We start from the raw sequence: 72,089 nt of genomic DNA on the forward strand, positions 1-72,089 counted from the left end.
TTTGTGGCCTATGGTTCTGTTGAAAATATTCTTTAAAAAATCCACGTTTTGTGGCCCATGGTTCTGTGGAAAATATTCTTTAAAAAATCCACGTTTTGTGGCCCATGGTTCTGTTGAAAATATTCTTTAAAAAATCCACGTTTTGTGGCCCATGGTTCTGTGGAAAATATTCTTTAAAAAATCCACGTTTTGTGGCCCATGGTTCTGTTGAAAATATTCTTTAAAAAATCCACGTTTTGTGGCCTATGGTTCTGTGGAAAATATTCTTTAAAAAATCCACGTTGTGTGGCCCATGGTTCTGTGAAAAATATTCTTTAAAACATCCACGTTGTGTGGCCCATGGTTCTGTGAAAAATATTCTTTAAAACATCCACGTTTTGTGGCCCATGGTTCTGTGGAAAATATTCTTTACAAAATCCACGTTTTGTGGCCTGAAGTTCTGTGGAAAATATTCTTTAAAAAATCCACGTTTTGTGACCTGAAGTTCTGTGGAAAATATTCTTTAAAAAATCCACGTTTTGTGGCCTGAAGTTCTGTGGAAAATATTCTTTAAAAAATCCACGTTTTGTGGCCTGAAGTTCTGTGGAAAATATTCTTTAAAAAATCCACGTTTTGTGACCTGAAGTTCTGTGGAAAATATTCTTTAAAAAATCCACGTTTTGTGGCCTGAAGTTCTGTGGAAAATATTCTTTAAAAAATCCACGTTTTGTGGCCTGAAGTTCTGTGGAAAATATTCTTTAAAAAATCCACGTTTTGTGGCCTGAAGTTCTGTGGAAAATATTCTTTAAAAAATCCACGTTTTGTGGCCTGAAGTTCTGTGGAAAATATTCTTTAAAAAATCCACGTTTTGTGGCCTGAAGTTCTGTGGAAAATATTCTTTAAAAAATCCACGTTTTGTGGCCTGAAGTTCTGTGGAAAATATTCTTTAAAAAATCCACGTTTTGTGGCCTGAAGTTCTGTGGAAAATATTCTTTAAAAAATCCACGTTTTGTGAGCTGAAGTTCTGTGGAAAATATTCTTTAAAAAATCCACGTTTTGTGAGCTGAAGTTCTGTGGAAAATATTCTTTAAAAAATCCACGTTTTGTGAGCTGAAGTTCTGTGGAAAATATTCTTTAAAAAATCCACGTTTTGTGACCTGAAGTTCTGTGGAAAATATTCTTTAAAAAATCCACGTTTTGTGGCCTATGGTTCTGTGGAAAATATTCTTTAAAAAATCCACGTTTTGTGAGCTGAAGTTCTGTGGAAAATATTCTTTAAAAAATCCACGTTTTGTGAGCTGAAGTTCTGTGGAAAATATTCTTTAAAAAATCCACGTTTTGTGAGCTGAAGTTCTGTGGAAAATATTCTTTAAAAAATCCACGTTTTGTGAGCTGAAGTTCTGTGGAAAATATTCTTTAAAAAATCCACGTTTTGTGACCTGAAGTTCTGTGGAAAATATTCTTTAAAAAATCCACGTTTTGTGGCCTATGGTTCTGTGGAAAATATTCTTTAAAAAATCCACGTTTTGTGAGCTGAAGTTCTGTGGAAAATATTCTTTAAAAAATCCACGTTTTGTGAGCTGAAGTTCTGTGGAAAATATTCTTTAAAAAATCCACGTTTTGTGAGCTGAAGTTCTGTGGAAAATATTCTTTAAAAAATCCACGTTTTGTGAGCTGAAGTTCTGTGGAAAATATTCTTTAAAAAATCCACGTTTTGTGACCTGAAGTTCTGTGGAAAATATTCTTTAAAAAATCCACGTTTTGTGGCCTATGGTTCTGTGGAAAATATTCTTTAAAAAATCCACGTTTTGTGAGCTGAAGTTCTGTGGAAAATATTCTTTAAAAAATCCACGTTTTGTGAGCTGAAGTTCTGTGGAAAATATTCTTTAAAAAATCCACGTTTTGTGAGCTGAAGTTCTGTGGAAAATATTCTTTAAAAAATCCACGTTTTGTGAGCTGAAGTTCTGTGGAAAATATTCTTTAAAAAATCCACGTTTTGTGACCTGAAGTTCTGTGGAAAATATTCTTTAAAAAATCCACGTTTTGTGGCCTATGGTTCTGTGGAAAATATTCTTTAAAAAATCCACGTTTTGTGAGCTGAAGTTCTGTGGAAAATATTCTTTAAAAAATCCACGTTTTGTGAGCTGAAGTTCTGTGGAAAATATTCTTTAAAAAATCCACGTTTTGTGAGCTGAAGTTCTGTGGAAAATATTCTTTAAAAAATCCACGTTTTGTGAGCTGAAGTTCTGTGGAAAATATTCTTTAAAAAATCCACGTTTTGTGAGCTGAAGTTCTGTGGAAAATATTCTTTAAAAAATCCACGTTTTGTGAGCTGAAGTTCTGTGGAAAATATTCTTTAAAAAATCCACGTTTTGTGACCTGAAGTTCTGTGGAAAATATTCTTTAAAAAATCCACGTTTTGTGGCCTATGGTTCTGTGGAAAATATTCTTTAAAAAATCCACGTTTTGTGAGCTGAAGTTCTGTGGAAAATATTCTTTAAAAAATCCACGTTTTGTGAGCTGAAGTTCTGTGGAAAATATTCTTTAAAAACTCCACGTTTTGTGAGCTGAAGTTCTGTGGAAAATATTCTTTAAAAAATCCACGTTTTGTGAGCTGAAGTTCTGTGGAAAATATTCTTTAAAAAATCCACGTTTTGTGAGCTGAAGTTCTGTGGAAAATATTCTTTAAAAAATCCACGTTTTGTGAGCTGAAGTTCTGTGGAAAATATTCTTTAAAAAATCCACGTTTTGTGAGCTGAAGTTCTGTGGAAAATATTCTTTAAAAAATCCACGTTTTGTGAGCTGAAGTTCTGTGGAAAATATTCTTTAAAAAATCCACGTTTTGTGAGCTGAAGTTCTGTGGAAAATATTCTTTAAAAAATCCACGTTTTGTGAGCTGAAGTTCTGTGGAAAATATTCTTTAAAAAATCCACGTTTTGTGAGCTGAAGTTCTGTGGAAAATATTCTTTAAAAAATCCACGTTTTGTGAGCTGAAGTTCTGTGGAAAATATTCTTTAAAAAATCCACGTTTTGTGACCTGAAGTTCTGTGGAAAATATTCTTTAAAAAATCCACGTTTTGTGGCCTATGGTTCTGTGGAAAATATTCTTTAAAAAATCCACGTTTTGTGAGCTGAAGTTCTGTGGAAAATATTCTTTAAAAAATCCACGTTTTGTGAGCTGAAGTTCTGTGGAAAATATTCTTTAAAAAATCCACGTTTTGTGAGCTGAAGTTCTGTGGAAAATATTCTTTAAAAAATCCACGTTTTGTGAGCTGAAGTTCTGTGGAAAATATTCTTTAAAAAATCCACGTTTTGTGAGCTGAAGTTCTGTGGAAAATATTCTTTAAAAAATCCACGTTTTGTGAGCTGAAGTTCTGTGGAAAATATTCTTTAAAAAATCCACGTTTTGTGAGCTGAAGTTCTGTGGAAAATATTCTTTAAAAAATCCACGTTTTGTGGCCCATGGTTCTGTGGAAAATATTCTTTAAAAAATCCACGTTTTGTGAGCTGAAGTTCTGTGGAAAATATTCTTTAAAAAATCCACGTTTTGTGAGCTGAAGTTCTGTGGAAAATATTCTTTAAAAAATCCACGTTTTGTGAGCTGAAGTTCTGTGGAAAATATTCTTTAAAAAATCCACGTTTTGTGAGCTGAAGTTCTGTGGAAAATATTCTTTAAAAAATCCACGTTTTGTGAGCTGAAGTTCTGTGGAAAATATTCTTTAAAAAATCCACGTTTTGTGACCTGAAGTTCTGTGGAAAATATTCTTTAAAAAATCCACGTTTTGTGGCCTATGGTTCTGTGGAAAATATTCTTTAAAAAATCCACGTTTTGTGAGCTGAAGTTCTGTGGAAAATATTCTTTAAAAAATCCACGTTTTGTGAGCTGAAGTTCTGTGGAAAATATTCTTTAAAAAATCCACGTTTTGTGAGCTGAAGTTCTGTGGAAAATATTCTTTAAAAAATCCACGTTTTGTGAGCTGAAGTTCTGTGGAAAATATTCTTTAAAAAATCCACGTTTTGTGACCTGAAGTTCTGTGGAAAATATTCTTTAAAAAATCCACGTTTTGTGGCCTATGGTTCTGTGGAAAATATTCTTTAAAAAATCCACGTTTTGTGAGCTGAAGTTCTGTGGAAAATATTCTTTAAAAAATCCACGTTTTGTGAGCTGAAGTTCTGTGGAAAATATTCTTTAAAAAATCCACGTTTTGTGAGCTGAAGTTCTGTGGAAAATATTCTTTAAAAAATCCACGTTTTGTGACCTGAAGTTCTGTGGAAAATATTCTTTAAAAAATCCACGTTTTGTGGCCTATGGTTCTGTGGAAAATATTCTTTAAAAAATCCACGTTTTGTGAGCTGAAGTTCTGTGGAAAATATTCTTTAAAAAATCCACGTTTTGTGAGCTGAAGTTCTGTGGAAAATATTCTTTAAAAAATCCACGTTTTGTGAGCTGAAGTTCTGTGGAAAATATTCTTTAAAAAATCCACGTTTTGTGAGCTGAAGTTCTGTGGAAAATATTCTTTAAAAAATCCACGTTTTGTGAGCTGAAGTTCTGTGGAAAATATTCTTTAAAAAATCCACGTTTTGTGACCTGAAGTTCTGTGGAAAATATTCTTTAAAAAATCCACGTTTTGTGGCCTATGGTTCTGTGGAAAATATTCTTTAAAAAATCCACGTTTTGTGAGCTGAAGTTCTGTGGAAAATATTCTTTAAAAAATCCACGTTTTGTGAGCTGAAGTTCTGTGGAAAATATTCTTTAAAAAATCCACGTTTTGTGAGCTGAAGTTCTGTGGAAAATATTCTTTAAAAAATCCACGTTTTGTGAGCTGAAGTTCTGTGGAAAATATTCTTTAAAAAATCCACGTTTTGTGAGCTGAAGTTCTGTGGAAAATATTCTTTAAAAAATCCACGTTTTGTGAGCTGAAGTTCTGTGGAAAATATTCTTTAAAAAATCCACGTTTTGTGAGCTGAAGTTCTGTGGAAAATATTCTTTAAAAAATCCACGTTTTGTGGCCTGAAGTTCTGTGGAAAATATTCTTTAAAAAATCCACGTTTTGTGGCCTGAAGTTCTGTGGAAAATATTCTTTAAAAAATCCACGTTTTGTGAGCTGAAGTTCTGTGGAAAATATTCTTTAAAAAATCCACGTTTTGTGAGCTGAAGTTCTGTGGAAAATATTCTTTAAAAAATCCACGTTTTGTGACCTGAAGTTCTGTGGAATATATTCTTTAAAAAATCCACGTTTTGTGGCCTATGGTTCTGTGGAAAATATTCTTTAAAAAATCCACGTTTTGTGAGCTGAAGTTCTGTGGAAAATATTCTTTAAAAAATCCACGTTTTGTGAGCTGAAGTTCTGTGGAAAATATTCTTTAAAAAATCCACGTTTTGTGGCCTATGGTTCTGTGGAAAATATTCTTTAAAAAATCCACGTTTTGTGGCCTGAAGTTCAGTGGAAAATATTCTTTAAAAAATCCACGTTTTGTGGCCTGAAATTCAGTGGAAAATATTCTTTAAAAAATCCACGTTTTGTGGCCTGAAGTTCTGTGGAAAATATTCTTTAAAAAATCCACGTTTTGTGGCCTGAAGTTCTGTGGAAAATATTCTTTAAAAAATCCACGTTTTGTGACCTGAAGTTCTGTGGAAAATATTCTTTAAAAAATCCACGTTTTGTGAGCTGAAGTTCTGTGGAAAATATTCTTTAAAAAATCCACGTTTTGTGGCCTGAAGTTCTGTGGAAAATATTCTTTAAAAAATCCACGTTTTGTGACCTGAAGTTCTGTGGAAAATATTCTTTAAAAAATCCACGTTTTGTGGCCTGAAGTTCTGTGGAAAATATTCTTTAAAAAATCCACGTTTTGTGACCTGAAGTTCTGTGGAAAATATTCTTTAAAAAATCCACGTTTTGTGAGCTGAAGTTCTGTGGAAAATATTCTTTAAAAAATCCACGTTTTGTGGCCTGAAGTTCTGTGGAAAATATTCTTTAAAAAATCCACGTTTTGTGGCCTGAAGTTCTGTGGAAAATATTCTTTAAAAAATCCACGTTTTGTGGCCTGAAGTTCTGTGGAAAATATTCTTTAAAAAATCCACGTTTTGTGGCCTGAAGTTCTGTGGAAAATATTCTTTAAAAAATCCACGTTTTGTGACCTGAAGTTCTGTGGAAAATATTCTTTAAAAAATCCACGTTTTGTGGCCTGAAGTTCTGTGGAAAATATTCTTTAAAAAATCCACGTTTTGTGGCCTGAAGTTCTGTGGAAAATATTCTTTAAAAAATCCACGTTTTGTGGCCTGAAGTTCTGTGGAAAATATTCTTTAAAAAATCCACGTTTTGTGGCCTATGGTTCTGTGGAAAATATTCTTTAAAAAATCCACGTTTTGTGGCCTATGGTTCTGTGGAAAATATTCTTTAAAAAATCCACGTTTTGTGGCCTATGGATGTGTGGAAAATATTCTTTAAAAAATCCACGTTTTGTGGCCTATGGATGTGTGGAAAATATTCTTTAAAAAATCCACGTTTTGTGGCCTATGGTTCTGTGGAAAATATTCTTTAAAAAATCCACCTTTTGTGGCCTATGGTTGTGTGGAAAATATTCTTTAAAAAATCCACGTTTTGTGGCCTATGGTTCTGTGGAAAATATTCTTTAAAAAATCCACGTTTTGTGGCCTATGGTTCTGTGGAAAATATCCTTTAAAAAATCCACGTTTTGTGGCCTGAAGTTCTGTGGAAAATATTCTTTAAAAAATCCACGTTTTGTGGCCTATGGTTCTGTGGAAAATATTCTTTAAAAAATCCACGTTTTGTGGCCTGAAGTTCTGTGGAAAATATTCTTTAAAAAATCCACGTTTTGTGGCCTATGGTTCTGTGGAAAATATTCTTTAAAAAATCCACGTTTGTGGCCTATGGTTCTGTGGAAAATATTCTTTAAAAAATCCACGTTTTGTGGCCTGAAGTTCTGTGGAAAATATGCTTTAAAAATCCACGTTTTGTGTCCTGAATTTCGTTGAAAATATTTTTTAAAAAATCCAAATTTGGTGGCCTCAGTTTTAAGCTTTATTGCTTCTTCGAAGATTCAAATTTAAAATAAATATTTATTGAGAACAAAAATTAATTCGTTTGGACGTGCTATGAACCTCGCAAGGAAGTAAATTTGTTTGCCTAATCTTTCCATACCAATCTCCTTTCCTTCTCTCTCCTGTGTTTCAAATTCCATTTTCTTAGAAAATAATATATCACACACACACACAATATAAAAACCCTATAAATTCCTTTTTTGCCTTTGATATGCTGCTTTTGGCTTGGCTCCTCAAAGGGTGTATCTAAAGTGGAGTTTATTTATGTAACATTACAGCAGTAGCAGCACAACATGCTTGTCATTTTTCTACTTTGCATTCCCCCAGTCTGTCATGTCAGTCCGTTCTTCATAGTGCGATGATGTATTGCATGCACTTTGTATTGAAATAACTTCGAAGGGGTAGGTGGTGGTAGGGATGTTTTCTACTTTGTGGTTTTGTGCAGTAAACTTTAAAACTTTACTGGGGTACCGTTCCAGTCACTTACTCACCAAGTCATTCGGTGATAACCACACACAAAGTAGTCTAACATGAAAAAGGGACACACATATCCTGCAGAAAATTGTTTAGCTTCATAGACAGAGAGCGATATATGGGGAAGAAAGTTTAAAAATTGCATGTGTCATGAAGTTAAAGCATAACAATTGTCATTTATATTCAAAACTTGAGATGTTTGATATAACCTCAAAATACCATTAGAGGTTAAGAGAAAGTGATATTAAGGCAGGGAGCATGCATATGAATATTTGGAAGAGGTGTTCGGGATGCGAAGATTGGATAAGGATGGAGAGTGTTGAGGATTAATTTTTAAGGTATATTTTTGGGAGGCATCCACTTCCACAATACGTGGATTTTGGATGCCTCCTAAAATATTCTTTAAGCTTATGGATATTCTATTTATCCGCCTTTTTATTTATTCCCAATCCATCAGGAGGAAGTTTACTTTCACCCACATATCTCTGCAATTGACAAAAACCTTTACCTTAACCTTCATATCATATTTTTTGTCCATCACAATCGCTAACACCTCTGAATTGCGATGACTCGCTAGCACCTTATCACCGAATCATATATCACCCTCCTTTTAGCTAAGCCTCTAATTGTGACAAATATTCAAAAGTATTTATTTTTATTTGGCTTTTAGTCAACATTTGAATACAATCTCTGCTGTTTTTGTTTTCTTAGTCTATTTATGGTGGCCGAGATAAAAATGAGATAATCTTTTATTTTATTACCCTTTGTTTTCAGAAAATTGCAGGCCTTATTTGCTGCTGCTGCCTGCATTCCAATGTCTTCGAGTGTTTAGATAAGAAAACTTGACATGTTGGAATTTTTATTGTAGTTTCTCTTGCACAACAATAATAACAACAATAATAAATATTAAAAACTTAAACAAAACAAAAATAAATATTTTTAAGGGCTTGCACTTGAATATGTTTATATGTGGGAGCCAAAGCTCCCACCAAGCTTTAGTTTTGTGGCCTGAGGTAAACTTCAAAAATATTCTTTAAAAAATCCACGTTTTGTGGCCTGAGGTAAACTTCAAAAATATTCTTTAAAAAATCCACGTTTTGTGGCCTGAGGTAAACTTCAAAAATATTCTTTAAAAAATCCACGTTTTGTGGCCTGAGGTAAACTTCAAAAATATTCTTTAAAAAATCCACGTTTTGTGGCCTGAGGTAAACTTCAAAAATATTCTTTAAAAAATCCACGTTTTGTGGCCTGAGGTAAACTTCAAAAATATTCTTTAAAAAATCCACGTTTTGTGGCCTGAGGTAAACTTCAAAAATATTCTTTAAAAAATCCACGTTTTGTGGCCTGAGGTAAACTTCAAAAATATTCTTTAAAAAATCCACGTTTTGTGGCCTGAGGTAAACTTCAAAAATATTCAGCCCAATCATGAACATCATCTCACCGTGAGTTTTCTCACTCTCGCCTCCTCCCTTATTATAAACAGCATAAGGGAGAACAAAACTCACGTTCGTGAGAAAAGTAGCTATCATAAATGTCAAAAAAGTGAGAATGTGAGGCAATTTTCTCTCACCACAGAAATCAAGGTGAGTTGAACAAAAAAATGTAACTATGGACATTTTTTATAGAAAAAATCGACAAGAAACGATTCTTTTGCAATGATTATCAATTGTATTTATTTGTGTTTTACGTTAAAGGTAACAAATAAAAAACAATTAGAAATTCTTTTGGTAACTATACATGTTTATCCGTGTATCAATGAAGCAAGGAAGACCTCAATCGAGTTTGGCGCAATTTGGAGGTGGAGTTGAAGTTGGCCAAAATTTTTCAGATATGGGAAGCGGTTCAGAATCATATGATGAAAACAGGAATGGAAGAGGATCCTATTTTTAGAAAGGTGTTGATCCTATCAGGAGCAACACCTTTCTAAAAATTTTTTTGTAGGTACTTCGCTAAGGTTCCCAGCAAAATATTCGATGCCAAAGATTCTATTCAAGCATGAGTGCAAGTTATATGTCACCTTTTTACCACCTTCGCCCATTCTTTTTACAAGACTGTGACCCCTAAAAGATCCAAATCATTTTGGATGGCATCTTCAATAACCCAGTGGAATGGTATCTTAACAACCACCTTGGCATGGCATATTCCACGAACAAGCCACAATAGGAAGGATTAAATTAATAAAAAAGAGAATGTTTATATTATATAGCCTTTTGCAGGGTTAACCTTCTTGAAAATTGAGAAATTGTATTTAAAATCCATGAAATTGGTTCAAATGTTGAATAGGATCCGAATTTCACGAATTGTACTTAGCATTCATATGATTGGTCCTATTGCTGGAGAAGAGATCGGATGTTTCACGTATTGTATTTATTTACAATTCTTGAAATTCCTTCCAAATGCTGAAAATGGGATCTTTCACAACTTAATTTGAACTAATACAAAAGATCCAGTGAGATATTGGCATCGCATGGAACGACTTCCACAAAATTTTGCTTGGTTTTCTTTGTATTCCTCAGCGTTTGTCGTTTCGCACATCATTCAAAATGCAATATTAAACATTTTCATTTCTTTTTGCCATTTAATGACCTTTAAACGGTTTTTGTTCACTTTTTTGCAAATTGCGGAAATTCTTCGGGCGTAAATAAACAATTTTTACATATGTATGTATGTATCTGTCAAAACAAAACAAAAACAGCTGTTACAGATGTTGCCACATATCAAACATTTAATATTTTTATCAATTACCAAGTATTTTTAAAGTGGATTGTTGATAAAAATTATTTTTCGTTTTAGATATATTAATTTAATTTAAAATAAATTAATGTTTTATAAAAAAAATTACGAATTTAGTTATTGCAAAATTATTTGTAAATAAAATAACGATATGGCAACGCAAATTATATTTTCAAGGGTTCACAAAATGCGGCACTATTTTCAATTTTCAAACTTGTGAAACCCTCTTCACTTTTTTCGCTCCTCCCTTGTCATTTGTGATAGGTCGAGACGTGAGAAGTGAGCTGCAACTCACTCGTGAGAAGCTCCCTACGTGAGTATTCATGATCGCTATGATTCTTTAAAAAATCCACGTTTTGTGGCCTGAGGAAACCTTCAAAAATATTCTTTAAAAAATTCACGTTTTGTGGCCTGAGGTAACCTTCAAAAATATTCTTTAAAAAATCCACGTTTTGTGGCCTGAAGTTCCCTAAAAACTTTTCTTTAAAAAATCCACGTTTTGTGGCCTGAAGTTCCTTAAAAACTTTTCTTTAAAAAATCCACGTTTTGTGGCCTGAAGTTCCCTAAAAACTGTTCTTTAAAAAATCCACGTTTTGTGGCCTGAAGTTCCTTAAAAACTTTTCTTTAAAATATCCACGTTTTGTGGCCTGAAGTTCCTTAAAAACTTTTCTTTAAAAAATCCACGTTTTGTGGCCTGAAGTTCCTTAAAAACTTTTCTTTAAAAAATCCACGTTTTGTGGCCTGAAGTTCCTTAAAAACTTTTCTTTAAAAAATCCACGTTTTGTGGCCTGAAGTTCCTTAAAAACTTTTCTTTAAAAAATCCACGTTTTGTGGCCTGAAGTTCCCTAAAAACTTTTCTTTAAAAAATCCACGTTTTGTGGCCTGAAGTTCCTTGGAAAATAATCTTTAAAAAATCCACGTTTTGTGGCCTGAAGTTCCTTGGAAAATAATCTTTAAAAAATCCACGTTTTGTGGCCTGAAGTTCCTTAAAAACTTTTCTTTAAAAAATCCACGTTTTGTGGCCTGAAGTTCCCTAAAAACTGTTCTTTAAAAAATCCACGTTTTGTGGCCTGAAGTTCCTTAAAAACTTTTCTTTAAAATATCCACGTTTTGTGGCCTGAAGTTCCTTAAAAACTTTTCTTTAAAAAATCCACGTTTTGTGGCCTGAAGTTCCTTAAAAACTTTTCTTTAAAAAATCCACGTTTTGTGGCCTGAAGTTCCTTAAAAACTTTTCTTTAAAAAATCCACGTTTTGTGGCCTGAAGTTCCTTAAAAACTTTTCTTTAAAAAATCCACGTTTTGTGGCCTGAAGTTCCCTAAAAACTTTTCTTTAAAAAATCCACGTTTTGTGGCCTGAAGTTCCTTGGAAAATAATCTTTAAAAAATCCACGTTTTGTGGCCTGAAGTTCCTTAAAAACTTTTCTTTAAAAAATCCACGTTTTGTGGCCTGAAGTTCCTTAAAAACTTTTCTTTAAAAAATCCACGTTTTGTGGCCTGAAGTTCCTTAAAAACTTTTCTTTAAAAAATCCACGTTTTGTGGCCTGAAGTTCCTTAAAAACTTTTCTTTAAAAAATCCACGTTTTGTGGCCTGAAGTTCCTTAAAAACTTTTCTTTAAAAAATCCACGTTTTGTGGCCTGAAGTTCCTTAAAAACTTTTCTTTAAAAAATCCACGTTTTGTGGCCTGAAGTTCCTTAAAAACTTTTCTTTAAAAAATCCACGTTTTGTGGCCTGAAGTTCCTTAAAAACTTTTCTTTAAAAAATCCACGTTTTGTGGCCTGAAGTTCCTTAAAAACTTTTCTTTAAAAAATCCACGTTTTGTGGCCTGAAGTTCCTTAAAAACTTTTCTTTAAAAAATCCACGTTTTGTGGCCTGAAGTTCCTTAAAAACTTTTCTTTAAAAAATCCACGTTTTGTGGCCTGAAGTTCCTTAAAAACTTTTCTTTAAAAAATCCACGTTTTGTGGCCTGAAGTTCCTTAAAAACTTTTCTTTAAAAAATCCACGTTTTGTGGCCTGAAGTTCCTTAAAAACTTTTCTTTAAAAAATCCACGTTTTGTGGCCTGAAGTTCCTTAAAAACTTTTCTTTAAAAAATCCACGTTTTGTGGCCTGAAGTTCCTTAAAAACTTTTCTTTAAAAAAACCACGTTTTGTGGCCTGAAATTCCCTACAAAATTTTTCTTTAAAAAATCCACGTTTTGTGGCCTGAAGCTCCCTAAAAACTTTTCTTTAAAAAATCCACGTTTTGTGGCCTGAAGTTCCCTAACAACTTTTCTTTAAAAAATCCACGTTTTGTGGCCTGAAGTTCCCTAAAAACTTTTCTTTAAAAAATCCACGTTTTGTGGCCTGAAGTTCCCTAACAACTTTTCTTTAAAAAATCCACGTTTTGTGGCCTGAAGTTCCCTAAAAACTTTTCTTTAAAAAATCCACGTTTTGTGGCCTGAAGTTCTCTAAAAACTTTTCTTTAAAAAATCCACGTTTTGTGGACTGAAGTCCTCTAAAAACTTTTCCTTTACAAAATCCAAGTTTTGTGGCCTGAAGTTCTCTAAAAACTTTTCTTTAAAAAATCCACGTTTTGTGGCCTGAAGTTCTCTAAAAACTTTTCTTTAAAAAATCCACGTTTTGTGGCCTGAAGATCCTTAAAACTTTTTTTTTTTAAAATCCACGTTTTGTGGCCTGAAGTTCTCTAAAAACTTTTCTTTAAAAAATCCACGTTTTGTGGCCTGAAGTTCCCTAAAAACTTTTCTTTAAAAAATCCACGTTTTGTGGCCTGAAATTCCCTAAAAATTTTTCTTTAAAAACCCACGTTTTTTGGCCTGAAATTCCCTAAAAATTTTTCTTTAAAAACCCACATTTTGTGGTGTGAAAGTCCCTAAAAACTTTTCTTTAAAAATCCACATTTTGCGGCCTAAAGTTCCCTAAAATTTTTTTTAAAAAATCCACGATTTCTTGCCTGAAGTCCCTTGGAAATTTTTCTTTAAAAAATCCACGTTTTGTGGCCTGAAAAATATTCTTTATAGGATTGTTACATTCACCACCACACCCTGCACCTTTGCTGGTCAAACCAGTTTCAGTCAATTATATTCATAACATTTTGTGTGAATGTGCTTTTGTATTTATTGAGAACAAAAATTGATTGATTTCCTTTAAAGACCGTAACATAATCAGGACGTCATTTGTTACACATGTTTATTCCCATAACCTTAAAGATCTGATAAAATCCATTTTTTATTTTTTCTAAAAATATTCACAGACTTTCCAATTTGAAAAAAGAATTACAATTTTTAATTTTTATCACTTTCAAGAGCAATTTTTTCTCTCCTCTAGAGAGTTTTTTTAACATTCCAATTTGTGCGCTTATTTCCACAAAAAAGAAAAACTTAATAATTTAACAAAAACAAACATAATGTAGAGACAATTTTATAAATGAGCTGAAATTAGAGATTAATTTGTTGCAATTATTTCAATAATTCAAAGAAAATTTTACCAATAAATATAAGGACACTGACACTTTTTGGTAAGACAAACGAAACAATGAAAATAACAATAAAGACCTTTCAAAAGCCCCCAAAATGCGAAAGCAAAAAAAGAGATCTTAAACTAACCCTTAAAATTATCCTTTTCCTTGCGCAAACTACCCATGGCGGCAATGGGTTCCGATTGTCCGGCATGTTTCTGTACAGCAGCCACATGAACACGCATAAATGGATTCCACAATTTTTCCTCGGCAATTGTTGATGGCACAGTGGGTGATTTGGTGGCCCTACGCAACTTGGCCCATTCAATACGCTTTTGTATGGCCTCATTTAGGGGTTCCACATGTCGAGCATATGCCATATTCTGCAATGTGTATTCATGACCACAGAAAACTTTGGTATCATCGGGTAGGGCAGACAATTTTTCAATTAAAGCACAATACATTTGTTCAGCGGTACCCTCAAAGAAACGGCCACAACCACCCTGGAACAATGTGTCACCGGTAAAGACACATCTTTCACCATTCGGTGCCTCAACGTAGTAACAAATGTGTCCTGTTGTGTGACAGGGGGTAAACAAACATGTCACCTTGAGATCACCAATTTGTATCGCGTCATCCTGGGTAACTTTACAATTGAGACCACCAATGCGTTCATCTCCACCATAGACTTGTAGCGACTTTTGACACATTTTCAGTAGTTTTTCATTACCACCAGCATGATCCCAATGATGATGAGTGGTTAGAACTTTGGTAAGATTTACTTGTTCCTGCTTCACAGCATCGAGGACACATTCAGGGTCAACGGGATCTACAATTGCAGCTTCTTTTGTGGCATCACAAACAATCTATAAGGAAAATAAAGTGAGTGTTAAAATATATTTATTCTTGACCAGTTATTTTTTTCTTACCAAATACATGTAGTTATCCTGTAGGGCAGGCAATATTTTGACCTTCATATGGTCCATTTTCAAATCTTCCACAGACCTAAAGAATAAATATTGATTTATTTATGTAGTAACTTTCATTTTCTTGTTTAAGCATCATTGATAACTTACGTATGCATCCCTCTGAATCCTACTTTGCGGAGTTTTTGAGCTGCAAAATAAAAAGAAAATTATGTAAATTATTCATTTCATTCATTTTGTATACAAAAATCTTATTTTAAGAGAAAAAACTAGCAAAATACATGGTCAAAACATTAAGGGGTCGATTTTGGATAGCAACTCAAATGTAGTTGCGTTGCCAGAAAAGAAAATCATGAAATTAAAATGAGTAAAAAGACGGAATTTTTGGTCAAATTCAATCATGATCAGTGTTTTGAACCTACAGCTATAAATTTAATTGTAAAAAGTAAAAAAGTATAATTTTAATGGGGAAATAGAAACTTCTATTACTAAATTTGCTGGAGTTGGGTTGCTATCCATAATCGACCCCTAAATAACACAAATGGCGCCATCTACATATCATTCGAATAACATTCACATTAAGTAGCAAAGTCAACCATGCCAAACACAACCACATTGGTTGGCAACGCAAGCACAGAAGCACAGACATACGACATGCAAAGGGCAATCACCCAGCAAAGAAAAACAAAGAGAGAGAGATGAAAATGAATGTGCCCGACAGCCTCTCTCAAATTGGAAATTGGTACACTCATAACATGAAGCGAAAAATAATCTATTGTTATAATGTGGTCATATTTCATTAGAAATTTCTGTTTTCTTTATAGAGAACGTGATTAAGGGGGTTATTTTTATTCTGAACAATAAAACACAGAAATTCCTTATGAATTATATTTACATGGCTAACTTCCGAATGAAAGAATGGCTGAGGTGATGAGATAAAGTACGATTTAATGAAAAGAGATCAAAAATTCACGTTTTGTTGAAAAAAACTCTAAAAAATCCACATTTTGTGGAAAAAAATTCATTAAAAAATCCAAGTTTTGAGGAAATAAATCTTTAAAAAATCCTCGTTTTGTGGAAAAAAAATCTTTAAAAAATCCAGGTTTCAATCCAATTCTTTAAAAAAGCCACTTTTGTGGAAAAATAATCTTTGAAACAAATCCATGTTTTTGTGGAAAAAAATTTATTAAAAAACACTTTTTGTGAAAAAAAATTCTTCAAAAAATCCACGTTTTGCGGAAAAAAATTCTTTAAAAAATCAACGTTTTGTGGAAAAAAATCTTTAAAAACAATTTCTTTAAAAAAATCCACGTTTTGTGGAAAAAACTTCTTTAAAAAAATCCACGTTTTGTGGAAAAAACTTCTTTAAAAAAATTCAGGTTTTGTGGAAAAAACTTCTTTAAAAAAATCCACGTTTTGTGTAAAAAACTTCTTTAAAAAAATTCACGTTTTGTGGAAAAACCTTTTTTAAAAAAATCCACGTTTTGTGGAAAAAACTTCTTTAAAAAAATTCACGTTTTGTGGAAAAACTTCTTTAAAAAATCCACGTTTTGTGGAAAAAAACTTCTTCTTCGTTTTGTGGGAAAAATTCGTTAAAAAATCCCCGTTTTGTAAGAAAAAAAAATCCTTAAAAAATCCAAGTTTTGTGGTCCCTTGGCTCTTGAAAAAAATCTTTAAAAAATACACGTTTTGTGGTCTCTTGGCTCTTTAAAAAATCTTAAAAAAACCAAGTGTTGTGATCCGCTTGCTCTTGAAAAATATTTAAAAAGTAAAAAAAAACTTTAAAAAATCCACGTTTTGTGGAAAAAAAATCTTTAAAAAATCCACGTTTTGTGGGGAAAAAATCTTTAAAAATCCACGTTTTTGGAAAAAAAATCTTTAAAAAATCCACGTTTTGTGGGAAAAAATCTTTAAAAAATTCACGTTTTGGGGGAAAAATAATTTTAAAAAATCCAAAAAAATCTTTAAAATATCCACGTTTTGTGGAAAAAAATCTTTAAAAAATCCACGTTTTGTGGGAAAAAAATCTTTAAAAAATCCACGTTTTGTGGGAAAAAAAATCTTTAAAATATCCACGTTTTGTGGAAAAAAATCTTTAAAAAATCCACGTTTTGTGGGAAAAAAATCTTTAAAAAATCCACGTTTTGTGGGAAAAAAAATCTTTAAAAAATCCACGTTTTGTGGGAAAAAATCTTTAAAAAATCCACGTTTTGTGGGAAAAAAATCTTTAAAAAACCACGTTCTGTAGAAAAAAAATCTTTAAAAAATCCACGTTTTGTGGGAAAAAAATCTTTAAAGAGTCCACGTTTTGTGGGAAAAAAAATCTTTAAAAAACCCACGTTTTGTGGAAAAAAATCTTTAAAAAAAACCACGTTTTGTGGGAAAAAACTTTAAAAACTCCACGTTTTGTGGGTTTTTTATAATCAGGACAAGAAAATTTAGGGCTGGTAAAATTTCATAGAAGACCATACATACATAGTCTATTAATGTATGGATTTACCCTCCATAATGGTATGGTAGTCAGACCAACAAGATAGATCCACGACTTTTAAGCATTTCATTCCAAACTGACGTTTTGTAAGAACAAAATCTTTAAAAAATGCAAGTTTTGTTGTCCTTTGGCGCTTGAAAAAAATATTTAAAAAGTCCACGTTTTGCGGTCCCTTGGCTCATGAAAAAAATTGTTAAAAAATCCACGTGTTGTGGTCCGATGGGTCTTAAAAAATATTTAAAAAGTTCACGTTTTATAATCTTATATGCCTTGAAAAAAATTTTAAAAATCCAACTTTTGCCAAACCATGGTGTCTTCTTATAGAAGACCATGGGGTCTTCTGGTAAAAGACCATGGGGTCTTCTGGTAGAAGACCATGGGGTCTTCTGGTAGAAGACCATGGGGTCTTCTGGTAGAAAACCATGGGGTCTTCTCATAGAAGACCATTAGGTCTTCTCAAAGAAGACAATGCGGTCTCTTCATAGAAGACATGATGTTTTCTCATCTTATGACAAATTAAAATGGCTTGTAGGCAAGATAAGAAGTGACCGATGTTGTTGTTGTTGTAGCAGCAGAGAAACCTACGAAAAAGCATAGGTTTAATGCTGGGTTGGCAGCCGCTGGCCGAAACACTATGATGTTCCGGGTCAATCCGGTACGAAAGAACCCGCTGCCGTGGGATTGAGAAGTGACCGATTGACTAGTATTGGTCCAACATCTTTGCACATCATAATATTTCTCTCTAACTTAATGCAAGTTTGAAGATAGACTATATCGGACAACTCCTACCGGCACCTCCCCCCCCAAATGTTCAAAATTTTCTCTTAAAACAGTTCCAGGGCTTTGCGAGCATTGTTTTGAAATTTTCACCGAAAATAGTCCTTGTGATTCTGATTACAATCATTTTTATTGCACATCCATTCGTCCAAAAGTTCAATGAGTAGGTAGAGTGGTGTGTGACATTGGGCCAACAATCGAGCATGGTAATATTTTTCTTAAACTTACATTTATTTGAAAGATGGACGAGATAGCTATACTCAACTTATTTGCCATCTACAACACGATAGATCCACGACTCTCAAGAATTTCATTCAAAACTGACGAAAGCTCATGAGTATAACTTCAGATACTCTATATGCTCTTTAGGTTAAAATATAAATATCATATGAATATGTGCTTTAAGCTATAAATGCATACCAATTATCTTTAAAGTATTCCATGTCAATATTTAATTTACATTAGGCAATTTTACTTGCGGTAATTGTCAGTTTGTAGGGGATAGAGGGAGTTGAGAGGCCAAGGGTTACCATATTCCTCACTCCTCTCTCCAGCAAACTTACAATTGCCGCAAAGAAAATTGCCTTATATAAATGTGGACTATGTCAATTTTGATTTTCCGTCCCAATTGTAGATAACGAAAACGTTGGGTATGCCTTATCACCTTACCTAATCTTTCCTAAACCCACTCTGATAATTCAAATGAACATTGCTCGTTTGCATGGCTAATTTTTCACGTTAAGAACATTAAGACACAACAAATGAGATAGTTTTTATAACAATTTCTGCTATATAGAAGCAACAACAAGATAAGACAATGTCCAGCAGGCACATATGTATGGTATTTTATAAACATAGATCAACGAAACAAACCAAGCAATGATAAACAATAAAAACAGTTATTAAACAATAGCCAGGCCAATCTAAAAGTAAACAAAATTAGTATAAAAACAAACAGGAAAATACAACAACATTATTTACAGTATTGATATGATGAAGACGATGATACAACACAAACACTTTGACTTTGGCGGTTAAAGATTCTTTCATTATCATCACCAGACAACAACCGGCACCACCACCTGTTTTTTACCCCATTATGATTATTTCGTAATAACATCAGAGAAGATATCTTGTTTGGCATGCACACCAACCTCCCCTTGAGAAGTGGGGAGGTGCTTCCACACAAACCTCGAAAATATGTTGCAGTTAAATTTTGTAGAACGCTATTTTGGAAACGTTGCCAAATTGTAGTATGCATTTAAAAGCCGGCAGATTTTTTTTAATAATTTATATTTGTTCCAATTATATTTCACTGTGTATTTTGTTTTTGCGATTTTTGCTCAGGAAGTAACAACTGCTGGACAAGTAGTTGCAGTGCAGCAACAACAATAACACCACCATCATTATCATCGGTAAACAATCAAAATCAAGCTGTAATGTATTTGCAAAGTTTTTACACCTTCTTTGCAATTTGTCCATTCCCTGTATGAAAGAAAGTGTATATTTAAAAAAAGTTTCAATTGCGTCAAAAGCATTTGCATAAGAGGATTTTCGATTTTCATTGACCCAGGCAGATATTTTGTGGATGAACTTTTTACACTGTTTGATTGCTTTTGCTTGGAAGGAACACATGTTTGATTCACTGCTTATAATTCTTCAAGAATTCATTCTTCAATTATTCTTCAAGGATTGTGGATTGTTGTAAAAAAGAATCCCCATTGTATTATGTATGTATTGTATATTAGAAATATTGGAAATATGTCGGTGTTGTGAATTTGATTGCATAGTTTGTTTTGTTGTATTTTTGTATTTGTAATAATCGCAGGTTAGATACTTGTTACACGCAACTGTGGTCGATTCGCAGCACATTGCAACTGTGGTCGATTCGCAGCACAGGATTTTTTCAACTGTGGTCGATTCGCAGCACAGATTTTTGCAACTGTGGTCGATTCGCAGCACAGGATTTTTGCAACTGTGGTCGATTCGCAGCACAGGATTTTTGCAACTGTGGTGAACTGTCAAAAAGGCTGTCTTCTTCTATTTTCGCAGGTGGCATTCAAATGTGAAATGATAACATTTAGGTGACAATAAATTTCTTATAGCTGGTTTCTACTTATGCTTGTGTAAAGCTTTCCAAGACGACAGAACATTTCTAAATACTACCGGTTTTTGTTTGGCATAATACTCACGGCAAAATTCCATTCATTCATTGATTTCAGTTCCAATACAAAAATCTTGTGCCTCATTCAGCAGTAAATTGAAGGACGATTTTATTTTGTCACTCATTGTGTTTTCACTAGGAGGTAAGAGGCAGGGAATTTTCTGGTTGTTGGAGCAGGTGATAGCGGAAACATCTGTTGTCGGTCTCTGGTCTCTTATAGATCCCTAATATCATTAACAAGGTAGCATGGTACAATAATACAGGTAGCATTATCAAGCCAGCTGATGGTAACATAAGGTGTCAATTGCATTGAATTGATGTCAAATTTTGACACCTTATGTTACCAACAACTGCCGATGCGGCTACCTGTGTATTTGTACCATGGTGTAAACAAAATCCAGTGGATTTTGGAGCGCAAGTGTAAACTTGGCATTAGTTACGATCAAATTTAATGGAGAGTTTTTATAATTTGTGTTAATGTAATAAAATTAATATTCTTGTTTTACACGAATAAGCAATGTATTTTATTTATTTTGGGATATTTGCAATGGCTTGCATTTTATAACATCTTTAGACTGCATTTAAATTCAATTCAAAACACTACATCAAAGGCTTTGAGGAGTGCATCCTAGCTGTGTGCCGTGGAAGCAAAATTTAGTGCATCCTAGCTGCGCGCTCTCTTGTAAAATTCATAGGAAAAGATGTACTCCAGCGGCAATTGTTCTAGTGATTTAACTGCATCCGCGAATGAAAACTTTTTGCTGGGAAGAAAAATTATAAATTATTGTACCATGGTTGTGTCATGGCCCATATTTTCAACCTTGACCCGAAGAACTTTTACACGAAAAAAATTCAGTCTCGTTATGAATTGAATTACAGTACTTTCGTTTGTATAAAAACTAGTTAGTAAAAAAGCACGAACATGCAGGTGCTATTTATGCTATTTATGTATAAAAATGTCGTTTGCAAAAATTATTGTGCTTTCACAATTAAACAATAGAACTGCTTTAATATTTTCCAATATTTCTTAATTATTTCACAAAACTAACTACTAAAAACTAACTTACTGAGTTTGGCAAATGCTTTTGACTTGACAGCTATGGAAAATTGATAAAACAAACGTAGAGTTGCCAACTAACAAAGAGAACATAAAAAGAGACATGTAATTAGTCGTAACGTAAGAGCTCATTTACACGAGGAAACAATGTGCGTTTTCAGACGATAGAGTTTGAACGTTTTCAGACGATAAGGTTTGACTGCTCAAAAACGTGGTTTCCGTTTTGACTCTCATTCGTAATTTTCACATCTAGTGTTGCGTTTTTGAAGTCATTTTATGCAAGCGTACTTTTTGAACAAAAAGAAGTACGGTTTTACATAAATGTACCAAAAAGGTTTATGTGTGTATTGTATTTCAAAATTAAAAAAGTAATTCTTGTGAATCCCATAAAATTGGGTAAAATGTATGCGTTGTTAAAATTGTTGTCTCATGCGCGCATGCCATGTAAAAAATAATGTAATAATTCTTACCACCTGAAGGTAAGATGATACCTGCGTCCTGCGTTACCAGCGTAAATTTTTCAAGAAAGATTTTTATGAAATAGGGAAATACCTTTGTTATTAACAGGTACATAGAAGTCATGTTTTGAAGAACGCCTTTATTTGTAAAAAATATGATGAAACAGGTAGATAATATCTTACATGCTAGTGTTGTATGTATGGTACTTTATGTACGTTTTCGTTCACTTACTTCCACATTTTGTTTCAACACTGACACAATTTACGAATGAGAACCAAAACGGACAACGCATTTTTGAGCAGGCAAACCTTATCGTGTGAAAACGTTCTTTGTCGGCTTTCACACAGTGTCGTTTTGACGACACCATTTCACAGTTTCCGTTTTGATGTTCATTCGTAGATGTTGTCAGGGTGGAAAAATGTAGTGAAGAAAACGTACGAAAAAGTACTGTTGATATAAATTCATACACAAAATAATAATTTTGTTGCACTCATTTGTTATGTTTCTTACCTGCAATGATGTTTTTCATCAGAATCAACATATACACATATTTTGTAATCTCTATTTCAACATCTTTCATTAAAACATTTTTGTACATTCGGTACATAAATAGTACGCTTAGGTAAAGATGTACGATTGGCACAAAAATCCCGCAAAAATGCAACCCTGCTTACAAAAAAATACGAATGAAGCGAAAACGGAGAGCAAGAAATGACGTCGTCTCCATGACGAAAGTACACTGTGTGAAAGCCGACAACGTTTTCAGACGATAAGGTTTGACTGCTCAAAAACGTGGTTTCCGTTTTGACTCTCATTCGTAATTTTCGTTTTCGTTCACTTACTTCCACATTTTGTTTCAAAACTGACACAATTTACGAATGAGAACCAAAACGGACAACGCATTTTTGAGCAGGCAAACCTTATCGTGTGAAAACGTTCTTTGACTGCTCAAAAACGCGTTGTCCGTTTTGGTTCTCATTCGCAAATTGTGCCAGTGTTGAAACAAAATGTGGAATTAAGTGAACGAAAACGTACATAAGTAATGAAATAAATTTTTGTAAAAATTTGTTCATGTACATGTTATGATTTTGTAAAATTTATTTATTTTTTATTTTATCGTGATTGAAATTATGTTAAATGTTTTGAAATAAAAAAATGTATGAATTTTACGCCGGTAACGCAGGAATCTTCTTACCCTCAGGTGTTAACAATTATTACGGTATTCGTTATTAACAATTTTAACCCATTCGTTTTTCCTGATTTTGTGGAATTTACAAGAATTACTCTATTTTAAAATGTTAAAATACGATACACACATAAATATTTTTGGTACATTTATGTAAAACCGTACTTCTTTTTGTTCAAAAAGTACACTTGTATAAAATGACTTCAAAAACGCAACACTAGATGTGGAAATTACGAATGAGAGTTAAAACGGAAACCACGTTTTTGAGCAGTCAAAGAACGTCGGCTTTCACACAGTGTCGTTTTGACGACACTATTTCACTGTTTCCGTTTTGATGTTCATTCGTACCTGTTGTCAGGGTGGGAAAATGTAGTGGCAAAGATGGGAAGAAAACGTACGAAAAAGTTTATTGATGTGAATTTATACACAAAATAATTTTTTTGTTGCATTCATTTATTGACTTTCCTACCTGCAATAATGTTTTTCATCACAAGCAATCTCTACACATATTTTGTAATCTCTATTTCAACATATTTCATTAAAACATTTTTGTGCATTCGGTACTTGAATAGTACGCATGGGTAAAATTGTACGATTGGTGCAAAAATCCCACAAAAATGCAACCCTGCTTAGAAATAAATACGAATGAGGCGAAAACGGAAAGCAAGAAATGACGTCGTCTCCGTGACGAAAGTACACTGTGTGAAAGCCGACAACGTTTTCACACGATAAGGTTTGCCTGCTCAAAAATGCGTTGTCCGTTTTGGTTCTCATTCGTAAATTGTGTCAGTGTTGAAACATAATGTGGAAGTAAGTGAACGAAAACGTACATAAAGTACCATACATAGTCCCAATTTACATTAGGCGAGTTTACTTGCGGCAATTGTCAGTTTGATGGAGAGAGAGGTGAGGTATATGGTAACCCTTTACCTCTCAACACCCTCTCTCACCCACAAACTGACAATTGCCGCAAGTAAACTCGCCTAAAGTAAATTGGGACATACAACACTAGCATGTAAGATATTATCTACCTGTTTCATCATATTTTTTACAAAGGTGTTCTTCAAAACATGACTTCTATGTACCTGTTAATAACAAAGGTATTTCCCTATTTCATAAAAATCTTTCTTGAAAAATTTACGCTGGTAACGCAAGTATCATCTTACCTTCAGGTGGTAAGAATTATAACATTATTTTTTACATGGCATGCGCGCATGAGGCAACAATTTTAACAACGCATATATTTTACCCAATTTTATGGGATTCACAAGAATTAATATTTTAATTTTCAAATACAATACACACATAAACCTTTTTGGTACATTTATGTAAAACCGTACTTCTTTTTGTTCAAAAAGTACGCTTGTATAAAAGGACTTCAAAAACGCAACACTAGATGTGAAAATTACGAATGAGAGTCAAAACGGAAACCACGTTTTTGAGCAGTCAAACCTTACCGTCTGAAAACGTTCAAACCTTATCGTCTGAAAACGTTCTAAATTACCTTAAGAACGTTTTCAGACGATAAGGTTTGACTGCTCAAAAAGTGAGCTCCTTCAACTCCGCTCTCTCCTAAAAGCTAAAATATTTTCATGTGTTATTTTCAGTGTCTGACACAAGAGTATCGTCTGAAAACGTTCAATGTTTCCTTGTATCCTCTAAAACGTGTGTTCCGTTTTGATTCTCATTCGCAAAATTGGTCAGTGTTGGCAGCGAATGTAGAAATGATTGTACAAAAACGTACAAAAGGCACTTTTGGATGGATATGTGCAAGAAATAAATAATAATTTCATAATAATTTATTTATTTTGTGTTGTAAAAAATGTTTCTTGTAATTGTTGTAGTAAGGTATTTCCCTACTTCATGAATTGATACCCATTTTTTAACAATTTACGACAGGTAATACAGGTATTTTTTACCATCATGTGTCAATACTTTTTACGGAATTTTTCATGAATGGTTATTTATATTATTAACCCTTTCTTTTTACCTGTTTTTGTAGTTTTCCAAAGAATTGTTTTTTGAATATTCATGTACAATAGGTAGATAATCATATTTGGTAACTTTATGTAAAAACGTACGTCTACCGTTCAAAAGGTACGCTTGTTAAACAGCGCAACCCTGAAAATTCAGTTACGAATGAGAATCAAAACGGAACACACGTTTTAGAGGAAACACTGTTTCCTCGTGTAAATTACCTCTAATGGGTACTTTACACGATATGTTTATTACATATGCGTTGTCACTTTGCATATACATTTTGTATATAAAAAGTGACAACTCATATGTAAAAAACATATCGTGTAAAGTACCCATAAGATTTGTATATTGTTAAGGAGAAGGTACAATAAATTGTACAACAGAAGGAAAAATCGCAAAGAAATGTATTTAAACAATGACAAAGCCAACAACATGGTACAAATACACAGGTAGCCGCATCGGCAATTGTTGGCAACATAAGATGTCAAAATTTGACATCAATTCAATGCAATTGACACATTATGTTACCATCAGCTGGCATGATAATTCTACCTGTATTATTGTACCATGGCCAACAATAAAGAGGAAAATGTACATACAGCTGCGGGAAAAATAATAGCACCGTGGCCTATATTCGTATTTCTAGTCTATTTTCTCTACTATTACCTTATTGAATGAAGCGGTTCAGTGCATTTAGGAAAAGTGCACTCTGCGTAATTTTAAATTAAAGAAATGTCGAATAAATTAACTTAAATTTTATAAAAGTTATAAGCAAAATGCCTAAAATACTAAATTTTTTGCCGGTAAAAATAATAGCACTATTTCTTACATCAGGGTCTTTGATGAATGTATTGGTGTAAATATTGATTGATTTCATATAAAACTTTAATAAATGGATACTAGACATTCCAATATTAAATGTAATATAATTTATTAACAATAACAATATTAAATCGAGAACAAACCGAGACTCCATGTCCTAACATAGTTTTTTGAAGATATTTTCCAAAAATGTTGTGAAAAATACTAGACCATTTGTTTTGTTTATCGTATTTTAATCGGATCTATAATTCCAGATCATTTTCTTTTGCCCTATGTCATAAAAACTGAATAGGACACACCATTACCTTAACTTAATAGTCCTTGAATCATTTCGCAGCTCACAATGTCTCGTATTTATCGACATTATCCTGGGTCTCATTGTCCTGAAATTTAATAAAAATCACGCTTTCTATTTCCTGTTGAATTATAATTTCTATTTTGTGTGAATTTTACAACAATAGTTACATTCAAAGACGTTTTATACTTCAGTTTTACATCCATACCAAAATGGGTATGTGTAATCTGACTGATACCCCAAATCCTCCAAGCCTGGATTTTTTTAAAAGTGAGAAATAAGTTATAACCAGAATTTATGGGTCTTCCGCCGTCGTTATGAGAACCTACTCTGAACTATAAAATAATTTTTACGCCCTATTCCCGAAGATATTCAGCCCAATTATGAACGGCATCTCACCGTGAGTTTTCTCTTTCTCGCCTCCTCCCCTATTATAAACATCATATCGCCGTGAGTGCTGTTATGTTCTCACTCTTCCCTTATTATAAACAACAAGAGGGTAAGCAAAACTCACGTTCGTGAAAAAATTAGCTATTACAAATGTAAAAAAAGTGAGAAAAAGAGGCAAATTTGTGCTGAAATTTCTCACTACCGAAATCAAAGTGAGTTGAACAAAAAAATTTAAGTGTGGTCATTTATTTTAAAAAATACGAATATTTTGTATCTGTAATGATAATTAATTGTATTTTAGGTTGAAAGCAACAAAAAATAATTAGAAATTTTTTATGTTTTGAGGTTATTGTTGATCTTTGGACGCTTTTTTCTTTGGTTTTAATTTTGGCTTGAGGTCAACTTAAGAATTAAAATTTTTTTGTTTTTATTCTTATAAAAAGAAAGAAATATCATTGTTATTATAAATTTCTACCATATTGTTTATAGTTGCATAAAACAAATGTTCTTGTTTTTGAAAGCCAATCCCTGAGGATGACCATCAAAGATGGTTGAAATATTGGAAATGGAATAGATTCTACCTTATTGTGATAAGAGTTTCTTTATATTTTTAATCGCAATATGTTTTCGACAAAAACAAATATTAGGACATTTACCGCTAACATTTTTTCAGAGTTCTTTACGAATTCGGTCTGAATCTCTGAATTCTTTCAGAATTTGGTACAAAATTGGGTCTAACTTCAGTTCCAAGAATGGGATGTAACTATCCACTGAAGTTAAATGACTAGGTTTGGCATCGCACCTTTAAAAGACGAAGAGTGCTATGCATGGTGCTATCAACATTTGCCCTATAAGAATTTAGACGACTGCAATATCCCGAGTATAGTTGAGCAAAAACTACTCTGGTTTGTGGTGGATTTTATTCACACTATATTTGTTTACATTAGAAACTGCGACTATGTGAAAGCTATACAAACCTACTTGAAATGCTTGTTGAGCAAGGGGTTCTCTCTTGTATCGTTGGGCTTTCCTCTCTAGAAAGTGAAGATCATTCTTGATGGACCTAGTGTGTCGGGCCAACCTACTAGATGGTGATTGGGATGGCTCTCACGGTAACGCCCAAGCAAGTACTGTAACTAAAGCGTTCCCCGTTTTCAGGTATGGACAGATCAAAAAGGTGCATACTGTATAAAGCGGTTCACAAATATACAAGGACCCAATCTGGAGCAACCCATGTCTGCGATTGTTGTTCCTAGAGAGAGTAATGTACACGATTTGGAACTTTTGGGGTCGCAGTCTTGGAAAAAATGGGTGCTGGTGCTAAAAAGATGACATGTCCAATCACTTGCCCTCAAGCTTGAATAGAATCAAATATTTTGATGGAATATAAGTCCAGACCGTTGCCCCAAAAAGATCCAAACCATTTTGAGATCTTAATCACGTCATCGTCGATAACCCAGTGGAATGGTATCTACACCAAGCAATTTCCTGGAATAGTATTTTAAGTACCGGTTGTTATATGCCATGAACAAAAAAAATTGGAATTACAATTGAAATTTATTGAAATTGTATTTAAAATTCATTAAATTGGTTTAAGTGTTGAAGAAAGCATTAGGAATTATACTTAGCATTCATAGAATTGGTTCTTATACTGGAGAAAATATCGGATGTTTCACGAATTGTATTTACAATTCTTGGAATTGGCTAAATGCTGAACCTCATTTGAACCAATCATTGATCTCCTGTGATGTCCTAACATCGCTGGTACAGCTTCCACTCCATTTCCTTGGTATTCCTCAGAACTTGCCATTTCTGTTATCACCCAAAATGCAACATTAAACATTTACTTATTGTAGCCATTTAATGACGTTTTTAAACGACATTTGTTCACTTTTTTACGATTTTCCAATAAATTTCACGAATTCTTCAGTGTAAATAAACAATTTTCACATATCTGTCAAAACAAAAGAACAGCTGTTACAGATGTTGCCATGTTGTTTCAATGTTGTATTTTCTTTTACCAATATTCATGTTCTTTTACAGTGGATTTTTAATAACCGACATTTTTCTTGCTAGAAATGTTTATTAATTTGAAAATTTATTTACTTTTTATGCAAAAAATAAGAATTTAATAATCCCAAAGTTATTTGTGCAAAAAATGACGGTATGGTAACACAAATTATTATTTCAAGGGTTCACAAGTCGCGCCATTATTTTCCATTTTCCGACTTGTCAACCCTTGTTCACTTTTTGTGCTCCTCCCTGCCCAATCGTAATAGCTCGAGCAGGTGAAAGTGAACTGCAACTCACTTGTGAGTAGCTCCCTACGTGAAGATTCATAATCGCTATGATTATTTATTTAATTCGTAGGCAGGATTACTTGACATATTATAAAAGTTATTATTTTCGTTGTACCATGCTGTAAAGATAAGATTGGACGCTTTCATGGAACATATGGGTGCAAATACGTTCTATGGACTGTTCCCTAAAATTGTCCATGCAAAACTTTATTTCCATGTCCTTATTGGAGCAAGATAGCTGATCTTAAACATATCTCCCCTCGCCTTTCCAAATAATAGTTTCAATTATTTTATTTTTTTGAGGGTTTTCGACATGTGCTTAAAGCTTTTTTGTTGAATTTGGGGATAAGGGTATCCCTCATCGGATTAAAAAAGGATATGCTCACATTTAGTGTATTATTTGACTTCATAAACCATCCTTTTTTAAACATGCCTTATTTAAAAGGTGCCGTGGTTTGTTAGGCAAATCTTAACATTTTTTGTCAATTTTTTTCCTGTTTAAAAATAATTGGTCTGTTCCAGTACTGCAAGAATCTACTAATTTTTACTATTTTTTCCGATAACATAAAGGAAAAAATATTATCGTAGTAAAAAATAGTAGCTTCTTGCAGGTTCTGGAACAGAGCAAATTTTTTATAATGTTTTATCAATACAAGCTTGTAAAGAAAAAAGTTTTACTGATAAACCCTTTAAAACGCTAGTTAACTAATGGAAACTAAGATCGGTGCTATTATTTTTACCGCAGAAATTTCGAGTTACCTGAACTAATTATCTTATAAAATTACATCAGGTAGTAATATACAGGAAATATTTGCTCTGTTCCAGAACCTGCAAGAAGCTACTACTTTTTACTACGATAACATTTTTTCCTTTATGTTATCGAATAAAATAGTAAAAATTAGTAGATTCTTGCAGTACTGGAACAGACCAATTATTTTCCTCAAAGAGTATACCCTCACTACGAAGTTTCAACGACGTGTCAACAAAATATTTTTAATAATTTGAGAAATATAACAATATTATTGGAAATATGCATAGCGGTGCTATTATTTTTACCGGCACTGTATGTGGCATGTTCCCGTACTTTATAATGTATATGGTCTGTTCCAGAACTGCAAGAATCTACTAATTTTTACTATTTTTTCCGATAACATAAAGGAAAAAATGTTATCGTAGTAAAAAATAGTAGCTTCTTGCAGGTTCTGGAACAGAGCTATAATGTGGTAAAAGTCGTAAAAGTCGTAAACGATTTTCATATAAATTTTGTGTACGGGAACGCAAAATGTGTAAAAGTGGTAAAAATTGTAAAAACTATTTAGTTCTGGAACAGAGCTATGTATATAAATATATTAGGTGGCAAATATCATCATTTAACCTTGCAAAAAGGTTACAAATTATCAAAAAATATTTCTAGCATGAACTAAAGAGAATATTATTAGGAAGTCTACTATGTAAAGAAAGGGTGCTTCTATAGTCCATTTCTAAAAAAGGGGTGCTTCTATAGCCTCTCCTTCTAAAATAAAGGGTGCTTCTATAGCCTCTCCTTCTAAAATAAGGGGTGCTTCTATAGACCCTTTCTCAAGGAAAGGTTGCTTCTATAGTCCCTTTCTGAAAGAAATGGTGCATCTATAGCCCCTTTCTCAAAGAAAGGGCGCTTCTATTGACCCTTTCTGAAAGAAATGATGCTTCTATAATCCCTTTCTGAAGGCCATGGTGCTTCTATAGACCATTTCTCAAAGAAATAATGCTTCTATAATCCCTTTCTGAAATAAAGGGTGTTTCTATAGTCCCTTTCTCAAGGAAAGGTTGCTTCTATAGCCACTTTCTGAAAGAAAGGGTGCTTCCATAGGCACTTTCTGAAAGAAAGGGTGCTTCTATAGTCCCTTTCTGAAAGAAATTATGCTTCTATAGTCCCATACTGAAAGAGAGGGTGCTTCTATAGCCCCTTTCTGAAAGAAACGGTGCTTCTATAGTCCCTTTCTGAAAGAAAGGGTGCTTCTATAGTCCCTTTCTGAAAGAAAGGGTGCTTCTATAGTCCCTTATTGCATGAAAGGGTGCTTCTATAGTCCCTTATTGCATGAAAGGGTGCTTCTATAGTCCCTTATTGCATGAAAGGGTGCTTCTATAGCCCCTTTCTAAAAGAAAGAGAGCTTCTATAGTCCCTTTCTGAAAGAAACGGTGCTTCTATAGTCCCTTTCTGCAAGAAAGGGTGCTTCAATAGTCCCTTTCTGCAAGAAAGGGTGCTTCTATAGCCCCTTTCTAAAAGAAAGAGAGCTTCTATAGTCCCTTTCTGAAAGAAACGGTGCTTCTATAGTCCCTTTCTTAAAGAATGGGTGTTTCTATAGTCCCTTTCTGAAAGAAAGTGTATTTCTATAGTCCCTTTCTGAAAGAAAGAGTGACTTTAGAGTCCTTTTCTAAAATAAAGAGTGCTTCTATAGTCTATAGGAGGAAGGTCCTTACAAGACAAGAAAATCTTTAGAAGAACTTTTAAATAAAGAAAGTTTCTAAGAAATCATTGTAGGAGCACATTGGGAGGCCTTTTATCCTTAGTTGGCAAACTTTTAAAGTATTCAATCTTTAGAAAACATAGAAGAAATCCTCGAAATATTAATGCACCTCTGCCTCTGTCTCTCCCTGTTTTTAAAAATTCTTATTATTGTTCATTTTAACAAATACTTTCTATAACAAATAAAACACTTAACCAAACAAGAACATCTAGGAACTTTTTGTAATATTTTTCTTATTGTAAGTCGCATGGACCAAGCGCACACTTCTTCCCACTGTGGCAATGGGTTTCATAAAATTATTCACGGTATCAGCAATGGGTTCCAAAATGTCTCTCAGCGCCGATAAAACGTTAAAACAGAATATCATTAGAGGTTGAAGGTAATCACTGAAGACAACCGCTAGCAATGGTTTTAGCAAATAATCCGAGGTCATGTTCAGTAGACCCACCAGCAGGGTGTTAATAAGAGAATATAAAATAAAACGATATAGCTGCAGAATAAAACATACAACGAAAGCAACTCCAATGTGAAGACTAGCGAAAACTTTTGCCCAGAAACGGTTGGCATAATCTGTGTTACGTTGGGCCAAGGCCAGTGTATGTATGTGAGGTGGACAATCGTGGGTATTCAAATTTGTCGGTTTGTTTAAATGATCAAACATTGTATCATTTGGAGAGTGTGGCGACTGATTTCGTCCTGTTGTTGTAGAACTACTCCTCTGTATTTCATCAAAAGATTGGCACATTCGTTGGAACAACGATGGGGTTTTTTTTTCTTCGTTTGCTTTGACATTCTTTGGCTTTTCCTCAAAGAGTTTGCGTTTAGTTTCCTTTCTCTTCGATTTGGAACTCTTGTGCTTCGTCCTCCGTGGGTTTCTGGCATACAATTTAAATACAATTTTTGATGATTTCAGTGTTAGCTTTTTTTCCTTACTCTTGTGTTGTTTGGGTATAGTCTTCATTTCGTATAGAATCTTTGATCTATCCGTTGTTGTGGTATCTGGTATCTGATGTTGCAGTTCCCATCGCTTCTTCGTTGTTAAATTTATTGTATTTCGTGGAACTATTCCGAGGATGTTGCTGACATCTGCCCTTGAGTGGAGATTGCATTTTGGCTGTAACTCCAACATCCTGAACTTTTATGAGATATGTTCGGTAACTGGAATTGCTATCTTCTGACATTTTGGCTTTGGACGACGTCCTAGATGGAGGTCCATTTTTAGAGAAGAGTTGCCAACTATCAAAGAGAGTGGCATGTAATTAGACGGTGATGTAACGTAAGATTGGTAATCTTAAAGGACAATTTACAATAAATTGTACAACCCATTAGAGTTGTACAATCTAGTTCATTTGAAAGATCTAGTTCAATAGTTCAGCTCTTTTAACTGAACTAGTTCAGTAATCTAGTTCATAGTTCACTATCCAGTTCAATCATTGGGATCCGAATCGTTCACCGGTAGTGGAATTCTGTAACTCATTTTTTGAGTTACCGACAAAAATCGGTAACATTAAAACGCAAAATTATGAATGAAAATGATCAATCAAAGTTGACAGCACTGTTGCTATCGGTAGGATTTAGCAACAGCTTTATTTTGGTTTTTAAATTACCGAAAATTTTCGTTAATTAACGAAATTATTAGCATTTTAATTTTACCGATATTTGTCGGTAACTCAAAAAATGAGTTACAGAATTCCACTACGGATCTTAATCGTTCGTATGATGAAAACGCAGACATACATACACCAAATAGAAACAAACAATAGAATAATGTAATTTAATTATTCCAGAACAAAAATATTACATTTGGAAATATTACATTAAAGAAGGATTAATTTGGTATAAATTTAAGAAAAAGCGTCCTTCATTTAAGTGGCTGGCAAAAAAAGATCGTATGTGTGTGTGTGTAAAAATTGTTACTGCAATTGTGTGTATTTTTTTCCTTTTTTCTATCCAAAACAAGGCACATTCATTAGCTAATCGATTTGACATATTGTAATATGTTATGTCTCTATGTTTTTGTAGAAATCCAGCTATTCCATGTACCTTGATCCAAAACGTAAACAAACTGATCACATTACGAAGGCATCCCTTAACATAGACGACGCCGTCACTTTATGTATTTGTGAACGACATGTTGAACTAGATTGTGAATCGTTCGTTGATCGTACGGTCACCGACTGATTATAGTTCAGTGAACTATTGAACTATAATGAACTATATCGACTGATCTAGTTCATACGCTCTTTTCAATGAATCGTTCAATTGAACTAGTTCGTTCATGAACTATACAACTCTACAACCCATTTAAAACAGTTAAGAAATTGTAATTTTTTTTAAAAATTCCACGTTTTGTGGCCTGAAGCTCCATGGATAATATTTTTTTTAAAAAATCCACGTTTTGTGGCCTGAATTTCGGTGGAAAATATTATTTAAAAAATCCACGTTTTGTGGCCTGAAATGGCCTGAAAAATATTCCTTAAAAAATCCACGTTTTATGGCCTGTAGAAATTATATTTTATCCCATCTTCTGAGGGCATTCCATTGTTTTAAAACTCTACTTCATTGATTTGAATTGAAAACAAAATAAAAAATATTTTCTTCATAGAAATACAACTCAAACCCCATATATTCAATCCAAACAAAAATGTCAGATACCGCACCAGCCGAATGCAATTCCAATTCCCGAACAAATCTCATAGAAGTTCAACATGTTGGTGTTACAGCCAAACTTCAATCTCCGCTCAAGGACCTGCTATTAAATTACAGCTCTTCAACGGAAAATGAAAATGGAGAATATAGAAGCCAGCAACCAACTCGGAATAGTTCCACAAAATACAATAAATTTAACAATGAAGAAGCCCTGGGAACTACAACATCAGATACCACAACAACGGATAGCTCAAAGATTCTATACGAAATGAAGGCTATACCCAATCAACAGATGAAGAAGAAGGATAAAAAACTAACCCTGACACCATCGAAAATTGAATTTCAATTGTATACCAGAAACTCGCGGAAGACAAAGAAGAAGCCCAAGCATGCCAAAACCAAGGAAACTAAAAGGCAACTCTTTGAAGACAAGGCAAAGAAAGCTAAAACAAAGGAAGAGAAAAACAAAACCCCATCCTTGTTTCAACGAATGCGCCTGTCCTTTGGTGAAATGAGGAGAAACTCCTCGGCAGCACAAAATCAGCCACCGCCCACTCCAATGGATCAAATTTTCGATAACCTACCCGAACCACCAACTGTTCAACCCCAAGAAATACGCATTGGCATCTATCCATTTGATCATGGCAATGCTGAATATCTCAAGACCCACGATTGTCCACCCCATATACACTCTTTGGCCTTGGCCCAGCGGACCACAGATTATGCCACCCGCTTTTGGGCAGAAGTTTTTGGCAGCCTCCACATTGGAGTTGCTTTTATTGTTTGTTTTATTCTGCAATGTTATCGTTTTATTTTATATTCCGTTATTAATACCCTATTGGTGGGTCTACTGCACATGACCTCGGATTATTTGCTGAAACCATTGCTGGCGGTGGCCTTCAATGGCTATCTACAACCTCCAATGATATTTTGCTTTAATGTTTTGGCGTCGTTGAGGGATATTTTGGAACCCATTGCTGAGACTTTGAATAATTTCATGAAACCCCTGGCCACAGTGGGACGAAGTGTGCGTTTGGTCCATGCGACTTATAATAAGAAAAATATTACCAGAAATGTTTAGGTTTTCTTTTTTGGTTATTTTTTATATTTTTTGAAAATATTTAATAAAAATTTGATATTTAATATTAGAGAGAGGGAGAAAATGAGATTTTTTTAGAATTTGGTTATATAGGAGATCTCATGTAGAATTTATATCAGCCAAGATCACCAATATACGTTCTCTTTGTTCACATCTGTCGTGGTTTAGCAAAGGAAAGGCTCGCTCAGAGAGACTAATGCACAAAATATTTTGAGCACCCCCGATTTATATTCTCAAGATAGGAGACCTCATAAAGGTCTTCTCAATACAGAAGAACTCACAAAAGCCATCTAAAGGCATATCAAATCTTATAGGCCTAATTTAGACAGGTCTTTTAAATATAGAGGACCTCTTAAATGCTTCCTTTTTTGACAAGTCGTCCTAAAAAATCTTCTTTAGATAAAATACCTCCCAAGGGTCTTCTTTAGACAGAAGACCTCATAAAGATTCTCTTTAGGAAGAAAACCCCTTGAGGAAAAAAACTCATTAAGGTCTTCTTTACATAAAAGACCTCCTAAGGATACTCTTCAGCTAGAAGACCCAGAAGAAGGGAGAAAACCTCCTTAAGGCCTTTTTTAACAAAGAAAACCTCCTAAGGGTATTCTTTAGACAAAAGACCTAGAAGATGGCAAACCTCCCATAGAATACCTTTATATAACGACACCTCCTAAGGATCTTTCTTAGGTAGAAGATCTCCTAAAGGACTTACTTAGAAAACTACCTAAGGGTATTCTTTACACAGAATACCTCGTAAGGGTCTTCTTTAGATAGAAGACATTCTAAGGGTCTTCTTTAGATAGAAGGTCACCTAAAGGTCTTCTTTAGATGGAAGATTTCCTAAAAGTCTTCCTTAAATATAAGACCTCCTTAAGATCTGCTTTAGATAGAAGACCTCCTAAAGAGATATTCGGTCATTTATGAAATACCTCAAGATATCTTTAATCTCGCACATAAGATCTCAAGAGATTTTCTATCTACCACAGAAGACCTCGAGAAATCTTCTGTAGCCATTAGAAGACCTAAAGAGATCTTAGCAATAGCATACCACACGAGATCTTCTGTTGCCTATAGAAAACCTTAAGAGATCTTCTGTTCTTATAGAAGACCTCAAAAACTAGTAAGTGCCTTTAGATGACCTAACGAGATCTTCAGTAGCCTATGGAATACCTCAACAGTCCGTCCGATGCCTTTAGAGTACCCCCAGAGGTTTTCTTTTTCATTCAGAGGACAACAGGTGATGAGGTCAAGAGGTCTTCTGTTGCCTATAGAAGAAACAAAGTGGTCTTCGGTTGCCTATTGAAGACCTTAAGAGGTCATCTGTTGCCTATAAATGAACTTAGGGTGTCTTCTGTTGCCTATAAAAGACCTCAGGAGATCTCCTCGTACCGATAGAAGACCTTAATAACGCGTTAGTGCCTTTAGAAGACCTCCGTATTAGGTTTCTTTAGAATAGAATGGAATGGAACACTTCCGTAGGAGGTTTCTATAGAATAGAATGGAAGACCTCCGTAGGATGCTTCTATAGAATAGAAGACCTCCGTAGGAGGCTTCTATAGAATAGAAGACCTCCATAGGAGGCTTCTATAGAATAGAAGACCTCCATAGGAGGCTTCTATAGAATAGAAGACCTCCATAGGAGGCTTCTATAGAATAGAAGACCTCCATAGGAGGCTTCTATAGAATAGAAGACCTCCATCCATAGGAGGCTTCTATAGAATAGAAGACCTCCATCCATAGGAGGCTTCTATAGAATAGAAGACCTCCGTAGAAGGCTCCTATAGAATAGAAGAACTCCGTAGGAGGCTTCTATAGAATAGAAGACCTCAAGACATCTTCAATCTCGCACATAAGATCTCAAGAGGTTTTCTATCTACCACAGAGGACCCCGAGAAATCTTCTATAGCCATTAGAAGACCTAAGGAGATCTTGCCAATAGCATACCTCACTAGATCTTCTGTTGCCTATAGAAAACCTTAAGAGATCTTCTGCTGCCTATAGAAGACCACAATAACTCGTTAGTGCCTTTGGAAGACCTCATGAGATCTTCAGTAGCCTATGGAATACCTCAACAGTTTGTCCGATGCCTTTAGAGTACCCCCGAGGTCTTCTTTCTCCTTCAGAAGACCACAGGTGATGCGGTCAAGAGGTCTTCGGTTGCCTATGGAAGCCTTTAAGGCGTCTTATGTTGCCTATAGAAGACCTTAGAATGTCTTCTGTTGTCTATAGAACACCTCAGGAGATCTTCTGGTACCGGTAGAAGACCTCCGTATTAGGTTTCTACAGAATAGAATGAATAGAATGGAAGACCTCCGTAGGAGGTTTCTATAGAATAGAATGGAAGACCTCCGTGGGAGGTTTCTATAGAATAGAATGGAAGACTTCCGTAGGAGGTTTCTATAGCATAGAAGACCACCGTAGGAGGTTTCTATAGGATAGAATCGAAGACCTCCGTAGGAGGCTTCTATAGAATAGTAGACCTCCGTAGGAGGCTTCTATAGAATAGAAGACCTCAATAGGAGGCTTCTATAGAATATAAGACCTCCGTAGGAGGCTTCTATAGAATAGAAGACCTCAATAGGAGGCTTCTATAAAATAGAAGACCGCCGTAGGAGGCTTCTATAGAATAAAAGACCGCCGTAGGAGGCTTCTATAAAATAGAAGACCTCCGTAGGTGGCTTCTATAGAATAGAAGACCTCCGTAGGAGGCTTCTATAGAATAGAAGACCTCAATAGGAGGCTTCCATAGAATATAAGACCTCCGTAGGAGGCTTCTATAGAATTGAAGACCTCAATAGGAGGCTTCTATAAAATAGGAGACCGCCGTAGGAGGCTTCTATAGAATAGAAGACCACCGTAGGAGGCTTCTATAAAATAGAAGACCTCCGTAGGAGGCTTCTATAGAATAGTAGACCTCCGTAGGAGGCTTCTATAGAATAGAAGACCTCAATAGGAGGCTTCTATAGAATATAAGACCTCCGTAGGAGGCTTTTATAGAATAGAAGACCTCAATAGGAGGCTTCTATAAAATAGAAGACCGCCGTAGGAGGCTTCTATAGAAAAGAAGACCGCCGTAGGAGGCTTCTATAAAATAGAAGACCTCCGTATGTGGCTTCTATAGAATAGAAGACCTCCGTATGAGGCTTCTATAGAATAGAAGACCTCCGTAGGAGGCTTCTATAGAATAGAAGACCTCCGTAGGAGGCTTCTATAGAATAGAAGACCTCCGTAGGAGGCTTCTATAGAATAGAAGACCTCCGTAGGAGGCTTCTATAGAATAGAAGACCTCCGTAGGAGGCTTCTATAGAATAGAAGACCTCCGTAGGAGGCTTCTATAGAATAGAAGACCTCCGTAGGAGGCTTCTATAGAATAGAAGACCTCCGTAGGAGGCTTCTATAGAATAGAAGACCTCCGTAGGAGGCTTCTATAGAATAGAAGACCTCCGTAGGAGGCTTCTATAGAATAGAAGACCTCCGTAGGAGGCTTCTATAGAATAGAAGACCTCCGTAGGAGGCTTCTATAGAATAGAAGACCTCCGTAGGAGGCTTCTATAGAATAGAAGACCTCCGTAGGAGGCTTCTATAGAATAGAAGACCTCCGTAGGAGGCTTCTATAGAATAGAAGACCTCCGTAGGAGGCTTCTATAGAATAGAAGACCTCCGTAGGAGGCTTCTATAGAATAGAAGACCTCCGTAGGAGGCTTCTATAGAATAGAAGACCTCCGTAGGAGGCTTCTATAGAATAGAAGACCTCCGTAGGAGGCTTCTATAGAATAGAAGACCTCCGTAGGAGGTTTCTATAGAATAGAAGACCTCCGTAGGAGGTTTCTATAGAATAGAAGACCTCCGTAGGAGGTTTCTATAGAATAGAAGACCTCCGTAGGAGGTTTCTATAGAATAGAAGACCTCCGTAGGAGGCTTCTATAGAATAGAAGATCTCAGTAGCCTATAGAATACTTCAACAGTTCGTCCGATGTATTTAGACTACCCACCGAGGTCTTCTTTCTCCTTCAGAGGACCACAGGTGATGTGGTCAAGATTTTTTCTGTTGCCTATAGAAGACCCCAAGTGGTCTTCGGTTGCCTATTGAAGGCCTTATGAGATCTTCTGTATCCTCTGTATTCTGTTGCCCACAGAAGGCCTCAAGATGTCTTCTGTTGCCTATAGAAGATATCAAGAGGTCTTTTGTTGTCTATAGAAGACCTTAGTATGTCTTCTGTTGCCTATAGAAGATCTCAAGAGATCTTCTGTTTTCTATAAAAGACCTCAAGAAGTCTTCTGTTGGTTATGAAAGACCTCAAGAAGTCTTCTGATGCCTATAGAAGACCTTAAGACGTCTTTTGTTGCATATAGAAGACCAAGATGTTTTCCGTTGCCTATAGAAGACCTCAAGATGCCTTTTATTGCCTATAGAAGACCTAAGGATGTCTTTTGTTACCTATAGAAGACCTCAAGAGATCTTCTGTTGCCTATAAAAGACATCAAGAGGTTTTCTGTTGCCTAAAGAAGACCTCAAGAAGTCTTCTCTTGCCTATAGATGACTTCAAGATGTCTTCTGCTGCTTCTTGAAGACCACAAAAGATCTTGTGTTGCCTATAGAAGACCTCAAGAAGTCTTATTTTACCAATAGAAGACCTCAGGAGGACTTCTGTTGTCCTTAGAAGAAATCAAGAGGTCTTTTTTTGTCCTTAGAAGACCTCTAGACATCAATTGATCTTCTCTAGCCTATTGAAGACCTTAAGAGATATTTTATATTGTACAAAAGACCTCGAAAAGTCTTCTGTAGCCTATAGAAGACCTCAAGAGGTCTTCTGTTGCCCAGAGAAGACCCAAAGAAAACTTTTTTTGCCTATAGAAGATCTTAAGAAGTCTTCCTTTGCCAATAGAAGACCTCAAGAGGTCTCCTTTTGTCCTTAGAAAAGCTCAAGAGGTATTCTGTTTCCTATAGAAGATCTAAAATTAGTCTTCCGATGCCTTCAGACAGCTTCGAGAGGTCTTTTGTCTCTTAAAGAAGACCAAAAGTGATGCTATGTTGCCTATAGAAGACCTGAAGAACTTTTCTGTTGCCTAAAAAAGACCTCAAGAGGTCTTTTGTTGCCATATATAAGACCTCAATATGTCTTATGATGCTTGTAGAATACCTTCAGAGGTCTTTTGTTGCCTATAGAGGACCTCAAATATCTTCCGTTACCTATAGAAGTCTTCCGATGCATTTAGACAAACAGCAGAGGTTTTCTGTCATCTATAGAGCAACAAGTGTTGCTCTGCTGTTTATAGAAGACCTAAAGATTTCTTCTATAGAATACCTGAGGAGGCCTTTTTTGCCTATAGAAGACCTCAATAGTCCTTTATCTTCCTACGGAAGGTCCCAACAAGTTTCTTAATTTTTGAAGAGCTCAAGAGGCGTTCTGTTACCGGTCTACAGATTAAGACCTCATAAGGTTCTGCTTTAGAAAGAAGACCTGCCTAAGATAGTCTATGGAAATGTCAAGGTCTTCTTTAAATAGAATGCCTTCTTCAGTCGATTAAAAAGCTATTTTAGGTCTTCTATAGATAGAAGGCCTTTTAAAGCAGAGGGCCCCCTTCAGTTCACATAAATGTATCATATAGATAGAAGCCGTCCTAAAGATGACCTGGATGACCTGTCTACAAAGAGATATCAGACGTCTGTAAAAAATCTCTTCAGCTCGTCTTAAATATGCACTTTATCATGTTTGTAAATACCTACTACCAAATATAGCTCATCCATAAATACTTCCTTAAAGTCGTCTTTAAAGACCCCATTTAGTCTATAAATTCCCATTTGTTTATAGGTGATCTGTCTATAATGAGCTGTCCCACGTCTGTAAAGAATTTCTTCTGCTCGCCTTAAAGATGCACTTTTTTATGTCTATAAGTACAACCTGCTTCAGCTCGTCTGTAAATGTTACCTTAAAGTCGTCTTTAAAGGTCCTATCTAGTCCATCAATTCCCATTTGTTAATCTTCCAAATTCCCACACTTCTCAGGTGCTTTAATTGAATTTCATCTCAAATACATATTCAATTACAACTTCATACCTTTGTGTGTTTATTTCAATTCCATTTTGTTTCGCTGAAATGGGAGGAGTCTTTCGAGTAGCTTTAATACGGAATGACAACATGCAACAGGATTAAAACCCAATAAAGACACAAAAGGATGTGGTGGCATAAAACCGTCCGCACAGAAACAAACAAATAAACGTTACCCAAGGATACTTCGGGCGATGAGGAGGAAGGACATACATATGAAAAATACGCAATGGCAAAAAACAAAAGTTGGATAAAGAAAAGAATCACAACAACACTTCACCGGGGAAGGCAAATCCAGTAAGCATATCAAATTACAATTAAATCATATAAAGATTTGCTACGCTCACAGACAGACACACACACACACACAAAATGATGACAATTTGTTGTTGTTGCTGTTGCTGTTTGTTATTGCTCATTTTACAGGGCCCGATAGCTAAGCTGGAGAATGCAAAAAAAAGGCCAAACGGAAGGACATACTCTGGGTAGTAGCTAGCTATTGTTTAGAAAGGTTATGAATGAAAAACTAAGGAAAAACATCCCCTGGTTTCTGCGAGCAACAACAGGAATAACACCAGTATGCGGTAGGAAACCCCAATTTGAGTTAAATGAAATTTACAAACATTTGGTTTTAATTTGTTCGTCAGGACTCTCCCAGAGGAATTACAAGGTTCAATGAAGTTGAGACGAAAAAAATCACTGAAATATTGCCGATGTTCTGCCGCTGGTAACGAAAGGACATTTTCGTGACTGGTTATTTGTGGTTGTGGCTGGCTGTTCATCATTAGGAAGAGGTTGTTAAACGACTGGGAAAACATATGTTCCACTTTGTTTGGTCTTTTGATTGCGGTGTTAATTAAATCTACGGGGAGTTGTTTTGTAAAAAAGGGGTTTATTAAATCAATTTTTTTTTGGGGAAATAATGTAAAAAAATGAAAAAAATATTTTTTTTATTAAAATAATAATTAAAATAAAAATTTTAAATTTTAGTTTTTGTGTATTAAAAATATTTTTTAGTTTTTTTTTTTAATATTTACATTTTTGTTTTAACATTTTTAAGTTTCATTATTTTTTCAATATTTATTTGCTCTAATTAGTCATTCTCTAAATTGAAGAATGTCAAAACTAAATTTTTGGAAATTTGACTCAGGCACAACTTTTAAATGAGGTCTCAAATTCGTTACACCTTTCTCCTCTCTTTCTGTGCACTAACAAAATGCAGTGGAGCATAGATAGACATGTGGACATTAAGGTGGTTCGAAACATTGGAAGAACCTTAAACTGCATTATATTTATTAATGATTGTAAAGAGGTGCTCTAAACGTTGGAAACTCGTATGTCATAAAAAAGGATATTCGTTACACAGGTCCTCTGTAGAAGGACGTCTATAAAACATTTTTGTATAAATCGAATGTAGACGAAAATTATCTTTGGGAGACGTGCCTTCTCAGAATAGAAGGCAGCTTAAAGGCGTTCTATAAATGAAATGATTTCCAATGTTAGAAGACCCACCAAAGGTTTTCTAAATATAGAAGTCGTCTGAAAGGTCTTCTCAAGATAGAAGACCGTCTAAAACTATTCGAAAGCTAGAAGAAGACACCTTAAGGTCTCCTATAGATGGAAGAGCTTCTTGAGATCAATTAAAGATAGACGTCGCCACTGAGATGTTCTATAGATAGAATATCTTCGGAAAGTCTTTTATAAACAATAGAACACCTTCTGAAGTCTTCTTTGGACAACAAAATACCGCCTGAGGTCTTTTAGCGACCACAAAACATCTACTGAGGTCAACAGAGAGACTTCTTGAAGTCCTTCATGGTCAACAGAAAACCTCTTGAGGTCTTCTATGAACAACAGAAGACTTCTTGAGGTCTTCTATAGACAACAAAATACCTATTACATTCTTCTAAAGACAAAAGAATACCTATTGAGGTCTTCTATGGACATCAAAAACCTTTTGAAGTCTTCTATGGACAACAGAAGACCTCTTAAGGCTTTCTATAGACAATAGAAGGCCTATTGAGATCTTCCGTGGAAAACAGAAGGCCTCCTGAAGTCTTCTATGGACAACAGAAGACTGCCCGAGGTATTTCATGGGCAACATAAGACCTCTTTATGTCTTCTATGCAGAACAGAAGACCTCCTGAGATCAATCATGGACAACAGAAGACCTATTTAGGTCTTCTATGGACACCAAGCCCTTTTGAGGTCTTCTGTGGATAAAAGAAGACCTCCTGAAGTCTTCTATGGGCAACATAATACCTCTTGAGGTCTTCTATGGTCCGAAATGACCTTCTGAGGCCTTCTATGGGCAACAGAATACCCCTCGAGTTCTTCTATGAACAAAAAATAGCTTCTTAGGTCTTCTATGGACACCAGAGATTTTTTGATGTCATCTATGGACAACAGAGGACCTCATGAGGTCTTCTATGGACAACATAATACCTCTTGAGGTCTTCTATGGTCCGAAATGACCTTCTGAGGTCTTCTATGGACAACAGAATACCTCTCGAGTTCTTCTATGAACAAAAAATACCTTCTTTGGTCTTCTATGGACACCAGAGATTTTTTGATGTCATCTATGGACAACAGAGGACCTCATGAGGTCTTCTATGGACAACATAATACCTCTTGAGGTCTTCTATGGTCCGAAATGACCTTTTGAGGTCATCTATGGACAACAGAATACCTCTCGAGTTCTTCTATGAACAAAAAATATCTTCTTAGGTCTTCTATGGACACCAGAGATTTTTTTATGTCATCTATGGACAACAGAGGACCTCTTGAGGTCTTCTATGGACAACAGAAGACCTCTTGAGGTCTTCTATGGTCAGAAATGACCTTCTGAGGTCTTCTATGGGCAACATAATACCCCTCGAGTTCTTCTATAAACAAAAAATACCTTCTTAGGTCTTCTATGGACACCAGAGATTTTTTGATGTGATCTATGGACAACAGAGGACCTCTTGAGGTCTTCTATGACCTTCTGAGGTCTTCTATGGACAACAGAATACCTCTCGAGTTCTTCTATGAACAAAAAATACCTTCTTAGGTCTTCTATGGACACCGGAGATTTTTGATGTCATCTATGGACAACAGAGGACCTCTTGAGGTCTTCCATGGACATCAGATGACCTCTTGAGGTCTTCTATGGACATCAGAAGACCTTTTGAGGTCTTCTATGGACAACAGAAGACCTCTTGAGGTCTTCTATGGATAGAAATAACCTTCTAAGGTCTTCCATTGACAACAGAATACCTATCGAGGTCTTCTATGAACAATAGAATACCTCTCGAGGTAGTCTATGGACAGCAGAAGACCACTTGAGGTCTTCTATGGATAACAGAGCACCTCTCCATGTCTGCTATGGACACGAAAGGCCTTCTTAGGTTTTCTATGAACACCAGAGACTTTTTGAGGTCATCTATGGACAACAGAAGACCTCTGGAGGTCTTCTCTGGACAACAGAAGACGTATTGAGGTCTTCTATTGATAACAGAATACGTCTCGAGGTCGTCTATGGACACGAAAGTCATTCTTAGATCTTCTATGGACACCAGAGACATCTTAAGGTCATCTATGTCAACAGAAAACTTCTGGAGGTCTTCGATGGACAACAGAAGACCTTTCGAGGTCTTCTATGGACAACAGAAGACCTCTTGAGGTATTCTATGAACAACAAAAGACCACTTGAGGTCTTCTATGGATAACAGAACACGTCTCCATGTCTTCCATGGACCCGAAAGACCTTCTTAGGTCTTTTATGAATACCAGGGACCTTTTGAGGTCATCTATGGACAACAGAAGACTTCTTGAGGTCTTCTATTGACAACAGAAGACCTCTTGAGGTCTAATCGGGACAACAGAAAACTTTTTGAGACTTTCTATGTCAACAGAAAACTTCTTGAGGTCTTCTATGGACAACAGAAGACCTTTCGAGGTCTTCTATGGACAGAAATGACCTTCTGAGGTCTTCTATGGACGGAAATGACCTTCTGAGGTCTTCTATGGACAGAAATCTTCTGAGGTCTTCTATGGACAACATAATACCTCTCGAGTTCTTCTATGAACAAAAAATACCTCTTAGGTCTTCTATGGACACCAGAGATTTTTTGATGTCATCTATGGGCACCAAAGACGTTTTAAGGTCATATGTGGACAACAGAAGACCTCTTGCGATCTTCCATAGACAATAGAAGATCTCCTGAAGTCTTTTATGGGCTACAGAAGACCGCCTGAGGTCGTAGACAACAGGAAATCTCTTGAGATCTTTTATAGACACCAACGTCCTTTTGAGGTTTTCTATGGTCAACAGAACCACTTTCGCCATCTTCTATGGACAACAGAAAACCACTTGGGACCTCTTTGTGGTCTTCTATTTACAACAGAACACCTTTCGCTGTCTTCTATGGACAACAAATTACCTTTCAAGACATCTGTCTTCTTGAGTTTTCTATAACAGAAACCGACTGAGGTATTTTATGCGCAACATATGACCTCTTGAAGTCTTCTATGGGCAACAGAAGTCCTCTTGAGGTCTTCTATGGACAACAGAAGACCTCTTGAGGTATTCTATGAACAACAAAAGACCACTTGAGGTCTTCTATGGATAACAGAACACGTCTCCATGTCTTCCATGGACCCGAAAGACCTTCTTAGGTCTTTTATGAATACCAGGGACCTTTTGAGGTCATGTATGGACAACAGAAGACTTCTTGAGGTCATCTATGGGCAACAGAAGACCTCGCGAGGTCTTCTATGGACACGAAAATCCCTCCTTAGGTTTTCTATGAACACCAGAGACCTTTTGAGGTCATCTATGCACCTGTTGACAACAGAATACCTATTGAGGTCTTCTATGGACACGAAAGACCTTGTTAGGTCTTCTATGAACTGCAGAGACCTTTTGAGGTCATCTATGGACTACAGAAGACCTCTTGAGTTTTTCTCTGGATAACAGAAGACCTATTGAGGTCTTCTATTGACAACAGAATACGTCTCGGAGTCGTCTATGGACACGAAAGTCATTCTTAGATCTTCTATGGACACCAGAGACATCTTAAGGTCATCTATGTCAACAGAAAACTTCTGGAGGTCTTCGTTGGGCAACAGAAGACCTTTTGAGGTCATCTATGGACTACAGAAGACCTCTTGAGCTTTTCTCTGGATAACAGAAGACCTATTGAGGTCTTCTATTGACAACAGAATACGTCTCGGGGTCGTCTATGGACACGAAAGTCATTCTTAGATCTTCTATGGACACCAGAGACATCTTAAGGTCATCTATGTCAACAGAAAACTTCTGGAGGTCTTCGTTGGGCAACAGAAGACCTTTTGAGGTCTTCTATGGAAATCAGAAGACCTCTTGAGGTCTTCTATGGACAACAGAATACCTCTCGAGGTATTCTATGGGCAACAGAAGACCACTTGAGGTCTTCTATGGATAACAGAACACCTCTCCATGTCTTCTATGGACACGAAAGACCTTCTTAGGTCTTCTATGAACACCAGAGACCTTTTGAGGTTATCTATGGACAACATAAGACTTCTTGAGGTCTTCTCTGGACAACAGAAGACCTATTGAGGTCTTCTATTGACAACAGAATACCTCCCGAGGTCTTCTATGAACACCAGAGACCTTCTTAGGTCTTCTATGAACACCAGAGACCTTTTGAGGTCATCTATGGACAACAGAAGACCTCTTGAGCTTTTCTCTGGATAACAGAAGACTTTGTGAGGTCTTTTATTGATAACAGAATACGTCTCGAGGTCGTCTATGGACACGAAAGTCATTCTTAGATCTTAAGGTCATCTATGTCAACAGAAAACTTCTTGAGGTCTTCGATGGACAACAGAAGACCTTTCGAGGTCTTCTATGGACGAAATGACCTTCTGAGGCCTTCTATGGACAACAGAACACCTCTTGGGGTCTTTTATGGACAACAGAAGACCTCTTAATGTCTTCGATGGACAGCAGAAGACCTCCTGAAGTCGTCTATGGCAATAGAAGACCTCTTGAGAGCTTCTATAGACAACGTAGGGCCTCTCGAGGTCTTCTGTGGACACCAAAGCCATATTGAGGTCTTCTATGGACACCAAAGACCTTTTGAGGTCTTCTATAGACAGCAGAAGACCTCCTGAAGACTTCTATGGACAACAGAAGACGGTCCGAGGTGTTTCATGGACAACAAAAGACCTCTTGAATTCTTTTATAGGCAACAGAAGACCTCTTGAGGTCTACTATAGACAACAGAAGACCTCTCGAAGTCTTTTATAGACAACAGAAGATCTCTTGAGGTCTTCTATGGACATCAAAAGGCCTCTTGAGGTCTTCCATATACAACAGAAAACCTCCTGAAATCTTGTATAGGCAAAAGAAGACCTCTTGAGGTCTCCTATAAACAAAAGAAGACGTTTTGAGGTATTTTATAGACACCAAAGACCTTTTGAGTTCACCTATGGACAACGGAAGACCTTTTGAGGCAATCATTGGACAACAGAAGCGTTCATGAGGTTTTCTATGGACAGAAATGACCTTCTGAGGTCTTCTATGGACATCAGAAGGCCTCTTGAGGTCTTCCATATACAACAGAAAACCTCCCAAAATCTTGTATAGGCAAAAGAAGACCTCTTGAGGTCTCCTATAAACAAAAGAAGACGTTTTGAGGTATTTTATAGACACCAAAGACCTTTTGAGTTCACCTATGGACAACGGAAGACCTTTTGAGGCAATCATTGGACAACAGAAGCGTTCATGAGGTTTTCTATGGACAGAAATGACCTTCTGAGGTCTTCTATGGACAACAGAAGACCTCTTGAGGTCTAATCGGGACAACAGAAAACTTTTTGAGACTTTCTATGGAAAACAGAAGACCTCTTGAGGTATTCTACAGACACCAACGACCTTTTGAGATCTTCTATTGAGAACAGAAGACTTCTTGAGGTCTTTCATGGATTGAGGTTGCCTATAGACTACATATGATCTATTGAGATCTTCTATAGATAACAGAACAACAGAAGCAGTTTTCTATAGGCAACATAAGGCCTGTTGAAAAAAAACTTCCAGAGATATCATAGACCTTTTAACGGTCTTCTATAAAAATTACTCCCCACGACAGTTTTGTAGAAAGTCGACCATCTGGTGCTCAAACAGAAGACTACTGGGGGTCTAGTTGTCCTTCTGGCGGACTTTTATAGAGGGAAGACCTTCCAGCGTTCTTGTGTAATTAGTATTCTGTAGACAGAAGAGCTCCCAAAGGTATTTTATAGAACCAATACCTCTTCTATAAATAGAGTACCTCCAGAAAGTCTTTATTAAATTCACATTAAAATAAAAAAATACTTTCAGAGATCTCCAATAGATAGAAAACCCTTTTAAAGGTTTTCTATAGAAATAATTCCTTCTAACGAGTTCATAAAAGGTCCGGTATCTTCTATAGACGGAGGACTTCCTAAAGGTTTTTTATAGATGGAAAATCTTATGACGTTCTTGTGTATGAAGTCTTCCTTAGACACCCAGCAAAATTTATTTGAAGTTGTTCTATGTGAAGTAGTGATTGAATAGCTTTTTTAGAAGCAGTCAGCGCAGAGTCATGAAAAATGCATTCCGTTCTTCACATTTTGACAATGTCCGATTTGAATCCATTTCACAAAATTTTCACATTTTAGCAATGTTTACATTTATAATAACTTTTTGCAAATAAAATGCTTAAGAACACAAGAAACAATTTATTTTATGGTATTTTAATTACTCAGCAAAATGTTTGTATCCAAAAAGATAGTCATAGGTGCAAGAAATGTCAGACTGCATATTTGTTTGTAGCCAAAAAAGTAGTTGAATCATGATTGCAAGTGACTATTGGAGTTATCATGAACGGCAATTCCCCGTGAATATTTTAAATTTCTCCCTTAAGTTGGAAAGGCGGAAGGACGAAACTCACGGGGAAATTTCATTCATGATAACCCCCTATGTCTTTTTTACGTGAAAGAAGTCAGCAATCAATTTTAGATATTTATCCCATATTGGCATGACTCTATGCAAGAAGCGTTTTAAGATGTTTTTGGGTATTTTTGAGTAATAAAAGCTAACTTTCTAGAATAAAAGTATTTGATTTTTATTTGCACTCAGTCGCTTTTTAAAATGATTTATTTGAGATATTCCATTGTTTTATATTCATTATATTTCAATTTCATTAATACTATCGAACTATTATCAAACTACTGTTTTTTCAAACAAAAATGTTCCACAAAAACATGAGTTTGGTAGTAATTTGAACGAAACTAGAAAAAGAGGCCATAAATATTAATTAGAAGTTACCACAACTCTTTTAAATACCTTTTCCAAATGGCCCTGAGGTCTCAAATCAGTGAAAATCCTCGCTTAATAGATGTTAACTTCTCCCATATCCTCAAATTGCATGCTTGCGAATCAATTTTTAAATGAATCGAAAAAGCAATTCAAAATACTTTCCATGGAATGTATATTTATTCACTACAAAGAACTAATGCAAAAAGTGTGCTTAAGAAGCAAATTAGACAGTATCCTCACTGCACCATGCCCTTGTAAAAATCATGACTTCTTTCACGTAAAAAGATGTAGTCCGAAATCACTTGCACTCATGATTCAACTACTTCTTTGGCTACAAACATTTTGCTGGGCAGAAGAACTCCTAAAGGTCTATTATAAAAAGAGAACCTCTTTTTGACGATCTTCTATAGAAAGTACTCAACCTGAGTGCTTTTATAGAAGATAGAAGAGAGTGCTTAATTTAGGAGAACTCGTAAAGATCCGCTATGAATAAAATATTTGCTAACGACCTTGTATATAAACAAGGGGTATTATCTTCTGTGGACATACTATATAAAGACATCCAGAAGGTCATCTGTAGAAGGTGTTTCAGAAGGTCGTCTAAAGATGAAGGACTTCTACCGATATCCTATAGATAGAAGATATGCTTAAAGGGCTTTTATTCCTAAGGTCGTCTTAAGATGGAAGGGCTACTAAAGACCTCCAAACGGACAACTATAGAGAAAAAGCTGTTAAAAGTGATCTCTAGATTGACAGAAGACTTCTTATGTTATTAAAAGTGAGAATATCATCTCAAAGCCTTTCATCTATAAACGATCTGGGAACCTTAGGAAGTCTTCTCTTTTCAAAGACTTCATTTAGCTCCTTTAAATTATGCTTCAATTCAATCCACCCCATTATGCTCTCGTCTATAAAATACTTGCAGCGGATCTTTAAACTATCCTAAACATATTTTAGCCTCGACTAATTACTTGTACATGGATGCAGGCAGTCATTCGCTTGTTACTAAGTTGCAACACGTGTCTCCCAACAACACGCCTCTGCAGTTAGAAAGGGGTGAATAGGTTAGGCGATATGTATTGGTACTTAGACTAGTCACACATAAATGAAACGAGGGGCGGTTGGTTAGGCAGGGAGAGAATAGGAAAGATTTGAAAGACCTTCAAAAACAATTAATAAATATTTAAAAATATATCCAGAAATAAACTTTAAAGAGGAAAAACATTCAAAATATGTATACAAATATTTTATATATTTTTATAAAATAAACGTAGAGGTCTCAATGATTGAAAAAATATTTTTAAAAAATCATGTTCAGAGGTGGGAACGACTTTAAAATAATTAGCTATTAATTAATTTTTTTTTTAATAATAAAACAAAAATATTAAAAAACCTCTTTAGATGTGGAAAAGTTAAAAAAAAAATATTTGAAAAAAAATTTTTTTAAAATATTTTAAATCCACTTTTAGACGTTTAAAAATATTAACATCATAAATATATTTTTATAAAATCCACGTTTAGAGACTGAAAAACCTTCCAATTTTTTTACAAATTTATTAAGAAGTCAGAAATAATTAAAAAACAATAAAAATATAAAAAATAATATTTTTATAAAATAATATTTTTATAAATATTTTAAGAATATTTTAAAAAATATTTAATTATTTTAATACGCGTTTAGATTTAAAAAATAATAAAATTATATATTTTAAAAATATTTTTTATAAAATATTTTAGAGACTGGTAGACCTTTCAAATATTTTTTTAAAAAATTTAAGGTCAGAAATAATTAAAAAAAACATTAAAAATATAATTGTATTTATAATATTTTTATAAAATCCACGTATAGAAATCTGAAAACTATTTAAAAATATTTTTAAAATACCATGTGTAGAGGTGGAAACTACTTTAAAACTTTTTAAAAAATATTTGAAACAATAATAAAATAATAGTAGTTGAAAAAATCCACAAGGTCGGAACGACTGTAAATACATTTAAAAGATATTTGATATTTAAAAGATATTTGAAATAAATTGTTGAAAAACACAAGGAAAAAATTTTAAAATATTTAAAAAGTATTTAACACATTTTAAGAATATTTTTAAATCCACGCTTAGACCTCAAAAAGTAATAATAAAAAATTATATATTTTAAAAATAAAAAACGCCAACCCTCCTATTTTAAAAATATTTTTTAAAAAATTTTAGGAGGCCAACAACAAATGTTCGTACTTTAAAATATTTTTAAAAACTCAAAATATAGTAATATTGTCCGATTCAGAGGTCTATATGATTTTTAATTTTATTTTTTATTATAACAAATATTTCAAATAAATAAAAAATCCACCATACTTCCAAAAATTTTATAAAAAATCGAAAATTGTACATTATATAACTGCAAGAAATGTTCCCCATTACCCTTCCTTTGTCATACCACCCTCCTCTTTCGATCGCCAGAATGTTTTCCTTAAACTGTTAATTAAGACAGCCACTAAACATAACAACGGCAATCCGACAAAGAAAATCACTGACTGGATGGCTGGCTGGACGGACCGACTGTGTCCAAGCATATGGCAGGCTTTTTAAATTAGCCACTGGTGGATTAAAGGTGGGGGTAGTCTATGTAGCCGGTCTGTCATGGTGTGTGCCTTGTAAAATGATGCTACTAAAATATTGTACAGCGCCAACTAAATTTCTCTAGGAGACATAATGACTAAAGGGGAAGAAAGTGGAAACACATTGCAGAGATTTGTGATTTATTGTCGTGAGGTGTCCATTTACCACTTCTTCAACACAACGCTTTGTCCCTTTTGGGGCCCATAGCATTTGTAGGGGTTGTCACACAGCAGCACACACCAATTTTTTTTCTTGTAAAAAACACACACAATTATTAAGTCTCTGAGGAATTTAATTATGAGTGTGAAGTTTTTGTATTATTTTAATTAATTAAAAACTGGTTTCATGTTTCGCCACAGTAAACCACAAAAAGAAAAACAAGGGAGGAGAATTTTAAAATTATTAATTTTTTGAGGAGACAAAATGGGAATATTTTTAGATTAACTTTAATTGTGTTTTTTTTAAGAATACTTTTTTTAATACAATTGTGCATTTTTAAGATTTTTTAATGACATAACGGAATTGTTATTACGATTAAAAAAATTGAGGACTTTCAGTGACAAATTTTAGGAAATATTTTTGTAAGAATAATTTTGAAGGACTTTCAAGGAGGCTACTTGGATTATTGAAATAGTTTTTGGAGACTTTGCAGGCTACGTGGATTTCTTAAATAATCGACCTTTTGGAGGCTACGTGGATTTATTAAAATAACTTTTTCGACCCTTTGCAGGCTACGTGGATTTTTTCAAATAATTTTTCCGAGCCTTTGCAGGCTACGTGGATTTTTTAAATAATTTTTCCGAGCCTTTGCAGGCTACGTGGATTTTTTAAATAACTTTTCCGAGCCTTTGCAGGCTACGTGGATTTTTTAAATAATTTTTCCGAGCCTTTGCAGGCTACGTGGATTTTTTAAATAATTTTTCCGAGCCTTTGCAGGCTACGTGGATTTTTTAAATAATTTTTCCGAGCCTTTGCAGGCTACGTGGATTTTTTAAATAATTTTTCCGAGCCTTTGCAGGCTACGTGGATTTTTTAAATAACTTTTCCGAGCCTTTGCAGGCTACGTGGATTTTTTAAATAATTTTTCCGAGCCTTTGCAGGCTACGTGGATTTTTTAAATAATTTTTCCGAGCCTTTGCAGGCTATGTGGATTTTTTAAATAATTTTTCCTAGCATTTGCAGGCTACGTGGATTTTTTAAATAACTTTTCCGAGCCTTTGCAGGCTACGTGAATTTTTAAATAATTTTTCCGATCCTTTGCAGGCTACGTGGATTTTTTAAATAATTTTTCCGAGCCTTTGCAGGCTACGTGGATTTCTTAAATAATTTTTCCGAGCCTTTGCAGGCTACGTGGATTTTTTAAATAATTTTTCCGAGCCTTTGCAGGCTACGTGGATTTTTTAAATAATTTTTCCGAGCCTTTGCAGGCTACGTGGATTTTTTAAAAAAAATTTTCCACACTTCGCAGGCTACGTGGATTTTTTAAAAAAATTTTTCCACACTTCGAAGGCTACGTGGATTTTTTAAAAAAATTTTCCACACTTCGCAGGCTACGTGGATTTTTTAAATAATTTTTTCCGACCCTTTGGAGGGTAAGTGGATTTTTTAAATAATTTTTTCGACCCTTTGGAGGTTACGTGGATTTTTTAAATAATTCTTCCGAACCTTTGCATGCTACGTGGATTTTTTAAATAATTTTTCCGAACCTTTGCAGGCTACGTGGATTTGTTAAATAATTTTTTCCGACCCTTTGGGTTTTTAAAATAATTTTTTTGACCCTTTGGAGGCTAGGTGGATTTTTTACGTAATTTTTAGACCCTTTGGAGGCTACGTGGATTTTTTTAAATAATTTTTTCGACCCTTTGAAGGCTATGTGGATTTTTTAAATATTTTTTTCCACCCTTTGCAGGCTACGTGGATTTTTTAAATAATTTTTTCCACCCTTTGGAGGCTACGTGGATTTTTTTAAATAATTTTTTCGACCCTTTGACGCTACGTGGATGTTTTAAATATTTTTTTTGACCCTTTGAAGGCTACTAAATAATTTTTTTTTCATCTTTTTGGATTCTGGATTTTTTAATAATAAAATCTACTTTCTGGCTCCCTTTTTGTCTGGCCTTCGTGCTCTTCAACTTGTCTATAAAGACCCTCTTTAGCTCGCTTTATCTCTTTTATATGACAGTTTGATTTCAAAGACATATTTTCAAAATTATTTGGCTGCCCATCTCTAATATGTTCCTAATTGTAGTGAGTAGACATGATGCAAGCTCTATGTAATTCAATATTTAGCTGCAAATTTGTCATTCCATTGCACCCTTCTGAAATGATTATGGCCTGCATTTGCCTGCTGTCGCTCAATTGTGTAATTGTTCAAATCAAAATGCACATTCAGAAATTTTACGCAAACTCATTTTTATTTTGCCACTGAAAACCCTCTGTTTGCAACAATATTGACATTTGACAGGTAGGGACCAACAGAAAAAGGATCAAATGTTCACACACACAATCGTAGTGAAGCACCTTTGTGTTGAAGTGGGAAAAAGCAAAAAAACAATTGCCACTTCGCGTATGGGGTAAATGTGATTTGTGACAATTTAAAGATTTTCTATTTTTATTTTCTCTTTTGTTTTGTTGCAGAAAACAAAAAAGGTGCGAAAATGTTGTGAATTTTCAACTTGACTATTGTCTCTTTATCCCGAGAGAGAGAAAATGACAGACACCTTAAACAATGACAGAAGTCTTGTCAACAAATGTTTTATTTTGCTATCCTTTGTGTAATGACCCATTTTATGACGCGACACAACCTGACATTTTTCCTGCATTAAAGTCTCATTAAGTCCGACCACATTTCACTGCACTCCATGAGTGTTGTGACATGCTGTAATGTTGTATTAAAGAGTAGGCCCTCCATTGTCCTTTCCTCGGTTGGCCTGTAATAATCCGCTGGCTCAGTGACTGAGTAAGTAGAGTAGTTAAGAGATTAGCACTTAGTTAAGAGTTTGTTTACAAAACATTAGCCATTGTTTTGCTCCATTTTTGAGCCAAGATTTTTGCCACTGCGGATTATTATGACACGATCATCACTCTGAGGATGATTTGTGGTTTTTGAGAAAAAGTGTTTTAAAGAGAAAGGGATTAAGGCCTGGGATTAGAAGAGATTTATATGCAAAGTAGGTTAAAGGTGAAAGTGTCCAGCTCAGAGATTATGCAAAGTTATTTAATATTTTTTTAACTGGAAAATGCAGTTTTCAGAAAGAAAAAGGAAACACAAGGAAATTGAAATGGCAATTCAAGGAATTTGGAAAAATATTTGTGTGATGTAGAGAGAATAAGCAAAGGCCACATATTAGAGCAGGAGTGGTGATGGGGGTGATGGATATGCAAACAAAATGAATGTGTAAATTGAGAGGAGAATGATAAATGAAAAAAGAAGGAGAAATAACTTCTTCTCCCCACACAGCCAAAAGTAATTTTATTTTTTCAAAAAAAAAAAAAAAAAAATGCTGTGCCTGAAATAAGCCAATAATCCTTTAGATTGAAATCAAAACGGAAGTAAAGTATTTTGAAGGAAACAGTTATAACAACGATGGTTATCTCTCTCAACGGATGAGCTACTTTAAATCTCTTAAAATCTAAGAAATAAAAAAATCTCAACCGATGATCATTGATAACGCAAGTAAGGACAATTGCAGAAAAACAAATGGCTATGACTTCAGGTCAAACCATGGTGTGTTGAAAAAGTGCTTTGTTATTGATTTACGTTATCAAGATTTTTTACTCCCATAAAGGGATTTTGGAACATTTAAGATATAGTCTGCAGGCAATTTAAATCATTTTCTTAAAAATCACAAATCCACTATGTAGATCTTCTAAATACCAGCCTCCAAAGGTTCGAACAATTTAAAAAAAAAAAATCCACGAAGCCTCCAAAGGATTGCAAAATTATTTAAAAAATCTACATAGTATCTAAAAAATTATTTAAAAAATCCACATATCCACCAAAGTCTGGAAAAAATTATTTAAAGAATCCACGTAGCCTCCAAAGGGTCGAAAAAATTATTTAAAGAATCCACGTAGCCTCCAAAGGGTCGAAAAAATTATTTAAAGAATCCACGTAGCCTCCAAAGGGTCGAAAAAATTATTTAAAGAATCCACGTAGCCTCCAAAGGGTCGAAAAAATTATTTAAAGAATCCACGTAGCCTCCAAAGGGTCGAAAAAATTATTTAAAGAATCCACGTAGCCTCCAAAGGGTCGAAAAAATTATTTAAAGAATCCACGTAGCCTCCAAAGGGTCGAAAAAATTATTTAAAGAATCCACGTAGCCTCCAAAGGGTCGAAAAAATTATTTAAAGAATCCACGTAGCCTCAAAAGGGTCGAAAAAATTATTTAAAAAATCCACGTAGCATCCAAATATTTGAAAAAATTATTTAAAAAATCCACGTAGCATCCAAATATTTAAAAAATCCACGTAGCCTTCAAAGGGTCGGAAAAATTATTTAAAAAATCCACGTAGCCTTCAAAGGGTCGGAAAAATTATTTAAAAAATCCACGTAGCCTTCAAAGGGTCGGAAAAATTATTTAAAAAATCCACGTAGCCTTCAAAGGGTCGGAAAAATTATTTAAAAAATCCACGTAGCCTTCAAAGGGTCGGAAAAATTATTTAAAAAATCCACGTAGCCTTCAAAGGGTCGGAAAAATTATTTAAAAAATCCACGTAGCCTTCAAAGGGTCGGAAAAATTATTTAAAAAATCCACGTAGCCTTCAAAGGGTCGGACAAATTATTTAAAAAATCCACGTAGCCTTCAAAGGGTCGGAAAAATTATTTAAAAAATCCACGTAGCCTTCAAAGGGTCGGAAAAATTATTTAAAAAATCCACGTAGCCTTCAAAGGGTCGGAAAAATTATTTAAAAAATCCACGTAGCCTTCAAAGGGTCGGAAAAATTATTTAAAAAATCCACGTAGCCTTCAAAGGGTCGGAAAAATTATTTAAAAAATCCACGTAGCCTTCAAAGGGTCGGAAAAATTATTTAAAAAATCCACGTAGCCTTCAAAGGGTCGGAAAAATTATTTAAAAAATCCACGTAGCCTTCAAAGGGTCGGAAAAATTATTTAAAAAATCCACGTAGCCTTCAAAGGGTCGGAAAAATTATTTAAAAAATCCACGTAGCCTTCAAAGGGTCGGAAAAATTATTTAAAAAATCCACGTAGCCTTCAAAGGGTCGGAAAAATTATTTAAAAAATCCACGTAGCCTTCAAAGGGTCGGAAAAATTATTTAAAAAATCCACGTAGCCTTCAAAGGGTCGGAAAAATTATTTAAAAAATCCACGTAGCCTTCAAAGGGTCGGAAAAATTATTTAAAAAATCCACGTAGCCTTCAAAGGGTCGGAAAAATTATTTAAAAAATCCACGTAGCCTTCAAAGGGTCGGAAAAATTATTTAAAAAATCCACGTAGCCTTCAAAGGGTCGGAAAAATTATTTAAAAAATCCACGTAGCCTTCAAAGGGTCGGAAAAATTATTTAAAAAATCCACGTAGCCTTCAAAGGGTCGGAAAAATTATTTAAAAAATCCACGTAGCCTTCAAAGGGTCGGAAAAATTATTTAAAAAATCCACGTAGCCTTCAAAGGGTCGGAAAAATTATTTAAAAAATCCACGTAGCCTTCAAAGGGTCGGAAAAATTATTTAAAAAATCCACGTAGCCTTCAAAGGGTCGGAAAAATTATTTAAAAAATCCACGTAGCCTTCAAAGGGTCGGAAAAATTATTTAAAAAATCCACGTAGCCTTCAAAGGGTCGGAAAAATTATTTAAAAAATCCACGTAGCCTTCAAAGGGTCGGAAAAATTATTTAAAAAATCCACGTAGCCTTCAAAGGGTCGGAAAAATTATTTAAAAAATCCACGTAGCCTTCAAAGGGTCGGAAAAATTATTAAAAAAATCCACGTAGCTTTCAAAGGGTCAGAAAAATTATTTAAAAAATCCACGTAGCCTTCAAAGGGTCGGAAAAATTATTTAAAAAATCCACGTAGCCTTCAAAGGGTCGGAAAAATTATTTAAAAAATCCACGTAGCCTCCAAAGGGTCGGAAAAATTATTTAAAAAATCCACGTAGACTTCAAAGGGTCGGAAAAATTATTTAAAAAATCCACGTAGCCTTCAAAGGGTCGGAAAAATTATTTAAAAAATCCACGTAGCCTTCAAAGGGTCGGAAAAATTATTTAAAAAATCCACGTAGCCTTCAAAGGGTCGGAAAAATTATTTAAAAAATCCACGTAGCCTTCAAAGGGTCGGAAAAATTATTTAAAAAATCCACGTAGCCTTGAAAGGGTCGCAAAAATTATTTAAAAAATCCACGTAGCCTTCAAAGTGTCGGAAAAATTATTTAAAAAATCCACGTAGCCTTCAAAGGGTCGGAAAAATTATTTAAAAAATCCACGTAGCCTTGAAAGGGTCGCAAAAATTATTTAAAAGATCCACGTAGCCTTCAAAGTGTCGGAAAAATTATTTAAAAAATCCACGTAGCCTTCAAAGGGTCGGAAAAATTATTTAAAAAATCCACGTAGCCTTCAAAGGGTCGGAAAAATTATTTAAAAAATCCACGTAGCCTTCAAAGGGTCGGAAAAATTATTTAAAAAATCCACGTAGCCTTCAAAGTGTGGAAAAAATTATTTAAAAAATCCACGTAGCCTTCAAAGGGTCGAAAAAATTATTTAAAAAATCCACGTAGCCTTCAAAGGGTCGGAAAAATTATTTAAAAAATCCACGTAGCCTTCAAAGGGTCGAAAAAATTATTTAAAAAATCCACGTAGCCTTCAAAGTGTCGGAAAAATTATTTAAAAAATCCACGTAGCCTTCAAAGGGTCGAAAAAAAACTATTTAAAAAATCCACGTAGCCTTCAAAGGGTCGGAAAAATTATTTAAAAAATCCACGTAGCCTTCAAAGGGTCGGAAAAATTATTTAAAAAATCCACGTAGCCTTCAAAGGGTCGGAAAAATTATTTAAAAAATCCACGTAGCCTTCAAAGAGTCGGAAAAATTATTTAAAAAATCCACGTAGCCTTCAAAGGGTCGGAAAAATTATTTAAAAAATCCACGTAGCCTTCAAAGGGTCGGAAAAATTATTTAAAAAATCCACGTAGGCTCCAAATAGTCGAAAAAAATTATTTAAAAAATTCACGTAGCCTCCAAAGGGTCGAAAAAATTATTTAAAAAATACACGTAGCCTCCAAATAGTCCAAAAAAATTATTTAAAAAATCCACGTAGCCTCCAAAGGGTCGGAAAAATTATTTAAAAAATCCACGTAGACTTCAAAGGGTCGGAAAAATTATTTAAAAAATCCACGTAGCCTTCAAAGGGTCGGAAAAATTATTTAAAAAATCCACGTAGCCTTCAAAGGGTCGGAAAAATTATTTAAAAAATCCACGTAGCCTTCAAAGGGTCGGAAAAATTATTTAAAAAATCCACGTAGCCTTCAAAGGGTCGGAAAAATTATTTAAAAAATCCACGTAGCCTTGAAAGGGTCGCAAAAATTATTTAAAAAATCCACGTAGCCTTCAAAGTGTCGGAAAAATTATTTAAAAAATCCACGTAGCCTTCAAAGGGTCGGAAAAATTATTTAAAAAATCCACGTAGCCTTGAAAGGGTCGCAAAAATTATTTAAAAGATCCACGTAGCCTTCAAAGTGTCGGAAAAATTATTTAAAAAATCCACGTAGCCTTCAAAGGGTCGGAAAAATTATTTAAAAAATCCACGTAGCCTTCAAAGGGTCGGAAAAATTATTTAAAAAATCCACGTAGCCTTCAAAGGGTCGGAAAAATTATTTAAAAAATCCACGTAGCCTTCAAAGTGTGGAAAAAATTATTTAAAAAATCCACGTAGCCTTCAAAGGGTCGAAAAAATTATTTAAAAAATCCACGTAGCCTTCAAAGGGTCGGAAAAATTATTTAAAAAATCCACGTAGCCTTCAAAGGGTCGAAAAAATTATTTAAAAAATCCACGTAGCCTTCAAAGTGTCGGAAAAATTATTTAAAAAATCCACGTAGCCTTCAAAGGGTCGAAAAAAAACTATTTAAAAAATCCACGTAGCCTTCAAAGGGTCGGAAAAATTATTTAAAAAATCCACGTAGCCTTCAAAGGGTCGGAAAAATTATTTAAAAAATCCACGTAGCCTTCAAAGGGTCGGAAAAATTATTTAAAAAATCCACGTAGCCTTCAAAGAGTCGGAAAAATTATTTAAAAAATCCACGTAGCCTTCAAAGGGTCGGAAAAATTATTTAAAAAATCCACGTAGCCTTCAAAGGGTCGGAAAAATTATTTAAAAAATCCACGTAGGCTCCAAATAGTCGAAAAAAATTATTTAAAAAATTCACGTAGCCTCCAAAGGGTCGAAAAAATTATTTAAAAAATACACGTAGCCTCCAAATAGTCCAAAAAAATTATTTAAAAAATCCACGTAGCCTCCAAAGGGTCGGAAAAATTATTTAAAAAATCCACGTAGACTTCAAAGGGTCGGAAAAATTATTTAAAAAATCCACGTAGCCTTCAAAGGGTCGGAAAAATTATTTAAAAAATCCACGTAGCCTTCAAAGGGTCGGAAAAATTATTTAAAAAATCCACGTAGCCTTGAAAGGGTCGCAAAAATTATTTAAAAAATCCACGTAGCCTTCAAAGTGTCGGAAAAATTATTTAAAAAATCCACGTAGCCTTCAAAGGGTCGGAAAAATTATTTAAAAAATCCACGTAGCCTTCAAAGGGTCGGAAAAATTATTTAAAAAATCCACGTAGCATTCAAAGGGTCGGAAAAATTATTTAAAAAATCCACGTAGCCTTCAAAGGGTCGGAAAAATTATTTAAAAAATCCACGTAGCCTTCAAAGGGTCGGAAAAATTATTTAAAAAATCCACGTAGCCTTCAAAGGGTCGAAAAAATTATTTAAAAAATCCACGTAGCCTTCAAAGGGTCGGAAAAATTATTTAAAAAATCCACGTAGCCTTCAAAGGGTCGAAAAAAAACTATTTAAAAAATCCACGTAGCCTTCAAAGTGTCGGAAAAATTATTTAAAAAATCCACGTAGCCTTCAAAGGGTCGAAAAAAAACTATTTAAAAAATCCACGTAGCCTTCAAAGGGTCGGAAAAATTATTTAAAAAATCCACGTAGCCTTCAAAGGGTCGGAAAAATTATTTAAAAAATCCACGTAGCCTTCAAAGGGTCGGAAAAATTATTTAAAAAATCCACGTAGCCTTCAAAGAGTCGGAAAAATTATTTAAAAAATCCACGTAGCCTTCAAAGGGTCGGAAAAATTATTTAAAAAATCCACGTAGCCTTCAAAGAGTCGGAAAAATTATTTAAAAAATCCACGTAGCCTCCAAATAGTCCAAAAAAATTATTTAAAAAATCCACGTAGCCTCCAAAGGGTCGAAAAAATTATTTAAAAAATACACGTAGCCTCCAAATAGTCCAAAAAAATTATTTAAAAAATCCACGTAGCCTCCAAAGGGTCGAAAAAATTATTTAAAAAATCCACGTAGCCTCCAAAGGGTCGAAAAAAAAAACTATTTAAAAAATCCACGTAGCCTCCAAATCCACGTAGCCTCCAAATAGTCCAAAAAAATTATTTAAAAAATCCACGTAGCCTCCAAATAGTCCAAAAAAATTATTTAAAAAATCCACGTAGCCTCCAAATAGTCCAAAAAAATTATTTAAAAAATCCACGTAGCCTCCAAATAGTCCAAAAAAATTATTTAAAAAATCCACGTAGCCTCCAAAGGGTCGAAAAAATTATTTAAAAAATCCACGTAGCCTCCAAAGGGTCGAAAAAATTATTTAAAAAATCCACGTAGCCTCCAAAGGGTCAAAAAAATTATTTAAAAAATCCACGTAGCCTCCAAAGGGTCGAAAAAATTATTTAAAAAATCCACGTAGCCTCCAAAGGGTCAAAAAAATTATTTAAAAAATCCACGTAGCCTCCAAAGGGTCGAAAAAATTATTTAAAAAATCCACGTAGCCTCCAAAGGGTCGAAAAAATTATTTAAAAAATCCACGTAGCCTCCAAATAGTCCAAAAAAATTATTTAAAAAATCCACGTAGCCTCCAAAGGGTCGAAAAAATTATTTAAAAAATCCACGTAGCCTCCAAATAGTCCAAAAAAATTATTTAAAAAATCCACGTAGCCTCCAAAGGGTCGAAAAAATTATTTAAAAAATCCACGTAGCCTCCAAATAGTCCAAAAAAATTATTTAAAAAATCCACGTAGCCTCCAAAGGGTCGAAAAAATTATTTAAAAAATCCACGTAGCCTCCAAAGGGTCGAAAAAATTATTTAAAAAATCCACGTAGCCTCCAAAGGGTCGAAAAAAAACTATTTAAAAAATCCACGTAGCCTCCAAATCCACGTAGCCTTCAAATAGTCCAAAAAAATTATTTAAAAAATCCACGTAGCCTCCAAATAGTCAAAAAAAATTATTTAAAAAATCCACGTAGCCTCCAAAGGGTCGAAAAAATTATTTAAAAAATCCACGTAGCCTCCAAAGGGTCGAAAAAATTATTTAAAAAATCCACGTAGCCTCCAAAGGGTCGAAAAAATTATTTAAAAAATCCACGTAGCCTCCAAAGGGTCGAAAAAATTATTTAAAAAATCCACGTAGCCTCCAAAGGGTCGAAAAAATTATTTAAAAAATCCACGTAGCCTCCAAAGGGTCGAAAAAATTATTTAAAAAATCCACGTAGCCTCCAAAGGGTCGAAAAAATTATTTAAAAAATCCACGTAGCCTCCAAAGGGTCGAAAAAATTATTTAAAAAATCCACGTAGCCTCCAAAGGGTCGAAAAAATTATTTAAAAAATCCACGTAGCCTCCAAAGGGTCGAAAAAATTATTTAAAAAATCCACGTAGCCTCCAAAGGGTCGAAAAAATTATTTAAAAAATCCACGTAGCCTCCAAAGGGTCGAAAAAATTATTTAAAAAATCCACGTAGCCTCCAAAGGGTCGAAAAAATTATTTAAAAAATCCACGTAGCCTCCAAAGGGTCGAAAAAATTATTTAAAAAATCCACGTAGCCTCCAAAGGGTCGAAAAAATTATTTAAAAAATCCACGTAGCCTCCAAAGGGTCGAAAAAATTATTTAAAAAATCCACGTAGCCTCCAAAGGGTCGAAAAAATTATTTAAAAAATCCACGTAGCCTCCAAAGGGTCGAAAAAATTATTTAAAAAATCCACGTAGCCTCCAAAGGGTCGAAAAAATTATTTAAAAAATCCACGTAGCCTCCAAAGGGTCGAAAAAATTATTTAAAAAATCCACGTAGCCTCCAAAGGGTCGAAAAAATTATTTAAAAAATCCACGTAGCCTCCAAAGGGTCGAAAAAATTATTTAAAAAATCCACGTAGCCTCCAAAGGGTCGAAAAAATTATTTAAAAAATCCACGTAGCCTCCAAAGGGTCGAAAAAATTATTTAAAAAATCCACGTAGCCTCCAAAGGGTCGAAAAAATTATTTAAAAAATCCACGTAGCCTCCAAAGGGTCGAAAAAATTATTTAAAAAATCCACGTAGCCTCCAAAGGGTCGAAAAAATTATTTAAAAAATCCACGTAGCCTCCAAAGGGTCGAAAAAATTATTTAAAAAATCCACGTAGCCTCCAAAGGGTCGAAAAAATTATTTAAAAAATCCACGTAGCCTCCAAAGGGTCGAAAAAATTATTTAAAAAATCCACGTAGCCTCCAAAGGGTCGAAAAAATTATTTAAAAAATCCACGTAGCCTCCAAAGGGTCGAAAAAATTATTTAAAAAATCCACGTAGCCTCCAAAGGGTCGAAAAAATTATTTAAAAAATCCACGTAGCCTCCAAAGGGTCGAAAAAATTATTTAAAAAATCCACGTAGCCTCCAAAGGGTCGAAAAAATTATTTAAAAAATCCACGTAGCCTCCAAAGGGTCGAAAAAATTATTTAAAAAATCCACGTAGCCTCCAAAGGGTCGAAAAAATTATTTAAAAAATCCACGTAGCCTCCAAAGGGTCGAAAAAATTATTTAAAAAATCCACGTAGCCTCCAAAGGGTCGAAAAAATTATTTAAAAAATCCACGTAGCCTCCAAAGGGTCGAAAAAATTATTTAAAAAATCCACGTAGCCTCCAAAGGGTCGAAAAAAATATTTAAAAAATCCACGTAGCCTCCAAAGGGTCGAAAAAATTATTTAAAAAATCCACGTAGCCTCCAAAGGGTCGAAAAAATTATTTAAAAAATCCACGTAGCCTCCAAAGGGTCGAAAAAATTATTTAAAAAATCCACGTAGCCTCCAAAGGGTCGAAAAAATTATTTAAAAAATCCACGTAGCCTCCAAAGGGTCGAAAAAATTATTTAAAAAATCCACGTAGCTTCCAAAGGGTCGAAAAAATCATTTAAAAAATCCACGTAGCTTCCAAAGGGTCGAAAAAATTATTTAAAAAATCCACGTAGCTTCCAAAGGGTCGAAAAAATTATTTAAAAACTCCACGTAGCCTCCAAAGGGTCGAAAAAATTATTTAAAAAATCCACGTAGCCTCCAAATAGTCCAAAAAAATTATTTAAAAAATCCACGTAGCCTCCAAAGGGTCGAAAAAATTATTTAAAAACTCCACGTAGCCTCCAAAGGGTCGAAAAAATTATTTAAAAAATCCACGTAGCCTCCAAAGGGTCGAAAAAATTATTTAAAAAACCCACGTAGCCTCCAAAGGGTCGAAAAAATTATTTAAAAAATCCACGTAGCTTCCAAAGGGTCGAAAAAATTATTTAAAAAATCCACGTAGCCTCCAAAGGGTCGAAAAAATTATTTAAAAAATCCACGTAGCCTCCAAAGGGTCGAAAAATTAATTAAAAAAATCCACGTAGCTTCCAAAGGGTCGAAAAAATTATTTAAAAAATCCACGTAGCCTCCAAAGGGTCGAAAAAATTATTTAAAAAATCCACGTAGCCTCCAAAGGGTCGAAAAATTAATTAAAAAAATCCACGTAGCCTCCAAAGGGTCGAAAAAATTATTTAAAAAATCCACGTAGCCTCCAAAGGGTCGAAAAAATTATTTAAAAAATCCACGTAGCCTCCAAAGGGTCGAAAAAATTATTTAAAAAATCCACGTAGGCTCCAAATAGTCGAAAAAAAAAATATTTTAAAAATCCACGTAGCCTCCAAATAGTCGAAAAAATTATTTAAAAAATCCACGTAGCCTGCAAAGGTTCGAAAAAATTATTTAAAAAATCCACGTAGCCTGCAAAGGTTCGAAAAAATTATTTAAAAAATCCACGTAGCCTGCAAAGGTTCGAAAAAATTATTTAAAAAATCCACGTAGGCTCCAAAAATTAAAAAAATATTTTTCCACAAAACGCGGACTTTTAAAAAAATGTTTTTGGCATTTTTTTTTATTTATTTTATTAGGATTCCATAAAAAAGTAGAATTTGTAGTTTTTTTTAATAATCCAAAAAATGGGGTGCTAATCCCTGACACACAGCCAATTTGTTTAACAAGGCTAAGCAGATTAATACACTTCAGACTTAAAGTTCCACACAATGGATAAGGGGGCGTTGCCATTGGTTATGGAGAATGGAAGTGGTTGGGGGAGAGAAACGTAGTGGGAAGTAAACGAAACACCCTCATTGACCTGATATGCATACAACTAGAGACGAGTGATGCCGAAAGAATGAATGACATTCATAGGCGAGGATATACTCAAAATGTATTTTATTAAAAAAAATCAGACCACAATCACCTTCGGAGGACATTAAATAATTTACGTATGTATCTATTTTTAATTTTTTTTTCGAGTTAACATTTTTATTATCCCTTTTTATTTCAAATCGATAAATTTAAATTTCAGCGGCAAAATGCAGGTGTTCATAAAATAAGTGCGGAACGCATTGTCCGTAGGGTAATGATATTCCATGGTAAAGTTCCTGACAATATTTGCCACCGTTATTTCCAATTCCATGTCGACAATACGTTTACCCAAACACGAACGGGGTCCAAAACCAAACGGCAGGAAAATAAACGGATTAATGTTCCTCGCAGAAACCGTCTCCATACCAGGTTCCACAGAACGTAACCAACGTTCGGGTATAAATTCCAAGGGGTTCGAGAAATATTTCTCCTCATGCAGCAGCATATTGGAGGCCATAAAGACATTGGTACCTTTCGGTATCTGATAACCGCTTAAACTTAAATCTTTTGCGGAAATCCTAATGTTACCAAACACCACGGGATAGATGCGCAAAGCCTCCTTTATGCAGGCTCTTAGATATGGCAGATTTGCCATATTTTCTATGGTGAAATCATTTGCATTTCCAATATTTGTTAAAATTTCCTGGCGCAACTTCTCCTGTTTCTCAGGCGCTTTGGCTAGACATATAAATATTGCCGAGAGCACAGTTGAGGTTATTTCCACACCTCCCATCAGCAAATCAATGGCTGTAATTATGGCCATTTTACGATCCAATTTCAGTAACTTTTCCAAAATACTTTTCTCTTCTCCGGCGGGATTGGGATTTGCCTCCAGCCTCTCTAAAGTTTCCCTAACATATTTATTGCAGATCTCATAGACCACATCCATGGCCTTTTCGAAACGTTTATAGGCTGGGGTCTTGATGTAACGATATATGGACGGTTGTATACCCAACTCATAGATAGCATCACCAAAGGTAAAGAGGTTATCAAAGAGGGCTTTGGCTTCTTCGGAGAGAGGTTGATTTTGCAATAAACCCATACGCTTGTCGAGAGCAATGTGGGCCACTGATTCCATAGATAAACGATTTATGTCGTAAATAAAGTTGGACGGAACTTCAAGAGTTTGGGGATCACGTTGTTGGCGTATTCTGTAAATGAATCGGATGGGGAGTTTGAGGGGGAGTTGTTGGTTGTAATGTTTTATTTGTCTGAGTTACCTTTCAATAAATTCCGCATTAATTTTCTGCAGGGGTTCAATATAGAGCTTCGTGTTTTTGTGTTGCATTATCACCGGGTTGACCATGTGGCGAAATTTTCCCCAATTTTCACCGCTGAAAAGAAAATTAAAAAAAACATTTATTTTGCGATATATGTTTTAAAAGAACCTTCCGCGGTTTTTTATACCATAAGAGAACCTTCCGCGGGTCATCTATGCTAAATAAGACCCTCTCGGGGTTCATCTGCGCTATAGAAGACCCTCTTGGGGTCTATACTATAGAATAAGCTTCCGTGGGTCATCTATACTATAGAATAACCTTCCGTGGGTCATCTATACTATAGAAGACCCTTCCGCGGGCCTTCTGTGCTATAAGATACACTTTTGAGCGACTTCTATTCTATAGAAGACGCTCCCACTGGTCATCTATACTATAGAAGACCCTCCCACTGGTCATCTATACTATAGAAGACCCCTCCGCGGGTCATCTATACTATAGAAAACCATTCCGCGGCCATTCTGTGCTATAGGAGACACTTTCGAGCGACTTCTATTCTATCGAAAACCCTTCCGCGGGTCATCTATAATATAGAAGACACTTCGGCGGGTCATCTATACTTTTAAAGACCTTTCCACGGGTCATCTATACTATAGCAGACCCTCCCACAGGACATGTGTCCTATAGAAGACCTTTCTGCGGGTAATCTGTAATATGGAAGACCCTTCCGCGGGTCATCTATTCTATAGAATACCCTTCCACGGGTCATCTATACTATAGAAGACCGTTCCACGGGTCATCTATACTATAGAAGACCCTTCCACGGGTCATCTATACTATAGAAGACCCTTCCACGGGTCATCTATACTATAGAAGACCCTTCCACGGGTCATCTATACTATAGAAGACCCTTCCACGGGTCATCTATACTATAGAAGACCCTTCCACGGGTCATCTATACTATAGAAGACCCTTCCACGGGTCATCTATACTATAGAAGACCCTTCCCAGGTCATCTATACTATAGAAGACCCTTCCACGGGTCATCTATACTATAGAAGACCCTTCCACGGAACATCTATACTATAGAAGATCCATCCGTGGGTCATATATACTATAGAAAACCATTCCGCGGGGATTCTGTGCTATAGGAGACACTTTCGAGCGACTTCTATTCTATCGAAAACCCTTCCGCGGGTCATCTATAATATAGAAGACACTTCCGCGGGTCATCTATACTATTAAAGACCCTTCCACGGGTCATCTATACTATAGCAGACCCTCCCACAAGACATGTGTCCTATAGAAGACCCTTCTGCGGGTCATCTGTACATCTATGCTACAGAAAACCCTTATGCGGGTCATCTATACAATAGAACACCCTTCCGCAGGTCAGCTATACTATAGAAGACCCCTCCGAGGGTCATCTATACTATAGAAGACGCTTCTGCGGGTCATTTACACTATAGAAGGCACATCCTCGGGTCATCTGTACTATAAAAGACACTTCCGCAGGTCATCTATACTATAGAAGATCCTTCCGCGGGTCCTGACTGTCTTCTATGGTATAAATGACCCGCGGAGGGATCTTCTATAGTATAGATGACTCGCGGAAGGGACTTCGAGAATAGAAGTCGCTCAAAAGTGTCTCTTATAGCACAGAAGGCCCGCGGAAAGGTCTTCTATAGTATAGATGACCCGCGGAAGGGACTTCTATCGCATAGATGACCCTAGAAAGGGTCTTCTATCGCATAGATGACCCGCGAAAGGGTCTTCTATCGCATAGATGACCCGCGGAAGGGTCTTCTATCGTATAGATGACCCGCGAAAGGGTCTTCTATCGCATAGATGACCAGCGAAAGGGTCTTCTATCGCATAGATGACTCTCGGAGGGGTCCTCGATAGTATAGATGATCCGCGAAAGGGTCTTCTATAGTATAGGTGACCCGCGGAAGGGTCTTCTATGGCATAGCTGACCCGTGGAAGGGTCTTCTATGGCATAGCTGACCCGTGGAAGGGTCTTCTATAGTATAGATGACCCGCAGAAGGGTCTTCTATGGCATAGCTGACCCGTGGAAGGGTCTTCTATAGTATAGATGACCCGCAGAAGGGTCTTCTATGGTATAAATGACTCACGGAGGGGTCTACGATAGTTTAGATGACCCGCGAAAGGGTCTTCTATAGTATAGATGACTCGCGGAAGGGTCTTCTATAGCATAGATGACTCGCGAAAGGGTCTTCTATAGCATAGATGTCCCTCGAAAGGGTCTTCTATAGCATAGATTAACCGTGGAAGGGTCTTCTATAGTATAGGTGACCCACGGAAGGGTCTTCTATGGCATAGCTGACCCACGGAATGGGTCTTCTATAGCATACATTAACCGTGGAAGGGTCTTCTATAGTATAGGTGACCCGCGAATGGGTCTTCTATCGCATAGATGACCCCCGAAAGGGTCTTCTATAGCATTGATGACCCGCGAAAGGGTCTTCTATAGCATAGAAGACCCGCGAAAGGGTCTTCTATCGCATAGATGACCCGCGGAAGGGTCTTCTATAGCATTGATGACCCGCGGAAGGAGTTTCTATCACATAGATGACCCGCGAAAGGGCCTTCTATCGCATAGATGACCCGCGAAAGGGTCTTCTATCGCATAGATGACCCGCGGAAGGGTCTTCTATCGCATAGATGACCCGCGAAAGGGTCTTCTATAGCATTGATGACCCGCGAAAGGGTCTTCTATAGTATAGATGACTCGCGGAGGGGTCTTCTTTAGTATAGGTGACCCGCGAAAGGGTCTTCTATAGCATAGATGACCCGCGAAAGGGTCTTCTATAGCATAGATGACCCGCGAAAGGGTCTTCTATAGCATAGATTAACCGTGGAAGGGTCTTCTATAGTATAGGTGACCCGCGCAAGGGTTTTCTGTCGCATAGATGATCCGCGAAAAGGTCTTCTATAGCATTGATGACCCGCGAAAGGGTCTTCTACCGCGTAGGTGACCCACGGAGGGGTCTTCTATCGCATAGAAGTCCCGCGAAATGGTCTTCTATCGCATAGATGACCCACGAAAGGGTCTTCTATCGCATAGAAGTCCCGCGAAATGGTCTTCTATCGCATAGATGACCCACGAAAGGGTCTTCTATAGCATAGATGACCCGCGAAAGGGTCTTCTATAGCATTGATGACCCGCGAAAGGGTCTTCTATAGTATAGATGACCCGCGAAAGGGTCTTCTATAGCATAGATGACCCGCGAAAGGCTATTCTATGGCACAGATGACCCGCGGAAGGGTCTTCTATCGCATAGATGACCCGCGAAAGGGTCTTCTATCGCATAGATTACCCGCGAAAGGGTCTTCTATAGCATAGATGACCCGCGAAAGGGTCTTCTATCGCATAGATGACCCGCGGAAGGGTCTTTGATAGTATAGATGACCCTCGAAAGGGTCTTCAATAGCGTAGATGACCCGCGAAAGGGTCTTCTATCGCATAGATGACCCGCGAATGGGTCTTCTATCGCATAGATTACCCGCGGAAGGGTCTTTGATAGTATAGATGACCCGCGAAAGGGTCTCCAATAGCATAGATGACCCGCGAAAGGGTCTTCTATCGCATTGATGACCCGCGGAAGGGTCTTCTATCGCATAGATGACCCACGAAAGGGTCTTCTATAGCATAGATGACCCGCGAAAGGGTCTTCTATAGCATAGATGACCCGCGAAAGGCTATTCTATGGCACAGATGTCCCGCGGAAGGGTCTTCTATAGTATAGATGACCCGCGAAAGGGTCTTCTATAGTATAGATGACCTGCGGAAGGGTCTTTGATAGTATAGATGACCCGCGAAAGGGTCTTCAATAGCATAGATGACCCGCGAATGGGTTTTCTATCGCATAGATTACCCGCGAAAGGGTCTTCTATAGCATAGATGACCCGCGAAAGGGTCTTCTATCGCATAGATGACCCGCGGAAGGGTCTTTGATAGTATAGATGACCCTCGAAAGGGTCTTCAATAGCATAGATGACCCGCGAAAGGGTCTTCTATCGCATAGATGACCCGCGAATGGGTCTTCTATCGCATAGATTACCCGCGAAAGGGTCTTCTATCGCATAGATTACCCGCGAAAGGGTCTTCTATAGCATAGATGACCCGCAGAAGGGTCTTCTATAGTATAGATGACCCGCGGAAGGGTCTTCTATAGTATAGATGACCCGCGGAAGGGTCTTCTATAGTATAAATGACTCTCGGAGGGGCGTTAATAGTATAGATGACCCGCGAAAGGTTCTTCTATAGTATAGATGACCCGCGGAAGGGTCTTTAATAATATAGATGACCCGCGAAAGGGTCTTCTATAGCATAGATGACCCGCGAAAGGGTCTTCTATCGCATAGATGACCCGCGAAAGGGTCTTCTATCGCATAGATGACCCGCGAAAGGGTCTTCTATAGCATAAATGACCCGCGAAAGGGTCTTCTATCGCATAGATGACCCGCGAAAGGATCTTCTATCGCACAGATTACCCGCGAAAGGGTCTTCTATAGTATAGGTGATCCGCGGAATGGTTTTCTATCACATAGATCACCCGCGGAAGGGTCTTCAATAGTGTAGATCATCCGCGGAAGGGTCTTCTATCGCATAGATGACCCGCGAAAGGGTCTTCTATCGCATAGATAACCCGCGAAAGGGTCTTCTATCGCATAGATGTCCCGCGAAAGGGTCTTCTATCGCAAAGATGAACCGCGAAAGGGTCTTCTATCGCATTGATGACCCGCGAAAGGGTCTTCTATCGCATAGATGACCCGCGAAAGGGTCTTCTATCGCATAGATGACCCGCGGAAGGTCTTCAATAGTATAGATGACCCGCGGAAGGGTCTTCTATAGTATAAATGACTCTTGGAGGAGTCTTCATAGTATAGATGACCCTCGAAAGGGTCTTCTATAGTATAGATGACCCGCGGAAGGGTCTTCTATCGCATAGATGACCCGCGAAAGGGTCTTCTTTCGCATAGATGACCCGCGGAAGGTTCTACTATCGCATATATGACCCGCGGAAGGATCTTCTATAGTATAGATGAACCGCGGAAGGGTCTTCTATAGTATAGATGAACCGCGGAAGGGTCTTCTATAGTATAGATGAACCGCGGAAGGGTCTTCTATAGTATATATGACCCGCGGAAGGGTCTTCTATCGGATAGATGACCCGCGAAAGGGTCTTCTATCGCATAGATTACCCGCGAAAGGGTTTTCTATAGCATTGATGACCCGCGAAAAGGTCTTCTATAGTATAGATTAACCGCGGAAGGGTCTTCTATTGTATGGATGACCCGCGAAAGGGTCTTCTATATATTAACCGTGGAAGGGTCTTCTATAGTATAGATGACCCGCACAAGGATCTTCTATAGTACAGATGACCCGCGGAAG

The 72,089-nt window shown here is 35.6% G+C and overlaps 3 protein-coding genes across 11 annotated transcripts in view; 1 reads left to right on the forward strand and 2 right to left on the reverse strand.

Moving 5' to 3' along the window:
• Positions 1-13,415: 13,415 nt before the first annotated feature.
• Positions 13,416-21,169, reverse strand: tzn (hydroxyacylglutathione hydrolase tenzing norgay). Of its 9 annotated transcripts, none has more exons than XM_073980766.1 (5): positions 20,879-21,129; positions 19,086-19,251; positions 14,777-14,816; positions 14,630-14,705; positions 13,416-14,566 (listed from the first exon to the last, which is right to left on the reverse strand). In XM_073980766.1, exons 2-5 carry the CDS (start codon positions 19,153-19,155, stop codon positions 13,844-13,846), a joined length of 909 nt encoding a protein of 302 aa, XP_073836867.1. In that variant the 5' UTR covers positions 19,156-19,251; positions 20,879-21,129; the 3' UTR covers positions 13,416-13,843. The 9 variants fall into 9 exon arrangements, with proteins under 9 accessions (XP_073836867.1, XP_073836865.1, XP_073836866.1 ...); XM_073980764.1 differs by having other exon boundaries at positions 18,876-19,251; positions 20,879-21,122; XM_073980765.1 differs by having other exon boundaries at positions 19,086-19,236; positions 20,866-21,118.
• Positions 21,170-33,621: 12,452 nt separating this feature from the next.
• Positions 33,622-34,851, forward strand: LOC141402131 (uncharacterized). The gene has a single exon (XM_073982843.1). It carries the CDS (start codon positions 33,699-33,701, stop codon positions 34,782-34,784), a length of 1,086 nt encoding a protein of 361 aa, XP_073838944.1. The 5' UTR covers positions 33,622-33,698; the 3' UTR covers positions 34,785-34,851.
• A 30,657-nt stretch (positions 34,852-65,508) lies between these two features.
• LOC141400671 (probable cytochrome P450 12c1, mitochondrial) overlaps positions 65,509-72,089 on the reverse strand; it is a 7,706-nt gene continuing 1,125 nt past the window's right edge. The window contains exons 3-4 of the mRNA XM_073980038.1: positions 66,673-66,786; positions 65,509-66,603 (exon numbers count right to left, since the gene is read on the reverse strand). Of these exons, the coding sequence (XP_073836139.1) occupies positions 65,583-66,603; positions 66,673-66,786 (1,135 nt within the window). The 3' untranslated portion in view covers positions 65,509-65,582. The remainder of the gene's footprint in view (positions 66,604-66,672; positions 66,787-72,089) is intronic.

Source organism: Musca autumnalis, unplaced genomic scaffold (genome assembly GCF_047663935.1).
Source record: "Musca autumnalis isolate F117 unplaced genomic scaffold, ASM4766393v1 scaffold_4, whole genome shotgun sequence".
NCBI lineage: Eukaryota > Metazoa > Arthropoda > Insecta > Diptera > Muscidae > Musca > Musca autumnalis.

Coding starts and splice junctions, on each gene's coding strand:
- tzn (XM_073980764.1), bottom strand. CDS start 19,155: ATGCATACTACAATTTGGCAACGTTTCCAAAATAGCGTTCTACAAAAT. Junction 14,706..14,776: donor GGATTCAGAGGGATGCATAC/GTAAGTTATCAA, acceptor TTTATTCTTTAG/GTCTGTGGAAGATTTGAAAA. Junction 14,567..14,629: donor AGGATAACTACATGTATTTG/GTAAGAAAAAAA, acceptor TTTTCCTTATAG/ATTGTTTGTGATGCCACAAA.
- LOC141402131 (XM_073982843.1), top strand. CDS start 33,699: ATGTCAGATACCGCACCAGCCGAATGCAATTCCAATTCCCGAACAAAT.